The 72,089-nt window shown below is 40.8% G+C and overlaps 1 protein-coding gene and 1 long non-coding RNA gene across 2 annotated transcripts; both read right to left on the bottom strand.

The window, feature by feature from the left end:
- Nucleotides 1–27,070: 27,070 nt before the first annotated feature.
- On the bottom strand, nucleotides 27,071–29,952 carry LOC147336270 (uncharacterized). The gene is made up of 3 exons (XR_015128260.1): nucleotides 29,500–29,952; nucleotides 29,101–29,149; nucleotides 27,071–27,636 (listed from the first exon to the last, which is right to left on the bottom strand). It is a non-coding gene; the product is annotated as an uncharacterized LOC147336270 (long non-coding RNA).
- Nucleotides 29,953–68,105: 38,153 nt separating this feature from the next.
- LOC147336269 (uncharacterized) lies at nucleotides 68,106–69,524 on the bottom strand. Its single transcript, XM_086286160.1, has 3 exons — nucleotides 69,404–69,524; nucleotides 68,795–69,359; nucleotides 68,106–68,654 (listed from the first exon to the last, which is right to left on the bottom strand). The coding sequence occupies exons 1-3, from the start codon at nucleotides 69,522–69,524 to the stop codon at nucleotides 68,606–68,608; spliced, it is 735 nt and encodes a 244-aa protein (XP_086142286.1). The 3' UTR covers nucleotides 68,106–68,605.
- Between the last annotated feature and the right edge of the window lie 2,565 nt (nucleotides 69,525–72,089).

Here is a 72,089-nt window from a genome sequence, read left to right as displayed (position 1 = left end):
TCGCAGGGATCAACTAACACAGATCCCTGACACACGCTGGTTAGTTATTTAATGGTTTCAACTTAGTTTATTTTCTCTAAAACTTCAGTGCACGGTCGCAGGGATCAGCTGACACAGATCGCTGGTTAGTTATTTAATGGTTTCAGCTTAGTTTATTTGATTTACAACTTCAGTCCACGTTCGCAGGGATCAGCTGAAACAGATCGCTGGCACAGGCTGGTTAGTTATTTAATACTTTCAACTTAGTTTATTTGATCTAAAACTTCAGTGCACGGTCGCAGGGATCCGCTGACACAGATCGCTGGCACAGGCTGGTTAGTTATTTAATGGTTTCAGCTTAGTTTATTTGATCTAAAACTTCAGTGCACGGTTGCAGGGATCAGCTGACACAGATCGCTGTCACAGGCTGGTTAGTTATTTAAATGGTTTCAACTTAGTTTATCATAAAAAACTTCAGTGCACAGTTGCAGGAATCAGCTGAAACAGATCGCTGGCACAGGCTGGTTAGTTATTTAATGGTTTCAGCTTAGTTTATCTAAAACTTCAGTGCACGGTTGCAGGGATCAGCTGACACAGATCGCTGGCACAGGCTGGTTAGTTATTTAATGGTTTCGGTTTGGTTTATTTTATCTAAAACTTCAGTGCACGGTTGCAGGGATCAGCTGACACAGATCGCTGGCACAGGCTGGTTAGTTATTTAATGGTTTCAGCTTAGTTTATCTAAAACTTCAGTGCACGGTTGCAGGGATCAGATGAAACAGATCGCTGGCACAGGCTGGCTAGTTATTTAATGGTTTCAGCTTAGTTTATCTAAAACTTCAGTGCACGGTTGCAGGGATCAGCTGACACAGATCCCTGGCACAGGCTGGCTAGTTATTTAATGGTTTCAGCTTAGTTTATCTAAAACTTCAGTGCACGGTTGCAGGGATCAGCTGAAACAGATCGCTGGTACAGGCTGGTTAGTTATTTAATGGTTTCAGCCAAGTTTATCTAAAACTTCAGTGCACGGTTGCAGGGATCAGCTGAAACAGATCGCTGGTACAGGCTGGTTAGTTATTTAATGGTTTCAGCCAAGTTTATCTAAAACTTCAGTGCACGTTTGCAGGGATCAGCTGACACAGATCGCTCGCACAGGCTGGTTGGTTATTTAATGGTTTCAGGTTAGTTTATTTGATCTAAAACTTCAGTGCACGTTTGCAAAGATCAGCTGAAACAGATCGCTGGCACAGGCTGGCTAGTTATTTAATGGTTTCAGCTTAGTTTATCTAAAACTTCAGTGCACGGTTGCAGGGATCAGCTGACACAGATCCCTGGCACAGGCTGGTTAGTTATTTAATGGTTTCAACTTAGTTTATTTTATCTTAAACTTCAGTGCACGGTCGCAGGGATCCGCTGACACAGATCGCTGGCACAGGCTGGTTAGTTATTTAATGGTTTTAACTTAGTTTATTTGATCTAAAACTTCAGTGCACGATTGCAGGGATCCGCTGACACAGATCGCTGGCACAGGCTGGTTAGTTATTTAATGGTTTCAGCTTAGTTTATTTGATCTAAAACTTCAGTGCACGGTTGCAGGGATCAGCTGACACAGATCGCTGTCACAGGCTGGTTAGTTATTTAAATGGTTTCAACTTAGTTTATCATAAAAAACTTCAGTGCACGGTTGCAGGGATCAGCTGACACAGATCGCTGGCACAGGCTGGTTAGTTATTTAATGGTTTCAGCTTAGTTTATCTAAAACTTCAGTGCACGGTTGCAGGGATCAGCTGACACAGATCGCTGGCACAGGCTGGTTAGTTATTTAATGGTTTCAACTTAGTTTATCTAAAACTTCAGTGCACGGTTGCAGGAATCAGCTGACACAGATCGCTGGCACAGGCTGGTTAGTTATTTAATGGTTTCGGTTTGGTTTATTTTATCTAAAACTTCAGTGCACGGTTGCAGGGATCAGCTGACACAGATCGCTGGCACAGGCTGGTTAGTTATTTAATGGTTTCAGCTTAGTTTATCTAAAACTTCAGTGCACGGTTGCAGGGATCAGATGAAACAGATCGCTGGCACAGGCTGGCTAGTTATTTAATGGTTTCAGCTTAGTTTATCTAAAACTTCAGTGCACGGTTGCAGGGATCAGCTGACACAGATCCCTGGCACAGGCTGGCTAGTTATTTAATGGTTTCAGCTTAGTTTATCTAAAACTTCAGTGCACGGTTGCAGGAATCAGCTGACACAGATCGCTGGCACAGGCTGGTTAGTTATTTAATGGTTTCGGTTTGGTTTATTTTATCTAAAACTTCAGTGCACGGTTGCAGGGATCAGCTGACACAGATCGCTGGCACAGGCTGGTTAGTTATTTAATGGTTTCAGCTTAGTTTATCTAAAACTTCAGTGCACGGTTGCAGGGATCAGCTGAAACAGATCGCTGGTACAGGCTGGTTAGTTATTTAATGGTTTCAGCCAAGTTTATCTAAAACTTCAGTGCACGGTTGCAGGGATCAGCTGACACAGATGCCTGGCACAGGCTGGCTAGTTATTTAATGGTTTCAGCTTAGTTTATCTAAAACTTCAGTGCACGGTTGCAGGAATCAGCTGACACAGATCGCTGGCACAGGCTGGTTAGTTATTTAATGGTTTCGGTTTGGTTTATTTTATCTAAAACTTCAGTGCACGGTTGCAGGGATCACCTGACACAGATCGCTGGCACAGGCTGGCTAGTTATTTAATGGTTTCAGCTTAGTTTATCTAAAACTTCAGTGCACGGTTGCAGGAATCAGCTGACACAGATCCCTGGCACAGGCTGGTTAGTTATTTAATGGTTTTAACTTAGTTTATTTGATCTAAAACTTCAGTGCACGATTGCAGGGATCAGCTGAAACAGATCGCTGGTACAGGCTGGTTAGTTATTTAATGGTTTCAGCCAAGTTTATCTAAAACTTCAGTGCACGGTTGCAGGGATCAGCTGAAACAGATCGCTGGTACAGGCTGGTTAGTTATTTAATGGTTTCAGCCAAGTTTATCTAAAACTTCAGTGCACGTTTGCAGGGATCAGCTGACACAGATCGCTGGCACAGGCTGGCTAGTTATTTAATGGTTTCAGCTTAGTTTATCTAAAACTTCAGTGCACGGTTGCAGGGATCAGCTGACACAGATCCCTGGCACAGGCTGGTTAGTTATTTAATGGTTTCAACTTAGTTTATTTTATCTTAAACTTCAGTGCACGGTCGCAGGGATCCGCTGACACAGATCGCTGGCACAGGCTGGTTAGTTATTTAATGGTTTTAACTTAGTTTATTTGATCTAAAACTTCAGTGCACGATTGCAGGGATCCGCTGACACAGATCGCTGGCACAGGCTGGTTAGTTATTTAATGGTTTCAGCTTAGTTTATTTGATCTAAAACTTCAGTGCACGGTTGCAGGGATCAGCTGACACAGATCGCTGTCACAGGCTGGTTAGTTATTTAAATGGTTTCAACTTAGTTTATCATAAAAAACTTCAGTGCACGGTTGCAGGGATCAGCTGACACAGATCGCTGGCACAGGCTGGTTAGTTATTTAATGGTTTCAACTTAGTTTATCTAAAACTTCAGTGCACGGTTGCAGGAATCAGCTGACACAGATCGCTGGCACAGGCTGGTTAGTTATTTAATGGTTTCGGTTTGGTTTATTTTATCTAAAACTTCAGTGCACGGTTGCAGGGATCAGCTGACACAGATCGCTGGCACAGGCTGGTTAGTTATTTAATGGTTTCAGCTTAGTTTATCTAAAACTTGAGTGCACGGTTGCAGGGATCAGATGAAACAGATCGCTGGCACAGGCTGGCTAGTTATTTAATGGTTTCAGCTTAGTTTATCTAAAACTTCAGTGCACGGTTGCAGGGATCAGCTGACACAGATCCCTGGCACAGGCTGGCTAGTTATTTAATGGTTTCAGCTTAGTTTATCTAAAACTTCAGTGCACGGTTGCAGGAATCAGCTGACACAGATCGCTGGCACAGGCTGGTTAGTTATTTAATGGTTTCGGTTTGGTTTATTTTATCTAAAACTTCAGTGCACGGTTGCAGGGATCAGCTGACACAGATCGCTGGCACAGGCTGGTTAGTTATTTAATGGTTTCAGCTTAGTTTATCTAAAACTTCAGTGCACGGTTGCAGGGATCAGCTGAAACAGATCGCTGGTACAGGCTGGTTAGTTATTTAATGGTTTCAGCCAAGTTTATCTAAAACTTCAGTGCACGGTTGCAGGGATCAGCTGACACAGATGCCTGGCACAGGCTGGCTAGTTATTTAATGGTTTCAGCTTAGTTTATCTAAAACTTCAGTGCACGGTTGCAGGAATCAGCTGACACAGATCCCTGGCACAGGCTGGCTAGTTATTTAATGGTTTCAGCTTAGTTTATCTAAAACTTCAGTGCACGGTTGCAGGAATCAGCTGACACAGATCGCTGGCACAGGCTGGTTAGTTATTTAATGGTTTCGGTTTGGTTTATTTTATCTAAAACTTCAGTGCACGGTTGCAGGGATCACCTGACACAGATCGCTGGCACAGGCTGGCTAGTTATTTAATGGTTTCAGCTTAGTTTATCTAAAACTTCAGTGCACGGTTGCAGGAATCAGCTGACACAGATCCCTGGCACAGGCTGGTTAGTTATTTAATGGTTTTAACTTAGTTTATTTGATCTAAAACTTCAGTGCACGATTGCAGGGATCAGCTGAAACAGATCGCTGGTACAGGCTGGTTAGTTATTTAATGGTTTCAGCCAAGTTTATCTAAAACTTCAGTGCGCGGTTGCAGGGATCAGCTGACACAGATCCCTTGCACAGGCTGGTTAGTTATTTAAATGGTTTCAGGTTAGTTTATTTGATCTAAGACTTCAGTGCATGGTCGCAAAGATCAGCTGACACAGATCCCTGGCACAGGCTGGTTAGTTATTTAATGGTTTCAACTTAGTTTATTTTCTCTAAAACTTCAGTGCACGGTTGCAGGGATCAGCTAACACAGATCCCTGACACACGCTGGTTAGTTATTTAATGGTTTCAACTTAGTTTATTTTCTCTAAAACTTCAGTGCACGGTTGCAGGGATCAGCTGACACAGATCGCTGGCACAGGCTGGTTAGTTATTTAGTGGTTTCAGCTTAGTTTATTTGATCTAAAACTTCAGTGCACGGTCGCAGTGATCAGCTGACACAGATCGCTGGTTAGTTATTTAATGGTTTCAGCTTTGTTTATTTGATCTACAACTTGAGTGCACGGTTCCAGGGATCAGCTGACACAGATCGCTCGCACAGGCTGATTGGTTATTTAATGGTTTCAGCTTAGTTTATTTGATCTAAGACTTCAGTGCATGGTCGCAGGGATCAGCTGACACAGATCCCTGGCACAGGCTGGTTAGTTATTTAATTGTTTCAGCTTACTTTATTTTCTGTAGAACTTCAGTGCACAGTTGCAGGGATCAGTTGACAAAGATTCCTGGCACAGGCTGGTTAGTTATTTAATGGTTTCAACTTAGTTTATTTTCTCTAAAACTTCAGTGCACGATTGCAGGGATCAGCTGAAACAGATCGCTGGTACAGGCTGGTTAGTTATTTAATGGTTTCAGCCAAGTTTATCTAAAACTTCAGTGCACGATTGCAGGGATCAGCTGACACAGATCGCTCGCACAGGCTGGTTGGTTATTTAATGGTTTCAGGTTAGTTTATTTGATCTAAAACTTCAGTGCACGTTTGCAGGGATCAGCTGACACAGATCGCTCGCACAGGCTGGTTGGTTATTTAATGGTTTCAGGTTAGTTTATTTGATCTAAAACTTCAGTGCACGTTTGCAAAGATCAGCTGAAACAGATCGCTGGCACAGGCTGGCTAGTTATTTAATGGTTTCAGCTTAGTTTATCTAAAACTTCAGTGCACGGTTGCAGGGATCAGCTGACACAGATCCCTGGCACAGGCTGGTTAGTTATTTAATGGTTTCAACTTAGTTTATTTTATCTTAAACTTCAGTGCACGGTCGCAGGGATCCGCTGACACAGATCGCTGGCACAGGCTGGTTACTTATTTAATGGTTTTAACTTAGTTTATTTGATCTAAAACTTCAGTGCACGGTCGCAGGGATCCGCTGACACAGATCGCTGGCACAGGCTGGTTAGTTATTGAATGGTTTCAACTTAGTTTATTTTATCTAAAACTTCAGTGCACGGTCGCAGGGATCCGCTGACACAGATCGCTGGCACAGGCTGGTTAGTTATTTAATGGTTTCAGCTTTGTTTATTTGATCTAAAACTTCAGTCCACGTTCGCAGGGATCAGCTGACACAGATCGCTGGCACAGGCTGGTTAGTTATTTAAATGGTTTCAACTTAGTTTATCATAAAAAACTTCAGTGCACGGTTGCAGGGATCAGCTGACACAGATCGCTGGCACAGGCTGGTTAGTTATTTAATGGTTTCAGCTTAGTTTATCTAAAACTTCAGTGCACGGTTGCAGGGATCAGATGAAACAGATCGCTGGCACAGGCTGGCTAGTTATTTAATGGTTTCAGCTTAGTTTATCTAAAACTTCAGTGCACGGTTGCAGGGATCAGCTGACACAGATCCCTGGCACAGGCTGGCTAGTTATTTAATGGTTTCAGCTTAGTTTAACTAAAACTTCAGTGCACGGTTGCAGGAATCAGCTGACACAGATCGCTGGCACAGGCTGGTTAGTTATTTAATGGTTTCGGTTTGGTTTATTTTATCTAAAACTTCAGTGCACGGTTCGCAGGGATCAGCTGACACAGATCGCTGGCACAGGCTGGTTAGTTATTTAATGGTTTCAGCTTAGTTTATCTAAAACTTCAGTGCACGGTTGCAGGGATCAGCTGAAACAGATCGCTGGTACAGGCTGGTTAGTTATTTAATGGTTTCAGCCAAGTTTATCTAAAACTTCAGTGCACGGTTGCAGGGATCAGCTGACACAGATCGCTGGCACAGGCTGGTTAGTTATTTAATGGTTTCAGCTTAGTTTATCTAAAACTTCAGTGCACGGTTGCAGGGATCAGCTGACACAGATCGCTGGCACAGGCTGGTTAGTTATTTAATGGTTTCAGCTTAGTTTATCTAAAACTTCAGTGCACGGTTGCAGGGATCAGCTGACACAGATCGTTGGCACAGGCTGGTTAGTTATTTAATGGTTTCAACTTAGTTTATCTAAAACTTCAGTGCACGGTTGCAGGGATCAGCTGACACAGATCGCTGGCACAGGCTGGTTAGTTATTTAATGGTTTCAGCTTAGTTTATCTAAAACTTCAGTGCACGGTTGCAGGGATCAGATGAAACAGATCGCTGGTACAGGCTGGTTAGTTATTTAATGGTTTCAGCCAAGTTTATCTAAAACTTCAGTGCGCAGTTGCAGGGATCAGCTGACACAGATCCCTTGCACAGGCTGGTTAGTTATTTAATGGTTTCAACTTAGTTTATTTTATCTAAAACTTCAGTGCACGGTCGCAGGGATCCGCTGACACAGATCGCTGGCACAGGCTGGTTAGTTATTGAATGGTTTCAGCTTAGTTTATTTGATCTAAAACTTCAGTGCACGGTTGCAGGGATCAGCTGACACAGATCGCTGTCACAGGCTGGTTAGTTATTTAATGGTTTTAACTTAGTTTATTTGATCTAAAACTTCAGTGCACGATTGCAGGGATCAGCTGAAACAGATCGCTGGTACAGGCTGGTTAGTTATTTAATGGTTTCAGCCAAGTTTATCTAAAACTTCAGTGCGCGGTTGCAGGGATCAGCTGACACAGATCCTTGCACAGGCTGGTTAGTTATTTAATGGTTTCAACTTAGTTTATTTTCTCTAAAACTTCAGTGCACGGTTGCAGGGATCAGCTGACACAGATCGCTGGCACAGGCTGGTTAGTTATTTAGTGGTTTCAGCTTAGTTTATTTGATCTAAAACTTCAGTGCACGGTCGCAGTGATCAGCTGACACAGATCGCTGGTTAGTTATTTAATGGTTTCAGCTTTGTTTATTTGATCTACAACTTCAGTCCACGTTCGCAGGGATCAGCTGACACAGATCTCTGGCACAGCCTGGTTGGTTATTTAATGGTTTCAGCTTACTTTATTTTCTGTAAAACTTCAGTGCACAGTTGCAGGGATCAGCTAACACAGATCCCTGACACACGCTGGTTAGTTATTTAATGGTTTCAACTTAGTTTATTTTCTCTAAAACTTCAGTGCACGGTTGCAGGGATCAGCTGACACAGATCGCTGGCACAGGCTGGTTAGTTGTTTAGTGGTTTCAGCTTAGTTTATTTGATCTAAAACTTCAGTGCACGGTTGCAGGGATCAGCTGACACAGATCGCTCGCACAGGCTGGTTGGTTATTTAATGGTTTCAGGTTAGTTTATTTGATCTAAGACTTCAGTGCACGTTCGCAAAGATCAGCTGAAACAGATCGCTGGCACAGATCCCTTGCACAGGCTGGTTAGTTATTTAATGGTTTCAACTTAGTTTATTTTATCTTAAACTTCAGTGCACGGTCGCAGGGATCAGCTGACACAGATCGCTGGTTAGTTATTTAATGGTTTCAGCTTTGTTTATTTTTTCTAAAACTTCAGTCCACGTTCGCAGGGATCAGCTGACCCAGATCGCTGGCACAGGCTGGTTAGTTATTTAATGGTTTCAGCTTAGTTTATTTGATCTAAGACTTCAGTGCACGGTTGCAGGGATCAGCTGACACAGATCGCTGGCACAGGCTGGTTAGTTATTTAATGGTTTCAACTTAGTTTATTTTATCTACAACTTCAGTGCACGGTCGCAGTGATCAGCTGACACAGATCGCTGGTTAGTTATTTAATGGTTTCAGCTTAGTTTATTTTGTCTACAACTTCAGTCCACGTTCGCAGGGATCAGCTGACACAGATCGCTGGCACAGGCTGGTTAGTTATTTAATGGTTTCAACTTAGTTTATTTTATCTACAACTTCAGTCCACGTTCGCAGGGATCAGCTGACACAGATCTCTGGCACAGGCTGGTTGGTTATTTAATGGTTTCAGCTTAGTTTATTTGATCTAAAACTTCAGTGCACGGTTGCAGGGATCAGCTGACACAGATCGCTGGCACAGGCTGGTTAGTTATTTAATGGTTTCAGCTTAGTTTATTTGATCTAAGACGTAAGTGAACGGTTGCAGGGATCAGCTGACACAGATCGCTGGCACAGGCTGGTTAGTTATTTAATGGTTTCAGCTTAGTTTATTTGATCTAAAACTTCAGTGCACGGTTGCAGGGATCAGCTGACACAGATCGCTGTCACAGGCTGGTTAGTTATTTAAATGGTTTCAACTTAGTTTATCATAAAAAACTTCAGTGCACGGTTGCAGGAATCAGCTGAAACAGATCGCTGGCACAGGCTGGTTAGTTATTTAATGGTTTCAGCTTAGTTTATCTAAAACTTCAGTGCACGGTTGCAGGGATCAGCTGACACAGATCGTTGGCACAGGCTGGTTAGTTATTTAATGGTTTCAACTTAGTTTATCTAAAACTTCAGTGCACGGTTGCAGGGATCAGCTGACACAGATCGCTGGCACAGGCTGGTTAGTTATTTAATGGTTTCAGCTTAGTTTATCTAAAACTTCAGTGCACGGTTGCAGGGATCAGCTGACACAGATCGCTGGCACAGGCTGGCTAGTTATTTAATGGTTTCAGCTTAGTTTATCTAAAACTTCAGTGCACGGTTGCAGGGATCAGCTGACACAGATCCCTGGCACAGGCTGGCTAGCTATTTAATGGTTTCAGCTTAGTTTATCTAAAACTTCAGTGCACGGTTGCAGGAATCAGATGAAACAGATCGCTGGCACAGGCTGGCTAGTTATTTAATGGTTTCAGCTTAGTTTATCTAAAACTTCAGTGCACGGTTGCAGGGATCAGCTGACACAGATCCCTGGCACAGGCTGGCTAGTTATTTAATGGTTTCAGCTTAGTTTATCTAAAACTTCAGTGCACGGTTGCAGGAATCAGCTGACACAGATCGCTGGCACAGGCTGGTTAGTTATTTAATGGTTTCGGTTTGGTTTATTTTATCTAAAACTTCAGTGCACGGTTGCAGGGATCACCTGACACAGATCGCTGGCACAGGCTGGTTAGTTATTTAATGGTTTCAGCTTAGTTTATCTAAAACTTCAGTGCACGGTTGCAGGGATCAGCTGACACAGATCCCTGGCACAGGCTGGCTAGTTATTTAATGGTTTCAGCTTAGTTTATCTAAAACTTCAGTGCACGGTTGCAGGGATCAGCTGACCCAGATCGCTGGCACAGGCTTGTTAGTTATTTAATGGTTTCAGCTTAGTTTATCTAAAACTTCAGTGCACGGTTGCAGGGATCAGCTGACACAGATCGTTGGCACAGGCTGGTTAGTTATTTAATGGTTTCAACTTAGTTTATCTAAAACTTCAGTGCAAGGTTGCAGGAATCAGATGAAACAGATCGCTGGCACAGGCTGGCTAGTTATTTAATGGTTTCAGCTTAGTTTATCTAAAACTTCAGTGCACTGTTGCAGGGATCAGCTGACACAGATCCCTGGCACAGGCTGGCTAGTTATTTAATGGTTTCAGCTTAGTTTATCTAAAACTTCAGTGCACGGTTGCAGGAATCAGCTGACACAGATCGCTGGCACAGGCTGGTTAGTTATTTAATGTTTTCGGTTTGGTTTATTTTATCTAAAACTTCAGTGCACGGTTGCAGGAATCAGCTGGCACAGATCGCTCGCACAGGCTGGTTAGTTATTTAATGGTTTCAGGTTAGTTTATTTGATCTAAGACTTCAGTGCATGGTCCAAAGATCAGCTGACACAGATCCCTGACACACGCTGGTTAGTTATTTAATGGTTTCAACTTAGTTTATTTTCTCTAAAAATTCAGTGCACGGTTGCAGGGATCAGTTAACAAAGATTCCTGGCACAGGCTGGTTAGTTATTTAATGGTTTCAACTTAGTTTATTTTCTCTAAAACTTCAGTGCACGGTTGCAGGGATCAGCTGGCACAGATCGCTCGCACAGGCTGGTTAGTTATTTAATGGTTTCAGGTTAGTTTATTTGATCTAAGACTTCAGTGCATGGTCCAAAGATCAGCTGACACAGATCCCTGACACACGCTGGTTAGTTATTTAATGGTTTCAACTTAGTTTATTTTCTCTAAAAATTCAGTGCACGGTTGCAGGGATCAGTTAACAAAGATTCCTGGCACAGGCTGGTTAGTTATTTAATGGTTTCAACTTAGTTTATTTTCTCTAAAACTTCAGTGCACGGTTGCAGGGATCAGCTGACACAGATCGCTGGCACAGGCTGGTTAGTTATTTAGTGGTTTCAGCTTAGTTTATTTGATCTAAAACTTCAGTCCACGTTCGCAGGGATCAGCTGACACAGATCTCTGGCACAGCCTGGTTGGTTATTTAATGGTTTCAGCTTAGTTTATTTGATCTAAAACTTCAGTGCACGGTTGCAGGGATCAGCTGACACAGATCGCTGGCACAGGCTGGTTGGTTATTTAATGGTTTCAGGTTAGTTTATTTGATCTAAGACTTCAGTGCACGTTCGCAAAGATCAGCTGAAACAGATCGCTGGCACAGGCTGGTTAGTTATTTAATGGTTTCAACTTAGTTTATTTTATCTTAAACTTCAGTGCACGGTCGCAGGGATCAGCTGACACAGATCGCTGGCACAGGCTGGTTAGTTATTTAGTTGTTTCAGCTTACTTTATTTTCTGTAAAAATTCAGTGCACGGTTGCAGGGATCAGCTGACACAGATCGCTGGCACAGGCTGGTTAGTTATTTAATGGTTTCAGCTTAGTTTATCTAAAACTTCAGTGCACGGTTGCAGGGATCAGATGAAACAGATCGCTGGCACAGGCTGGCTAGTTATTTAATGGTTTCAGCTTAGTTTATCTAAAACTTCAGTGCACGGTTGCAGGGATCAGGTGACACAGATCCCTGGCACAGGCTGGTTAGTTATTTAATGGTTTTAACTTAGATTATTTGATCTAAAACTTCAGTGCACGATTGCAGGGATCAGCTGAAACAGATCGCTGGTACAGGCTGGTTAGTTATTTAATGGTTTCAACTTAGTTTATTTTATCTAAAACTTCAGTGCACGGTCGCAGGGATCCGCTGACACAGATCGCTGGCACAGGCTGGTTAGTTATTTAATGGTTTCAGCTTAGTTTATTTGATCTAAAACTTCAGTGCACGGTTGCAGGGATCAGCTGACACAGATCGCTCGCACAGGCTGGTTAGTTATTTAGTGGTTTCAGCTTAGTTTATTTGATCTAAAACTTCAGTGCACAGTCGCAGTGATCAACTGACACAGATCGCTGGTTAGTTATTTAATGGTTTCAGCCTTGTTTATTTGATCTACAACTTCAGTCCACGTTCGCAGGGATCAGCTGACACAGATCTCTGGCACAGGCTGGTTAGTTATTTAATGGTTTCAGCTTAGTTTATTTGATCTAAAACTTCAGTGCACTGTTGCAGGGATCAGCTGACACAGATCGCTCGCACAGGCTGGTTAGTTATTTAATGGTTTCAGCTTTGTTTATTTGATCTACAACTTCAGTCCACGTTTGCAGGGATCAGCTGACACAGATCTCTGGCACAGCCTGGTTGGTTATTTAATGGTTTCAGCTTAGTTTATTTGATCTAAAACTTCAGTGCACGGTTGCAGGGATCAGCTGACACAGATCGCTCGCACAGGCTGGTTAGTTATTTAATGGTTTCAGGTTAGTTTATTTGATCTAAGACTTCAGTACATGGTCGCAAAGATCAGCTGACACAGATCCCTGGCACAGGCTGGTTAGTTATTTAATGGTTTCAGCTTACTTTATTTTCTGTAAAACTTCAGTGCACAGTTGCAGGGATCAGCTAACACAGATCCCTGACACACGCTGGTTAGTTATTTAATGGTTTCAACTTAGTTTATTTTCTCTAAAAATTCAGTGCACGGTTGCAGGGATCAGTTGACAAAGATTCCTGGCACAGGCTGGTTAGTTATTTAATGGTTTCAACTTAGTTTATTTTCTCTAAAACTTCAGTGCACGGTTGCAGGGATCAGCTGACACAGATCGCTGGCACAGGCTGGTTAGTTGTTTAGTGGTTTCAGCTTAGTTTATTTGATCTAAAACTTCAGTCCACGTTCGCAGGGATCAGCTGACACAGATCTCTGGCACAGCCTGGTTGGTTATTTAATGGTTTCAGCTTAGTTTATTTGATCTAAAACTTCAGTGCACGGTTGCAGGGATCAGCTGACACAGATCGCTCGCACAGGCTGGTTGGTTATTTAATGGTTTCAGGTTAGTTTATTTGATCTAAGACTTCAGTGCACGTTCGCAAAGATCAGCTGAAACAGATCGCTGGCACAGATCCCTTGCACAGGCTGGTTAGTTATTTAATGGTTTCAACTTAGTTTATTTTATCTTAAACTTCAGTGCACAGTCGCAGGGATCCGCTGACACAGATCGCTGGTTAGTTATTTAATGGTTTCAGCTTTGTTTATTTGATCTAAAACTTCAGTCCACATTCGCAGGGATCAGCTGACCCAGATCGCTGGCACAGGCTGGTTAGTTATTTAATGGTTTCAGCTTAGTTTATTTGATCTAAGACTTCAGTGCACGGTTGCAGGGATCAGCTGACACAGATCGCTGGCACAGGCTGGTTAGTTATTTAATGGTTTCAACTTAGTTTATTTTATCTAAAACTTCAGTGCACGGTCGCAGTGATCAGCTGACACAGATCGCTGGTTAGTTATTTAATGGTTTCAGCTTTGTTTATTTGATCTAAAACTTCAGTCCACGTTCGCAGGGATCAGCTGACACAGATCGCTGGCACAGGCTGGTTGGTTATTTAATGGTTTCAGCTTAGTTTATTTGATCTAAAACTTCAGTGCACGGTTGCAGGGATCAGCTGATAAATATTCCTGGCACAGGCTGGTTAGTTATTTAATGGTTTCAACTTAGTTTATTTTCTCTAAAACTTCAGTGCACGGTTGCAGGGATCAGCTGACACAGATCGCTGGCACAGGCTGGTTAGTTGTTTAGTGGTTTCAGCTTAGTTTATTTGATCTAAGACTTCAGTGCACGTTCGCAAAGATCAGCTGAAACAGATCGCTGGCAAAGATCCCTTGCACAGGCTGGTTAGTTATTTAATGGTTTCAGCTTAGTTTATTTTATCTTAAACTTCAGTGCACGGTCGCAGGGATCCGCTGACACAGATCGCTGGTTAGTTATTTAATGGTTTCAACTTAGTTTATTTTATCTTAAACTTCAGTGCACGGTCGCAGGGATCCGCTGACACAGATCGCTGGTTAGTTATTTAATGGTTTCAGCTTAGTTTATTTTATCTTAAACTTCAGTGCACGGTCGCAGGGATCAGCTGACACAGATCGCTGGTTAGTTATTTAATGGTTTCAGCTTTGTTTATTTGATCTAAAACTTCAGTCCACGTTCGCAGGGATCAGCTGACCCAGATCGCTGGCACAGGCTGGTTAGTTATTTAATGGTTTCAGCTTAGTTTATTTGATCTAAGACTTCAGTGCACGGTTGCAGGGATCAGCTGACACAGATCGCTGGCACAGGCTGGTTAGTTATTTAATGGTTTCAGCTTAGTTTATTTGATCTAAAACTTCAGTGCACGGTTGCAGGGATCAGCTGACACAGATCGCTGTCACAGGCTGGTTAGTTATTTAAATGGTTTCAACTTAGTTTATCATAAAAAACTTCAGTGCACGGTTGCAGGAATCAGCTGAAACAGATCGCTGGCACAGGCTGGTTAGTTATTTAATGGTTTCAGCTTAGTTTATCTAAAACTTCAGTGCACGGTTGCAGGGATCAGCTGACACAGATCGTTGGCACAGGCTGGTTAGTTATTTAATGGTTTCAACTTAGTTTATCTAAAACTTCAGTGCACGGTTGCAGGAATCAGATGAAACAGATCGCTGGCACAGGCTGGCTAGTTATTTAATGGTTTCAGCTTAGTTTATCTAAAACTTCAGTGCACGGTTGCAGGGATCAGCTGACACAGATCCCTGGCACAGGCTGGCTAGTTATTTAATGGTTTCAGCTTAGTTTATCTAAAACTTCAGTGCACGGTTGCAGGAATCAGCTGACACAGATCGCTGGCACAGGCTGGTTAGTTATTTAATGGTTTCAGCCAAGTTTATCTAAAACTTCAGTGCACGGTTGCAGGGATCAGCTGACACAGATCCCTGGCACAGGCTGGTTAGTTATTTAATGGTTTCGGTTTGGTTTATTTTATCTAAGACTTCAGTGCATGGTCGCAAAGATCAGCTAACACAGATCCCTGGCACAGGCTGGTTAGTTATTTAATTGTTTCAGCTTACTTTATTTTCTGTAAAACTTCAGTGCACATTTGCAGGGATCAGCTAACACAGATCCCTGACACACGCTGTTTAGTTATTTAATGGTTTCAACTTAGTTTATTTTCTCTAAAACTTCAGTGCACGGTTGCAGGGATCAGCTGACACAGATCGCTGGCACAGGCTGGTTAGTTATTTAGTGGTTTCAGCTTAGTTTATTTGATCTAAAACTTCAGTCCACGTTCGCAGGGATCAGCTGACACAGATCTCTGGCACAGCCTGGTTGGTTATTTAATGGTTTCAGCTTAGTTTATTTGATCTAAAACTTCAGTGCACGGTTGCAGGGATCAGCTGACACAGATCGCTCGCACAGGCTGGTTGGTTATTTAATGGTTTCAGGTTAGTGTTAGGTTTGTAGCTTGAACCTATTCGCTGGAACGTTAAGACAATATAATTACACTGCAAGCAAGACGCAAGTAGGCAAACTTCTTCATGGTACTCGTGCACGGGAGAGAACCGGACAGGCACCGTTCCTTCGCTTGACCCCAGTAGCTCTCGTCCGTTCTCCCATACACTGTCCTTTTATTGAGGTTACATGAATATGCATAGGTTCATTAACATACGACGTCTACATACAAACAAAGAGTACCTTGCCTGTGTGTGTGTGTGTGTGTGTGTGTGTGTGTGGGGACTGCTGATCAAAGGGTCAAACATTCTTGGTCAGGAAGAGGGTAGCCTCCCCCTCACCCTAGATGGTTCATCCTAGATAACACGGTGAGGAAGTCCTGCAGTTCATCTAAACAAAGAGCACTTAGACTAGAACAGACGCAACTACGTTAATCCTACCATAAAATAATAAGACACGGTATGACCTCTCATGCTCCCAAAGTGCTGTCTAATACACACAAAGTTTGCAGACTATCAAGGATCAAAACCTCTACCAATCTACAACTAATTACAAAACTCTAAGCATATATAAGTAAATATTTCTAAGCATAAATGACAATCAACAATACAAATCTAACATTTCCCCCCTTTTTGACCTTTATGCTTGAAAAGTTCCCAGGTATGAATACCTCATGTCTGACAGTTTCAATGCAAACATTTTGATACTCAGCATACGTCAAATCACCCTAAATTACTGAAAAGGTACACAGTTCAACAAATGTATTAGCAGTTATCCCATTCCTCATTGATCTCATCTCATGGCAAACTGCATCCTATGAGCAAACAAAGAAATTGTTAATTTAATAGTGAAAATAAGAAGATAACATTTTCAAAAACATCTCAGCTTGGTAATGCTTCCTCCAGGTGTGCACATCACATGTCTCTCTGCAGAGTGGTTTGAGTTCTGCAGGGCGTCATGAATGTCTCTTCCAGTTGTTTCCATCACTGTCCATAGGACCAGAGTCCAAATGTATGTAGAATAGACATTCAAACATACCAGTTGGTTTTGTTGTTCGTCAACATGGGTCTCAGCTATTTCCAAGCTGCAGACCTCTCAGCACTCTAGTTTTATGGCCTCTTACCAGCCCCCATCACCTGACTTCAGACCTTCGTCTTGTGAGGGGGATATTTATGACTCCTTAATTGTCCACGCTCTGCAGAAAAAGCTCTCTGTGGAAAGGGTGCTGGGTTCCGTCATCTTACTGCTGTTATGATCCCAGCAGCCTTCAGAGTGTCATCGTATGCACAGTATAGTGGCACAGCATTAGGTGATGTTCATAGGAAACTGCTGTCATCACCACCATAGCTTCTGGTTCCTGTGCTTTCACAGAATCATGATGTCATCCTCGAACTCCTTCTGCGCTGTCGATGGAGCTTGGCACGCTCCCCTCATCCCACGAGTTTTCATGTTCCAACGCTGCTGAAGGTTTAAGGCAGAGCACGTCGTACACCTTAGTCGTCTTCCTCAGCGTCAATATTGAATCTTTCATTTTATTTAAAATCTTGCTGTGGGAAGTCTCCTCTTGATTTCCTGGAAGCTTAGTAGCACAGCTCTCTGTGTGATGTCTGCTGTGCTGAAGATGATCTCTGATCCTCCTGAAGCCTCTCTCCCATCTTGTGGACGATCCTCTCCTCTATTTTGCAGGCAGTTTCATGGTCCTTGCTGTGGCTCCAAGGTCTGATTTCATGATGGGCCCCAATCAGCTTGATCTTTGACCTCAACCACTGCCTGGTCCTGTCAGCTATGCGCTTCTCACTGGGCCTCTGAAGATTTCTCAGGAGATTACTGCTGCACCTGTATTTCCTTGCTAGGAAGACAAACTATTTGGAGAGTATGTCAACAATCATCAAACCACATTCTTTAGTTCAGTGAACTTCACTTATAGGCCATCAAAGCCTCATCTGAACATGGGTGCACCACTTGCATAGGTTTAATATTTGTAAATAAAACGGCTAATCACACAAATCACTGCAACAATAATAAAAAACATTGTTTAATGTTAATCCTTGGACCCCTCCTCTTGACGCATGGACACACCCATGCGTCAACTCACCAAACCTGGATTCCAGTCTTAAAGAAAAAGATTAGCTAGATCATATCCCAGGCAACATCAGGGCATCTCCTCCCCTGGAGCAGCACCACCCTGGACCCATAATCCTGCAATGAAAATGTTAGTGTGCTTTGCATATTAAGTTTGCTTAACACCTGGCTCTCCCAGGAGCCTGCATACACACCATCATGGCCTGGAAAACAAAATCTGGAAGTAAAATCAAACTTCATACCTGTAAACAATTGTATCATAAGGACAAGAAGCATTCAACATCAGCAAGACAAGTGTCATGTGCAGGTTTTCTCAAATCAGTAAACTACAATTATTTTCATAAGTCGCCTCAGACATGGATCATCCCATGTACTCAGGCAACATTAATGTAATCGGTGACTGCTCTTAAGCAAAGTCACTCCACTTATATATTACTATGGGCTCAAAAGTGGCCAGCTAATGAGCCCATATCAAACTATCCCAGAAACACTGTATCTCTTATTTGTTTTACTCATGTCACTTGTCCGTTTCAGCTGAATCTTCCACAGCATTCTCAAAGAAACTAACATTAGCAATACACATTGACTGTAGTCAGACAGAGGTCAGACACAGGTCAACAGGTTCCAGAGGTGCCATAAAAACACCATAAAGTCAACCCTAGCTGTGGAAAGAAGTAACACCAGTTCTCAACACAGGAAATTTCACACAGGTTATTCACATTATCAAAGTAACCTTCACATTTTCCCATCAACACAATGCAACAGCATCACCACTCATAACCTGTAAACACAGTTTTCCTCACACATAAACCCAGAAATCCTGTAGTAGGAAAAAACATCAACCAGTTGTCCTGGTATAAATCGCATCATCAATTCACATGAAGAACTGGCATGCTGTAAGAAAAGAAAATGCAAATATTAGCGCTTGCGCAGGCGTATGCATACTTTGTCACAGATATCTCTGTGAGCAACTCAAGCCTATGAATAACACACCTGATAAATGCACAGACACAGAAAATGGCATTTAAAAGGTTAAATCATCATGCAACCTCGAGTGTTGCTGTCATCTTTCTGCTCCTGTAAAAGGAAACACATGGGTTCATCTGCACCTTTGTCAGGTGGGGGTTAGCTTCACACAATCATGTTCAGTCAGTCAGTCAGATATTTTAAAATTCTTACTCATTCACTCAGTGGTTCCTTCTTTTGCTAATTGTGGAAATTATCATCGCATTCGTTTCCACGCTCAGCAAAACGACGTTATTTCAAAAAGAAAAATAATTTAGACTGGATTTCCTCGTTGAATCCTTTTTGGGGGGGACTCTCATTTCCTAATTGTCCCAAATAAGTGGCTTTCTCCTGAACCCATTTTAAATGTGGAGAAACTCACTTGCAACAATTTTCTTGACGACGTGTAACGCTTTTAATTCCCGACTTGCAGATCTGCTCAAAGAAAAGAAATTCACAAGCAAAAATCAGTGCTTGTTCAAAAATGAAAAATAAAAAATAACAGAGATTATCAAACCAAACTCTCAGTGCACTGTGAAAGTATCAAAATAAAAAGGCCTTGTTAAGTCATGACACAAGCTCCTCATCTCAGGAGGGTAAATCATACCATTAGCATGGTTTATCATACCATCATACTAATCGGCAGGCTCAACTTCACAACAAAAGAAAAATCATCAGCTAGATTCACTCCAAATCAACCATCAGCTGCACAACACACAACATAACCCTAATGTCATATTAGCTATGAGTTTAATCACCCGGTCTGTGCTCTTCACTCATTTAAGCCACAGATCTATTTTATTCAATTTTTCCTTTTTCCCTTCATCATAAAACATGTGACATGCTGTCATGCACTTCACAAAACAGTCTGTTCTGACGTATTCAGAGTTGTGTATCTAAATACAGGATTCACTCGCACATCAAAGCAGGAAACTCAGTGTTTTAGAGTCTCTACTCAACACACAACAAACTCCAACACATCTCATTCACTCGTGCTAGAATTCAATCACCTTTCATTAATCTAAAACCGATCAACTAATTTGCATATCAGCTATTAACCCACTAAGTTGACAGGACGACAGAAAAGCATGTTCAAAATAGTATCACAAAAGACAATTTCCCTCATACAGTAAATTACTTATGCTGCCTCAATCAAGCAGGAAGCTTCTCCCAATTTACCATTTTAACACTAAATTTATTGTCTGATCACTGATTTATCAAACCAGGATTTTTATTTTTTTTTTTTCCCACAAAAGTTAAATTGTTGTCCTGCAACTTGTAGAGTCAATTTTTTTTTCTTTAGGATAAATTCAGTATTTGATAACAAGTGTCTGCTAAATTGACACTATTGTAACACTGATGAAAGATAACAAGCTAATTTTCATTGCATGGGTTTGTGTTATTAGGCAGGTCTAATGCATGTCTGTGGAGCTGCATCTCCAGCAGAGCATGTTCTTAAAGCTGCCTTTCCTACACATTTCTCTGCTATTATTTAATCATTTCTTAACTAATGTGCTATGAGTCTTCATGAGTCATTTTGTGTTTGGAATTGTTAGTAGGGTTAATGCATGTTCTGCTTGTGTGTGTGTGATTTTGTATATGTTTCTATTTTCGCAATGTTTCAGACTCCGTCTCAATTTTCCAACTTAAGCAGTCAGTTTTCTTTTCCCCAGGTTTGCTAACCCAAATTTTGATTTCCCACATTAAATAATTCCTATGTGTTCTCACCTAGTCTTCTCACTCTGTTGTCCTCTCCCACTTCAACAGTCCCGGCAGTTCTCCTTCAGCTTTGTCCTGTCTAGTAGCTGAAGTGCTGCTGCTGCCTTCTTGGGCGACTTCTTAGCAGCTGCTGCCGGTTTCTTGGCTTTGGCTGCGGCGGGCTTCTTGGCTTTGCTCTCAGTAGCCTTGTTCATCTTGAAGGATCCGGAGGTCCTGGTGCCCTTGGTCTGCACCAGAGTGCCCTTCGCCACCAGGCTCTTGATGGCGGTCTTGACACGGGCCTTGTTCTTGTCCACATCGTAGCCTCCGGCAGCCAGAGCCTTCTTGAGGGCGGCCACGGACAGGCCGTTGCGCTCCTTGGAAGCGGCCACGGCTTTCACAATCAGCTCGCCCACGCTGAGGCTGACCTTCTTGGGCTTGGAAGTCATCGTCTTCTTCTTCTTGGCCTGAACCTCGGTGCAGGGCGTGTTTATGATGGAGCCTTTCCCACCACAGCGCTGGCACGTTGAACGCATCATGAAGGGTCCATTTCTTTCATGTCGCTAGCCGCATGTGGCTTGCCCGAGTCACTCAGTCCTTTTTGAGCATTTCAACATGCTGCCGCCGCAGACCCTGGCCTCAGATCCAGCAAGTTTAGCGCGCTGATCTCCAAAAAAGTCCCGAAGGCCAGAAAGACGTCAAATAAGTGTCTCGTGCTGAGAACTCAAACAAAAACTCCTCTTCACGCTGCCATCTTGCTCGCCCCTCCGTGAAATTCAACCAATCAGACAGGAAGATGGGTTTGCTTTCTTCTTCTGCTGCTGTTTATCCACATTGCTGCTGCTTTGCTGGGACTTTTTGTGCTCAGGACTTGCTGCTGTCTCTTTATCATGTTATTGCTTTGGAGCTGCATTCCTTATCTTCAGGGAGGAGTGAGCTCGCTTGTGAGGTTGAGAAACACATGGCACTGTAAATAAGTCAGCCAGAAACGTGTTTCCAATGATGTTAAACTATAACTTTCTTCCGACTGTTGCATGTGGAAAATTGATACAGGTCTGCTTTTCACCTGAAAGTGACAAACTAAAACATGTTCATTATTATCATCACTGCTTAATCAACACACATCTCTCTCTCTCTCTCTCTCTGTCTGTGTTTGTGTGAACAATCCTTTCTTAAAAGCAGAAAATGACATTGTAGTTGTTTTTCGGCTGATCAACACAAAACCTTTTTCCTATGATTATTTCTCTTCGTCTACAATGTAATTTGTCTCTTTTTCACTCTTTTTTTTTTCTTCACAATAGCTGGTGGTCTGCAAAATCACTGCTCTCACTCACAATCAGAGGCAATTACTTTTGCACAGTGCACAAAAACACTGTGATGTCAGACACATTCACACTCACTTTTTCATCTGCATAAATAAATCATATGGCTGGAGATATGTGCCATGGTGATCCATAAGCATGATCACCAGTTTATTTAATTATTTTTAATCCAACAAAACAAATAAACAAAAACATGATGCTGATGCTACACACACACACGAGTCAAGGTGCAGAAAAACTGCTCATGGAAACGCTGCACACTCTCTGTTTCCCTCTCTTTGAGTAGTTCTCAGACAGCTCTTGATCTGATAATGTGTAGCTTGCTCATCAGCTCAAAAAACAAAAACAAAACTGCAACGCGACATCACACAGTAGTTGCATGCTCTGCCCACAGTGGCAAAGTCTTACACTTACATATTCAACACAGCTTCTCCATCATGTATTTTTAGATGTTTCATACAGGGTTGAGCATATTAGTTGTTTTCACAGATGTGCTCTATATCTCAACAATGGCTCATAATAAGACGACAGTCTTTCACACAGGTCAAGTGCCTCTATGCACTTCATGAGTTTAAATATTTACCTATATCACTTCACCTCACATGTCATTGTACTGAATTTAAGCAACCACAAGCTTAATGTAGATTACTTTTAACAACTATCCACCTCAATTAAATCTATGGTCTGGCACACAGGCTGCTGTCGATCAGGGCAAGCTAAAGAATAAACATTGTGTCAGCAAGGGGTGGGGGGAAAGCCATTCACCAGAGCATATCTTAAGTGCTGCTGATGTGGGCTGGCCTTCTCCACAGCTCTCCAAGGCTGGTGTGTTTTCTGAAAACTTCTAACATTTGAATCTCTTCCATTTATAAGCCTGCGATTAACCGCACGGCTCAGGTCCGCGTGACCGCGCTCGCGTGAACCCGCGCAGCTGTGGAGCCGTCGCTCTCTCTCTTTTTTACATAAACACTTTGTGCTGCCAGGAGCAAAGTCCAGCACAAACGTCTGTCTCCCTCCGACTCACTCTTGGTTGCTTAGAAACCCATGATAACAACAACAGTCGGTGTCACAGACCACATGTTCTGCTCCGCACACACAACAACAACAACAACGACGACGACAATGACAACAACACAAAATAGGCCTACTGTCCAGCACAATCTGGACCCCGCGGAACTTCTCAACACCCCACTGAGCGGTGGCGAACTCACTACAGTACCCCACACAGCGGTCTGTATTTCGCCCCACTAAGACGGCGAACCAAAAAAAAGTTCGAACTGCGCAACTCTGCGACTTAATGCTTCTGTACAAAAAACCCCACTGAGCGGCTTTGTACATCGCCCCACTTAGACGGCGAATTTTAGCCCCACTAAGCGGCCACGGACAACGCCCCACTGAGCGGCGAAGACGTACAGTTATAGAGTTGGACTCTAAACTTACTCGGTGTTGCTTAGCGTGTAATATCAGCCTCGAATCCTGCCAATCGCCATTCATCGAGGAGAAAAGACATACAGCGAATCCACAGGAACTTCCTGGCTGACGTCATTCTTTCAGCGTGCCTCTCCTCCCCTCGGTGAATGCGATTCCAGGGCTCCGGCATCGAAGGACCAATTAATGTTAGGTTTGTAGCTTGAACCTATTCGCTGGAACGTTAAGACAATATAATTACACTGCAAGCAAGACGCAAGTAGGCAAACTTCTTCATGGTACTCGTGCACGGGAGAGAACCGGACAGGCACCGTTCCTTCGCTTGACCCCAGTAGCTCTCGTCCGTTCTCCCATACACTGTCCTTTTATTGAGGTTACATGAATATGCATAGGTTCATTAACATACGACGTCTACATACAAACAAAGAGTACCTTGCCTGTGTGTGTGTGTGTGTGTGTGTGTGTGTGTGTGTGTGTGTGTGTGGGGACTGCTGATCAAAGGGTCAAACATTCTTGGTCAGGAAGAGGGTAGCCTCCCCCTCACCCTAGATGGTTCATCCTAGATAACACGGTGAGGAAGTCCTGCAGTTCATCTAAACAAAGAGCACTTAGACTAGAACAGACGCAACTACGTTAATCCTACCATAAAATAATAAGACACGGTATGACCTCTCATGCTCCCAAAGTGCTGTCTAATACACACAAAGTTTGCAGACTATCAAGGATCAAAACCTCTACCAATCTACAACTAATTACAAAACTCTAAGCATATATAAGTAAATATTTCTAAGCATAAATGACAATCAACAATACAAATCTAACAGTTAGTTTATTTGATCTAAGACTTCAGTGCACGTTCGCAAAGATCAGCTGAAACAGATCGCTGGCACAGATCGCTCGCACAGGCTGGTTGGTTATTTAATGGTTTCAACTTAGTTTATTTTATCTTAAACTTCAGTGCACGGTCGCAGGGATCTGCTGACACAGATCGCTGGTTAGTTATTTAAGGTAAGGTAAGGTAAGGTAACTTTATTTATACCTAAAGGCAAGGTAAATTTGCTTTACAGAAAAATGACAGCATTTGACATCCCTTTAAAAACACACATACCTAGTAAATATATAAAACTCACTGTAACACATACTTTGATTTAATGGTTTCAGCTTAGTTTATTTTATCTAAAACTTCAGTGCACGGTCGCAGGGATCAGCTGACACAGATCGCTGGTTAGTTATTTAATGGTTTCAGCTTTGTTTATTTGATCTAAGTCTTCAGTCCACGTTCGCAGGGATCAGCTGACCCAGATCGCTGGCACAGGCTGGTTAGTTATTTAATGGTTTCAGCTTAGTTTATTTGATCTAAGACTTCAGTGCACGGTTGCAGGGATCAGCTGACACAGATCGCTGGCACAGGCTGGTTAGTTATTTAATGGTTTCAACTTAGTTTATTTTATCTAAAACTTCAGTGCACGGTCGCAGTGATCAGCTGACACAGATCGCTGGTTAGTTATTTAATGGTTTCAGCTTTGTTTATTTGATCTAAAACTTCAGTCCACATTCGCAGGGATCAGCTGACCCAGATCGCTGGCACAGGCTGGTTAGTTGTTTAATGGTTTCAGCTTAGTTTATTTGATCTAAGACGTAAGTGCACGGTTGCAGGGATCAGCTGACACAGATCACTGGCACAGGCTGGTTAGTTATTTAATGGTTTCAGCTTAGTTTATTTGATCTAAAACTTCAGTGCACGGTTGCAGGGATCAGCTGACACAGATCGCTGTCACAGGCTGGTTAGTTATTTAAATGGTTTCAACTTAGTTTATCATAAAAAACTTCAGTGCACGGTTGCAGGAATCAGCTGAAACAGATCGCTGGCACAGGCTGGTTAGTTATTTAATGGTTTCAACTTAGTTTATCTAAAACTTCAGTGCACGGTTGCAGGAATCAGCTGACACAGATCGCTGGCACAGGCTGGTTAGTTATTTAATGGTTTCGGTTTGGTTTATTTTATCTAAAACTTCAGTGCACGGTTGCAGGGATCAGCTGACACAGATCGCTGGCACAGGCTGGTTAGTTATTTAATGGTTTCAGCTTAGTTTATCTAAAACTTCAGTGCACGGTTGCAGGGATCAGATGAAACAGATCGCTGGCACAGGCTGGCTAGTTATTTAATGGTTTCAGCTTAGTTTATCTAAAACTTCAGTGCACGGTTGCAGGGATCAGCTGACACAGATCCCTGGCACAGGCTGGCTAGTTATTTAATGGTTTCAGCTTAGTTTATCTAAAACTTCAGTGCACGGTTGCAGGAATCAGCTGACACAGATCGCTGGCACAGGCTGGTTAGTTATTTAATGGTTTCGGTTTGGTTTATTTTATCTAAAACTTCAGTGCACGGTTGCAGGGATCAGCTGACACAGATCGCTGGCACAGGCTGGTTAGTTATTTAATGGTTTCAGCTTAGTTTATTTGATCTAAGACTTCAGTGCATGGTCGCAAAGATCAGCTGACACAGATCGCTGACACACGCTGGTTAGTTATTTAATGGTTTCAACTTAGTTTATTTTCTCTAAAACTTCAGTGCACGGTTGCAGGGATCAGCTGACACAGATCGCTGGTTAGTTATTTAATGGTTTCAGCTTTGTTTATTTGATCTACAACTTCAGTCCACGTTCGCAGGGATCAGCTGACACAGATCTCTGGCACAGGCTGGTTGGTTATTTAATGGTTTCAGCTTAGTTTATTTGATCTAAAACTTCAGTGCACGGTTGCAGGGATCAGCTGACACAGATCTCTGGCACAGCCTGGTTGGTTATTTAATGGTTTCAGCTTAGTTTATTTGATCTAAAACTTCAGTGCACGGTTGCAGGGATCAGCTGACACAGATCGCTCGCACAGGCTGGTTAGTTATTTAATGGTTTCAGGTTAGTTATTTGATCTAAGACTTCAGTGCATGGTCGCAAAGATCAGCTGACACAGATCCCTGGCACAGGCTGGTTAGTTATTTAATTGTTTCAGCTTACTTTATTTTCTGTAAAACTTCAGTGCACATTTGCAGGGATCAGCTAACACAGATCCCTGACACACGCTGGTTAGTTATTTAATGGTTTCAACTTAGTTTATTTTCTCTAAAAATTCAGTGCACGGTTGCAGGGATCAGTTGACAAAGATTCCTGGCACAGGCTGGTTAGTTATTTAATGGTTTCAACTTAGTTTATTTTCTCTAAAACTTCAGTGCACGGTTGCAGGGATCAGCTGACACAGATCTCTGTCACAGCCTGGTTAGTTATTTAGTGGTTTCAGCTTAGTTTATTTGATCTAAAACTTCAGTCCACGTTCGCAGGGATCAGCTGACACAGATCTCTGGCACAGATCCCTTGCACAGGCTGGTTAGTTATTTAATGGTTTCAACTTAGTTTATTTTATCTTAAACTTCAGTGCACGGTCGCAGGGATCCGCTGACACAGATCGCTGGTTAGTTATTTAATGGTTTCAGCTTAGTTTATTTTATCTAAAACTTCAGTGCACGGTCGCAGGGATCAGCTGACACAGATCGCTGGTTAGTTATTTAATGGTTTCAGCTTAGTTTATTTTATCTTAAACTTCAGTGCACGGTCGCAGGGATCCGCTGACACAGATCGCTGGTTAGTTATTTAATGGTTTCAGCTTAGTTTATTTTATCTAAAACTTCAGTGCACGGTCGCAGGGATCAGCTGACACAGATCGCTGGCACAGAAAGAAAACATCTCCCTGTCATTGGCTTTCATTTGAAAATGAAATTAGAATGACAACATGTTAATATGCTTGCAAATTATTTTAATGGGTTGATAAACATTTGTGGAAGTGCCGATGTAGGGCAGGATGCTTCCTACACCTGTGGCATGCACTTGTGTTTCTGTAAATGAATTGCTTGGACGAAGCGTTTTCCACAGTTATTACAGGGGAATGGTTTTTCTCCTGTGTGAATACGCTGGTGCATTTTCAAGTTCCCTAAGTGAGAGAACCTTTTTCCACACTCATCACAGGGGAATGGTTTTTCTCCTGTGTGGGTGTATTGGTGTCTTTTCAAAGGACTTCGGTGAGTGAAGGTCTTTCCACACTCTTCACAGAGGAATGGTTTTTTTCCACTGTGCCCAAACTGATGCACCTGAAGATGAACTAACTGGGCAAAGCTCTGGCCACACTGATCACAAGAATAGGGTTTTTGTCCAGTGTGCAGACGCTGATGGACCTTCAAACTTAATAGTGTTTTGAACATTTTCCCACACTGCTCACAGAGGTATCGTTTGGTGTGAACTTTTGTGCGCAGATCCAGCTGTTCTTCAGTTGAATCTACCCCCTTCTTATGGTGAGGTCTTCTTTGCATTTTCCCGGTCTGTATATAAAGAGAAAGAAGAGATGGACAGAGTAACAACAATCTACAACCATTTGATCTGATAGACTTCCTCCTTACAAAGACTGAGGTGTTGTGAAAAAGTGGAAATGGGAAATTACTGAAGAGTTGTTGTGTCCTTCTTTCATAAACTCCTCCCGCCAGGTGAGGGATGAAAAACGTGTTTGTAGTCAGAAGATGTTTTGATGCAGTCAGCATGCTCATTACCCCAACAATATTTTGCATATTAATTATACATGTTTTTTACCCATTTATATGTAACTTAAACAGGCTATTTACAAGTAAGCAAAGTAATCCTGTTCACACGTCACCAAATGCAAACACAAACCCACTATTCAACAACGGAAACTCTGTGCTTCCCCATCTGATTCCATAATTGGAGTCAGCAGGGAAACTGCAATTTTAGTGAAAGGTAAGTAAAAATATATCCTGGCTGTACCTGTAATGCCAAAAATGCTAAATTAACTGTTCCCCTGGCCCCTTTGGGAACATTTTTATGTCACTGTGAAGTTTACCTTTCACCTTCACATAAGATAAGATAAGATAAACCTTTATTAGTCCCACACATAGGAAATTTGTTTGTTCACAGCAGAAAGTGGACAGTAAAAAGTTAAGAGCAGCAAAGTCTACTCTTCATTCTATCAGAAACAGTTATCACAGCTCGTACATTTTCTTTTTACACATATATGTAAGCACTGAGCCAAATTTAGTAATGCCAACACATTAAAAGAACAACATTTGTCTCTTATGTATGATACATCTATATATACACTGTAACAGATACTTGTCTTTGAGTGAAGATTTAAGGTGATATAAATAAATAACTGCAACTTGAATCTTTACTGAAGCTCAGTATTTGACACAGAGTTCAAACTCACTGCTGTAATAACTAATAATGATTAATATAATAACTATAATATTGGCCATATTATAGTTACATTACCAAAGTGAGATGATTTTAGTCTCATGAACAACACTATCTAATTGTTATTTACTAGCTAATCTTAAAATGACTGTTCAGTACAGAAATGAAGCCCAACAATCATGTTTGTACAGTCCTGTGGTCTCAGCCTCAGATTCTTATCAAATCACACAGAGCTCATGTAGAAACAAATGTACAAAATATGTTCTCCTTCATTTCTGTCAAACAAAGCTGTATGAAACGTTTCCAAGCCTCGCACTTCCGGCCTTAACGGTCTTTGAGTACGCGGACCTTGAGGACCGTTAAGGCTGCGTACTTTAAAGCTGCAGACCCCGAATTGGGATACAGCCTTAACGTCGTTTTCCTTCGCTATTTAAATTCACAAGCACTACATAATCTCATAGTGCCACCTACCTGGCATTCCTCGGGATCAGCAGTTAATTTTCATGAGGCAATTTTAGGTGGGTTACACTTGGAATGCCATGTCTCTTCCTTATCTAATGTGTCACGTTAAAGTGACTTACCTCTGCCACTGTGAGCATTTGGCTGCTGGTGTTACTCAGTGAATCAGCTCTGACAAACATAAAGATAATAAGTTTAGAGAAAAATTATCCAAATATTGCCTTAAAAACAACAATGATGTTAAGACTTCTCATCCAAGCACATAAATGAAAAACAACATATGTACCTTTAAAATTTAGCTTGAAAATATGATTAAATACTTTAAAGTAGCAATAAGAAAGATAATCAAGTTAGATACTACAAATTTACAGACATTTCGTCTCGTGTTTGTGCCTAGTTTTAAAGATAAACTGGACCTGAAACATGAATTCAATTGAAAATAACACAATTAAAAGGAAAAAAAAACACTGAATGTCCTTTGATTTACTAAAACTACCACTGACCACCAGTTTTTTTCTTACCCTTGGCATGTGAGGGACATTTGTTTTGGTCCTGCTTAATGCTTGCCTTCACTGAACTCTGAGAGATGCACCAATGGTTCCCATGGTATCCAAAGCTGACTCCACTTCATAAGGTTCCAGAAGTGAATTTAAAAATCAACACCAAGTATTTAATGAACCACAAATCCCAGCAGGATAACAACCACTGGTGTTTTTTCCTCCAAACTTTATTTATTCAAAGTCATAAACAAAACAAAATAATAACTAACAACGAAATCAAAAATGACATAAAAGAAATAAAACCCACTCAAACTCATTATTGAACAAAATCAGTTACATTTACATTTCATCTTGTCAGAATATAATACACACAGCATATTAAATTCAACAAGATGAAGGTGTTCATAGTGTATTTGTATTGAGTATTACATAAGATGTATGTAGTTTAAACTCAACTTAAACTCTAACAGATCAACAGATCATGCATTTATAACAGCTCTCCACACAGCCCTTTCTCTAGCATTTTATTTTCATTCATTTTCACTTTCATTAGCAGATGTAAAGAGGGTTTTTTTATATATATATCTTATTAAAAGCCCCTCTGATATGTTATATATATCTATAAAAAAAAATCTGTCTCGCTCATGTCTGCAGTAGGCTCACTTAGCATAGGGGGTCTAGCCTCAGGACCCTTACTGGATACAGACATCCCAGGCGGGAATGAAACTTGCGATCCTCGGCTCCAAAGGCCTGTAGATATATATATATATATATATATATATATATATATATATATATATATATATATATATATATATATATATGTCCAGCTGGGATAGCCTCCATTATCATTAATGGAGCTCCAGTGGAGAGCGTGCAGTCCTTCAAGTATCTCGGTGTCAACATCTCCTCAGACCTGACATGGTCTGCCCACATTCAGGTCCAGACCAAAAAGGCTAGGCAGTGCCTGTACAACCTACGACAACTGAGGAAGTTCAGGGTCTCTCCAGTGATCCTCAGGACTTTCTATACAGGTGCTGTGGAGAGATGTGAGAGATTTTGAAGGACCCATCCCATCTGTTGCTGGGATGGGACGGGTGCCCCCCACCCCCCTATTATCCTTAAGTGACTGAGACAGGACTCATTATCATATTCAAATCAAATCAAATCAAATCACTTTTATTGTCACATCACATGTGCAGGCACACTGGCACAGCACATGCGAGTGAAATTCTTGTGTGCGAGCCCCACAAGCAACAGAGATGTGCAAACACAACAACACAAACGAGCAAAATACAAGAATGGCCAACCTGAAACTAATAAATATATGTACAATATATAATAGTGTATGCATTTCTGGATGTGTATACTAAATATTTTCCTACGAGTGTGTGTGTGTGTGTGTGTGTGTGTGTATACACATTTTTACAAATTAAATAGTAAAAATAAATAAATAATAAAAATAATAAAATATATAAAATATACAGAGTTGAATATGTGCAAAACAAGTGGCATTTATATACAGTGTGTAGTGCAGTGCATATATTCTCATATCATCCTGATTCTTCTGGCCTCACTATAGCACATGACATTTTAACACCCTTCCCACACAATGTGCACAAGATGTAATTTTCCATATTGTTTTATTTTATTTTATTTCTATTTATATAATGTACATAACTCACCCACTTGCAACACATAATGTCCTCTTTGTATATACTCATTCACTGTATATAAAGTTCTGTCTTTCTCTTTTTTTCGTTGCACAGTCGAGGAGTGTATCAGGTCACATTTCACTGTGTGTTATACCTGTATAGCCATGCACGTGACAAATAAAGAATCTTGAATCACATTTACTCTGGGCCTTCTTGATGTGATGTTCTTCTGCTTCCCTGGCCACTGTGTCTGTAGGGATGGTGTTCACTCTATGTTGCAGCGTCCTGGTGACACCCAGTATATGCTTCAGTGGATGAAGAGAGTCAAACATTAAATTCTGATCTGTATGCGTAGGTTTACGGTACACATCAACTTTTAAATGTCCCAGATTACTGATGAAAATCTCAGCCAGATGAACAGAATCAACCTTTTAGGAGTGTGGATAAAAGTTTGTTAGGTTGCCAGCTGTGCCACGTTTTGATCTAGTTGCCAAACCTGGAAACCTACAATCCATCAGCCCAAGTGTTTCCTGTATAATCTGTTTATACTAGAGATGGCACGATACCACTTTTTTATGTCCGATACCGATACCGATATCATAAATTTGGATATCTGCCGATACCGATATGAATCCGATATAGTGTTTTTTAATCAACAAAACTGTTTTTTAAAATATCTTGCTGCATTTTGCAAGTCTGCAAGTTCATACTCAAGTTTAAAACAACAACTACACTAAAGCTATTCTGTTATACCTGTATACAAAAAAAATATTTCATAGTTCAGCAATACTGATCAATCTAATAAACTTAGACCTACACCATCCTCCCTATTCTGGTATTTTAAAGAGTACTTAGCGTAAATATTAAGCAACCTAACTAATAGGGTTCCAACTCCCAGCAACAACAAAAATAAATAAATAAAAAATAAGGAACCACCCCTCACGCTCCACCTCATGATGCTTAATCGACGTAATCAACCTTAATTTGATGCAGTGTGAAAAAAAATGCACAGAAATCAATTATTTTTCAAGAAATATTAAATAGATTCAACATCTTTCTTCAACAAAATTGCAGACTGCACAGATGGTACCTTCCCAAAGTAAAAAGTACTATAGCTTACTAGAGTATATTAGACTTAATAGTCACTATATACAGTAATTGACTTCTATTCATTTTACATCAAATTAAAACTTTGGGTGTCAGATAATTATTTATTAAAAGCTAGACATTTTAAATGAGAATAAGAAAGAAAAGTATGTCTTTGTGCCCCCTTTTCCCTGTTCATGCCCTATCGGCCCCCCTGGCTAAACTTTGCTAGATCCGCCCCTGCACAGTTACCAGCAGTCAGCTGCTTAGAAAAAGATCCTGGTGTAGAAAGAAATATTAAATAAATTCTAACAACAGCTTATCAAGCTTAAACGTTCTGCTGTTGTTCAGCCGCTGGTTTCCTCTTTCTGGTGCAAAGTGGGCCAAAAACAAACAAGAGAGACGGACTCGCGACAGAAAAGCCGATCAGCTGATCATTTAAGCAGTTTCACGATTGAAGTAGCAGCCGGAGAGCGAGAGGCAGTCGCTTGTTAAGCTTAACGTGGGAATGCTTTACAAACATTCAGAGATGGACTTACACACTTGCTTTACTTCTCTTGGGGATAACTTTGTCGGAGATGAAATGCCAGGTTGCTAGCGAAGCTCCACATGCTATCCAGACCACCGACAGGTCCGGCATGCCACAGCTGCTCTATCACGTGATGCATACTGCTCCGACTGCTAACGTTCTGAGGTGAGTTACAGCGTGTTGCAAGTTTTGCGAGGTGCTTTCGTGATATTTACCCAGCCAACATTTATATGTGGGGCCCATATGGTTTGGAAATGGGCTGAAAAATGGGCCCCATATAGGATTGTCCGCGGGTTCCGTAATGGCCCCATATTAAATGCCCATATAGGTGTTATGTTAGGAAAATCTGGGAACTAAATGGGCCCCAACTGGGAAAAGTACAAAGAAACCCACCCGGGCCCCATCTTTCAAGTTTTTGTGGGTACCATGTGGGCACCACATAGGCTAAAAAGTGGGTTTTAAGTGGGATTGTCCGCAGGTTCCATAATGGCCCCATTTTATAAGCCCATCTCGGTATTATATTGGTAAAATCTGGGAACTAAATGTGCCCCAACTGGGCAAAGTACACAGAAACCCACCTGGGCCCCATCTTTCAAGTTTTTTGTGGGTACCATGTGGGCACCACATAGGCTAAAAAGTGGGTTTTAAGTGGGATTGTCCGCGGGTTCCATAATGGCCCCATTTTATAAGCCCATCTCGGTATTATATTGGTAAAATCTGGGAACTAGATGGACCCCAACTGGGCAAAGTACACAGAAACCCACCCGGGCCCCATCTTTCAAGTTTTTGTGGGTACCATGTGGGCACCACATAGGCTAAAAAGTGGGTTTTAAGTGGGATTGTCCGCGGGTTCCGTAATGGCCCCATTTTATAAGCCCATCTCGGTGTTATATTGGTAAAATCTGGGAACTAAATGGGCCCCAACTAGGCAAAGTACACAGAAACCCACCCGGGCCCCACCTTTCAAGTTGTTTTGTGGGTACCATGTGAGTACCACATAGGCTAAAAAGTGGGTTTTAAGTGGGATTGTCCGCGGGTTCCATAATGGCCCCATTTTGTAAGCCCATCTCGGTGTTATATTGGTATAATCTGGGAACTAAATGGACCCCAACTGGGCAAAGTACAAAGAAACCCACCCAGGCCCCACCTTTCAAGTTGTTTTGTGGGTACCATGTGAGTACCACATAGGCTAAAAAGTGGGTTTTAAGTGGGATTGTCCGCGGGTTCCATAATGGCCCCATTTTATAAGCCCATCTCGGTGTTATATAGGTAAAATCTGGGAACTAAATGGACCCCAACTGGGCAAAGTACACTGAAACCCACCTAGGCCCCATTTTTCAAGTTCTTAGTGGGTACAACATGAGGAAAACATGAGCTAAAAAGTTGGAATGGCATTAGCAGTGGGTTCTGTATTTACATCTTATTTCTAGTTTGAATTGACTAAGTTCTGGCACTGAGTGGGCCCCATGTAGTAAAACAGTCACAAAATAAATTTTTCAGACGGCTAATACGGGTTCTGTGACACAAAGACACCAAATATATTAAAGCTGACCGCAAACAAAATCTAGTTTGTAAATAAAACCATTTCAAAAATCACGAGGGTACACAAAACAACATTTTTCACATTTATTTTGTCCAACAACTGTGATTTTACGTAACTGTATTCCAAAGTGCGTAAACGTTTAAAAACTAGAAATGTCAAACTACAGCAAAATTCCTTAGATATTTGGAACTGTAGCAACATGGGGAAAAAGTCAGATGGAAAACTCAAAAGCTTATCTTGAATCAGCAGGGTTTGTTTTTTTACAGAGCCGTAAGTCTAGTTTGTACCCTTGCAGCCCTCGGTCCTCCTCTGTCTTTAGCTCCACTGAACCACTTGGACAGAGCCTTCTCTGCTTCTTGCAAGTTGACTTTTGATGTTAAATAATTCTTCAGTGCCTCTGCAAATGAAGAAGAAGAAAAACGGGCAAGCCAAAGTAAAGTTAATCTTAGCTTACTTCATTTGGTGATGATTTTCAAAGAACAATGTTTATTTCACTTTATTGCCTCAAAAAATATATACAAATTGCATGATAACCAATCTCAGTTACACTTTCAAACACTTTATTAAAAAAGTTTAGTTTTCTAAAGTTCAAATGTCTCAAGTGAAACTAACTTACCATACACAACATTAAAAAGACGCAAATCTCTGAACTTTTTTTCCCCATGTCGGCCAAGCATGTTGTACTCCACAGCCAGCTCAGGTGATATGAGGAATTTCATCATCCTTCTTGTGGCATCGTCTACACTTGTTTCCCCTGTATCTGCTACCATGGCAACCTGAGGGGAATATACAAAAAGGACAGATTAGATACTGGCATCTGGTTAGGATGCCTCCCTGGTGAGGTGTTTTGGGCACGTCCCACCAGGAAGAGACCCAGAACACCCAGGACATGCTGGAGGGACTATGTTTTTCGGCTGGCCTGGGAATGCCTTGGGATTCCCCCGGAAGAGCTGGGCCAAGTGCCTGGAGAGAGCGAAGTCTGGGCCTCTCTACTTAGTACCAGATTGGGTCGAGGGGCAGCAGCCTAAGCTTAAGATAATGGACCGGAATGGAGGATAAATGGACACTTTACATATTACTTAATGTTTACTGTGTGGTGATAAAAAAAGAATGGTAGTAAACACAAGCTAAACTAAAAAAATTAATTGCGCTTCCTTAACCCTTTATCCCCAATAATGTTACGCAGGATAACTGGTAGGTCTGGTAGGTTTTTTCCTCTACTGTATACTATATGAATGTAATCAAGGATTAATAACAGAAAGAAAAAAGAAATTGAAATTTTGCCATTTTTACTAAAGGCAATCAAAATGTACATGAATAAAATATTTAAATTAGTCAATTCAAATTAATAACTCTAAAACACTGAACAAAATTAAGTATTTGACCCTGTGGTTTATTTTCGGACATCTCTTTTCTTCTAAAAGTCCAGGCGTGTTGGGCCCCTGGCAGAGCTCAGGTTTGACGAGACAGGTTTGGAAAAACCTGTCGCTGGCGACTTTTTGGGGGCTAAAGGGTTAAAATAAATAGGAATTGGCCAAAATTTGTATAAACTATGAAATAGCAGAACAAAAGTAAAAAAAAAAATCTTTATCTGTTATCAGAATCAAATATTTGAATAGAATAAAAAATTTAACTTTCTGGAAGATTTCTCGTTACATCTGTCATAAAAGTAACAACATCTCAGAAAAGAAACATGATAGCAACAGAAAAATATGATAGCAGTGTGATGTGATGGTCCCTGGCCAGATTTTTACACATATTATAAGCCCTGTGACACAAAAACCACAGAACTCTGACACGCACAGACTGTTTTCCTTCGTGCTAATGAAGAAAAATGCTGGTCTGGTATGTAAAAGGGAATTTATTCTTCCAGGACCTGAAGCTCCGTAATGCAGCCCTCCAACAGCCAAACCTATCTGTTCTCTGATTGTCTTGATGCATGCTCAATCATCCAGGTAAGTAAATCTCCAAAAGTTGATTCTGTTCATCTGGACGTAGCGCTTGCAGCATTTTCTCCCACTGAAAATGCTACGTCCAAATGAACAGAATCAACTTCTGGAGATGTTCTCTGATTGGATTGTTTAATTGGTGATTGACATGAAATTGACCAATCAGCTGAAAGGAAGAAAAATAGGGTCAAAATTTGGATGTGTAAGTATAAATCCACACACAGCCAGGAAAGCCGAGCGCAGAGTTGTTTGTAGCACCAATTCAGCCAGAGTGGAGCCAGATGGATTTTCCATCCATCCACAGACCAGCAAGTGATAAATTAACAGTGTTGTTGGTATTTTCTAAAACAGTTGTATGCAATAGGAATTGCTGTTTATAGTCCTCCTGTATATCTGCATGTTCCCTCCCAATTAAAACCTGTGATAATGGAGATTCAAATTCATGTCATACCTATACCAACAGTTATCAAGTATCCAGATCGACCTTTACTGATGTGCTCTGTCAGTGCGCCCCAGGGTAGCTGTGGCTACAATGTAGCTTGCCATCGCCAGTGTGTGATTGTGTGTGTGAATGGGTGAATGACTGAATGTAGTGTGAAGCGCTTTGGGGTCCTTAGGGACTAGAAAAGCGCTATAAAAATGCAGGCCATTTACCATTTAAAGGAAAATTGTTATTTCCATGTATTTTCCTGTTCTGCCTTCAACTTTGAGGACTTCCCCCCACATTTCTAGTTGTGACAGTGCACCTACAACAAAAAAAATCTGCTGTGATTTACATTTGTTGAAAGAGCAATTTTGTAAAATAGTCTATTTTTGTATGCACAGTTTACAAATCTGTCCTGTACAGCATGGACTGATTGCATGCTAAAAAGTTGTTGCTTAAAAATAAAACAATAAATTTCTAATTAATAACATCAGCAGAAAGCCTTGTTATTAATTAGATGTACAATTTCTATAGAATACGAAACAACTCAGTTCATTTTTGATCATATCAATACCAGCATATTACACAACTAGTGATGGGATTTTCGTCTCTTTTTAGAAAGCCGGCTCTTTCGGCTCCCAACCGGCTCTTCAGGTTGTTTTGTTGCTTTAATTAATTTATTATTAACAACAATATAAAATTATGAACAAAAGGAATTACTAATGTAAAAAAAGAAACGTGGTTTTATTTATATATGTTTATATATAAATATATATGGTGGCCCCTAGAGACAAAGCATGTACAAACTCCAAAACCCATTTCTAGCGTCAACTGAACTTCCAAAACAGAGCTATCTAGATCACTTAATTTACACAATTGAAATCATATGTGTATTTTTTGTGTATTTATACACAAGCACTCATATATATTCATAAAAAATTCCAAAAGCTGTTCATTTACCTGTTACTACCACACACCAAATCCGGTCGTTGGTACTTCCTGGCTTGTGTAGCCACTAGGTAACAAAATCTCAACACTGTGCCTAGCATCCTGGAGCACTTCTGTTGTGTTTTGTACGTGCTTTGGAGTTTGTACGTGCTATGGAGTTTTTACGTGTTTTGGGGTTTGTACGTGCTTTGTCTCTAGCAGCCACCGTAAATATACTTTTATTTATTCTCTCCACATAAAATGTAATAAATAAATCATATAATACAAAAAAAAACAACTATTTACATTTCAACTTTTAACTATTTAAATTTTCAGCTTTTTCCTTTTAAACAAATTTAAAGTGAAACAACACAAAACACTGCAAACCACAACACAATTAAATATAAATTATAATATGAAAACAAACAGAAGATGCATATTCTCTGTCATATGGGCCTGCATGAATAAACTTTCTGAATCCTTTATCATCCGCAATTGAAAATAGTTGTGGATGATTACTATACCTTTCTAATGTGACGTTGTTGTCCCTGGCTCTCTTTCTCTCTCTCTCCCTCCTGCTCTGTTCCTGTGCTACTGCGTGTGTAACAACCGCCCCTCCCCCCTCTTCCCAGCGCAAAGCACAAGGCTCGCGTGCAGAGTGAAGCGGGAAAAAAAGTGCGAGAGAGAGGGTGAGAGAGAGAGAAAAAACACGCTTGTGTCGTTCACTTCAAAGAGCCGTTTCGTTTTGACCAACACATCACTAACAACCATGATGAAAAACGCTCATCTGCTTCCATCACCATCAGCTGATTAACATTGAGCTGCTGCAGTCAACACCATCAAACTAATTTACTGTTTAATGTTATGTTATTGAATGCTTTTATTTTTAAATCTTTACCAGCGCTTAAAGACTGTAGATGTTCACACCTGGTGTTAGAAAACCGAGCTCACTGCAGTATTTTTTTTTATAACAGGAAATTTAAATTTTTATTGGTTACCGTGTTTATTACCACTTTTATCAGTAATGTACTTCCTATAAAATATGGATTTGATAAGTTACCGGTTTATTGAAATCAGCTAGTGAACACATCGATCACTTTATTGAACTACACGCCTTACACTCTTGTGAGCTCTGGTTACTAACAGCAGGTGTGAATGTTTGGAGTCCAAAACGCAGATAAAGATTAGAATAACAAGGCAATGTAAAATCAGTTTAATGCAGTTGACAGTAGCAGCTCAGATGGAAATCAGCCAATTGTGAGGAGAGCAGAGGACCAAAACTGTCAGAGTTGTGGGTCAAGTGAAGAGAACACTGTTGGCATTATTGTTAGCATAAAAGATGAAAATTAAATAAATGTTAAATTTTAAAATAGATCATTGCCTCCTGTGCCTAAATAAATATATATACTTAATACCAATAAAAAAAAAAGGATGCCCCAAAGACCATCACTTTTCAAAAATAATAATAATAATAATAAGTAATACAAATAATATGAAAGTTACTTACATGTCAAAGATGGTGCTTGTGATCTTGAAGAATCTAAACGTGATAAGGAAATGAAAGAAAGTGCATGAGAAAATACAAACATTTTTGTTTTTTCCCAGGATAATTCAATATAAAAGATTCTCTTACTAATGCACAAAATGAACAGTGTAATTAAAAGTTTGAAAGGCACTGCATGTGTTTATATGATAAACTGACTAATTCAAGCAGCAAACACTAGCAGTGCAAAAATGTATCTAACTAGCTGACAGACTTTAAAGTCACAGGAAGATATATCAAAATGGTGACTTATGCCAGAACAAATGACTTGACAGACATAAATCCTAAATTCCTTTAAGTAAAAAAGGAATTACTTTTTTATAAGTGGTCCCTAGTGGTTTTCAAATTATTACATGGCTTGTTAATTTTTTATTAAATTATTAAGAAGCCAGATGACTTCAAAACATTTACAAATTACTATAAAGCACTATCCAAACTTCAAATCAAGTGGCAAAATCTCCAAATTAAAAGTACTCGCAAACTATAAAAATTTGATTATACTTAAAAATATGCAAAAACTAATTTAGTGGAATTTTTACCTGCTCAAGAATACATTGAACATGCAATATTTAATTGAAAAGAACAAAATTTGTGTACTTTTAGAAAGGATTATTAAATATTTGGGGATACTAGACATAAAGAGGGTCTCGTACATTTACGGGCATCTAATTTCCTGGATTTAATGGTTTAAAAGTTTAATAGGTCTTTGAAGTTGATAATAAAATTGAGTCCATTATTAGCAAAAAGAATAAAAAAAAAAAAAGAGCAAAAAAATGCTTAATATATAATAATTGTTTTAAACTTAAGCTTTGTAATTGTAGCAGATTTCATTATGTCTGTAATTTTTTATTTAGCCCCACAGTAGTAAAAGCCATAAATGGGAGTTAGATTTATTACTAGTATTTTACACAGCATTCAGCTATAATAACATGTTCTGCATTTTCCTACTTCACCATCTGATCTGAACAGCTGCACTCTCTTAATTAATTAATGACCTAACATTTCTCAGTAACCAATAACTAGATGGAACAGCACAGTATCTAAGAGAGTGATCAGACAGTGTTTGAGCTAAAGACGCTGTGTGTTTCTTTTGGGGGCTTTTTACACACTGATCCACCACCGTTTTCCCATAGTACAATGCATATCTGGTAACATTACCGTATTCAGATCAGAAAACCGTTTCAGCTGCAGGCATCTACTCCTGTAATTTAAACAATCACCTTGCTACACTGCACATGAATATTACGTAACATGGTATGACTAGCTCATGTTCAGACATTTAAGATACTGTTCAGCCATTTTGTTTACTGGGTAGTGCATAATGGCCGAGTTAGCTGAGCAGGAATCCACTAAAGCCAAAAAAATAATATAAATTTTTTAAATTAATTACAAAAACCTTATAGGAAAACCCAAGAAACAGTTGCAGAAGCACAGAAAAAAACTGCCGTGTACGTTATAGTGTGTAAATTCAAAAACTGTATAGAGAGAATGGTGCAATGAAAACAGAATAAGATAAGATGAACTTTATTGAGTAGAATATAGGCAGTAAGAGTTTTTTAATTAACTTTAAATTATGTTTGCCAAAGACAATGCAGCAAATTAACCCAGTTCTACCTGCTAGCTAAAGATGTTATGCTTCTCCCCCTTATACCGTTTAGGACGACTATAGAAAGTTACTAAAATAACCATTGATGAAAACGTATCAAACTTTAAGTATTTACCTTTGTCATAGTTTTCGATTCTTTGGTATCCTTTTGTCCTCCACGTTCTTAAACACCAGGGAGAGAAAAGGCGCAACAGACGAAAGACCGCGAAGACTAGACGCTAGGCGGTGCAATCTGCTCCTCCCTCTTTTTAAACGAGCCAATAGGAGCTGCTCACATTAAAAACAACTTTATTTAAAAAGTCGTTTTACACCTGATACAAAAATTTTAAAAGTCAAACAATGCACAAGTTTAAAAGAACAATTTTATTTTTAAAAGTTTTTTAAGCATAGGGATGGTTAATATGTTTTAAAAAGTAATATATAATATTTATCAAAAAGTGTCACCCAAATCAACATCATAATAAAAATATAATTAATAAAAATATAATAATGATAAGAAGAAGAATAACAGTTTACCTAAAAGCTCTTCTAACATTAGACTGGTTTTGAAAAGTTTCAATAGTGTCAATACACCATAAGGACAAGGGAGTTTCACAGTTGAAGTGTGACTGCTTGAAAGACCCCATTCCCTCTCCTTTCCACTAGTTCAAAGAAAATATAAATTATTTCTGGTTATATAATTTGAGGGCACAAGTTTGAAGAGTAACATTTTAACAGATCGGTAATATACTTCAGGAGCTTTACTGGATCTGATTAACCAAAACTTCCATCTTCCATGTAACTAACTGTCTTTTCTCTAATACAGTAGAGTGTGTCTGATCTACTAAAAATCCTCAACTGCATGTTTGCTCAAGTAAATAGTCTTAATTGTTTGAACAACCAGTAATCCTTAATTTGCAAATGCCAAATCTGGATTTTGTCTGTGTAATTCACTTTTATCTTAGGTTTTTTATTCGTATTTTTTGCTTTTCTTTTTTTCTACTCTTGTGTCCGTTTTAATCACTTATTATTGCTGCTGTGACAAGTGAATTTACCTAAGAAGAATCATGAAGTCCTTATTTTATCTTATCTGAGCCTCACCATGCAGCCTACCATGCAGAGTTCACATTAAGTACATAAAATGAAATCTAAAATTAAAAAGTAACCAGTTTCAAACCAGTTATTTGGAATAGTGTGCAGAGTGTTTTGAGTAACATTGAATGTTCAAAAACACCAAAGTTCCTATAGTCTCACTTGACAGCTGGGTTGTAGTGTCTGATAACACATAACATCTTGAGGTCTCAATGTGGACTTTGAGTACATTTGCTAGCCAAGGCTAAATACTGAGAGGGTCAAAAATGAAGGGTCAAGAACATCTGACTGTACGTAAGGGTAGCAAAAGTGATAGACTGAGGTTGTGCCAAATATGTTAAAGTTAGGGTGATTTCTTAGAGAATGGTACCACATGGGTGCCGTCTGCAGGTTATAAAAGAGAGTTATGTTCATACTTTCTTTTGAGATTATTTTTACAATTTGACTTTCAGAACTCCCTGGGTTGTGCGCAATCTGTGATGGGCTTGTTTGGAATAAATCCTCCTTTATTCAAATAACACTTTCTCAGGCTCTTCACAGAAGAAGAATCCTCACATAAGCATGTGCTACCATTTTGAACCAATGTACACATTTACCATCACTAACCCAACTAGGACCTACATTGGATGCCCACCCATATGGATTTGATGTTAGAAACGCAAGTGGGTCCCATATATACTAAACAATCTTGAGCCCATGTAAAATATATGCCCATATTAATTTAACACAACCCATTTGGGGCCCACATAGACATGTTTTCAGGGTCTGACTTGCATTTGCCCATGTGTGACACATATAGTTTGACCAGGTGGGCCCCACCTATGTCATCAGTACCAAAAAATATATACCGATTACCTCACTTTGCCCCACCTGGGGCACACAGCAAATGCTTTTCTTTAAATGACTGTGTTTGCCCATGTCTAACCCAGGTGAAAAACCCAAGTGGGTCCTACGTGTGTTTCCCATTTTGAAACAAGTGAAGTGTTTCCCATGTTTGACCCAGCCAGGACCTACTATATGTTTCCACTCGGTTTTGCCCATATGGCTTTAATGTGAGAAACCTAAGTGGGTCCCATATATACTAAACAATCTTGAGCCCACATAAAATATATGCCCATATTAACTTAACATAACCCATATGGGGCCCACATAGACATGTTTTCAGGGTCTGACTTGCATTTGCCCATGTGTGACCCATATAGTTTGGCCAGGTAGGCCCCACCTGTGTCATCAGTACTAAAAAATATATACTGATTACCTAACTTTGCCCCACCTGGGGCACACAGCAAACGCTTTTCTTTAAATGACTGTGTTTGCCCATGTCTAACCCAGGTGAAAAACCCAAGTGGGTCCTACGTGTGTTTCCCATTTTGAAACAAGTGAAGTGTTTCCCATGTTTGACCCAGCCAGGACCTACTATATGTTCCCACTTGGTTTTGCCCATATGGCTTTCATGTGAGAAACCCAAGTGGGTCCCATATATACTAAACAATCTTGAGCCCACATAAAATATATGCCCATATTAACTTAACATAACCCATATGGGGCCTACATAGACATGTTTTCAGGGTCTAACTTGCATTTGCCCATGTGTGACCCATATAGTTTGACCAGGTGGGCCCCACCTATGTCATCAGTGCTAAAAAAATATATTGATTACCTAACTTTGCCCCACCTGGGGCCCACATAGACATGTTTCAGGGTCTGACTTGCATTTGCCCATGTGCGACCCATATAGTTTGACCAGGTGGGCCCCACCTATGTCATCAGTGCTAAAAAAATATATTGATTACCTAACTTTGCCCCACCTGGGGCCCACATAGACATGTTTTCAGGGTCTGACTTGCATTTGCCCATGTGCGACCCATTTAGTTTGACCAGGTGGGGCCCACCTGTGTCATCGATACTAAAACATATATTGATTACCTAACTTTGCCCCACCTGGGGCACACAACAACAGCCTATCCTTAAATGACTGTGTTTGCCCATGTCTATCCCAGGTGGAAAACCCAAGTGGGTCCTACATGTGTTTCCCATTTTGGACCAAGTTAAGTGTTTCCCATGTTTGACCCAGCTAGGACCTACTAAAAGTGCTCACTTGGGATGGCCCATATGGGTTTAATGTGAAGAACCCAAGTAGGCCCCATACAAAAAGCCCAGTTTGAGCCCATGCCCACATGGTACCCATCCAGCCCGAGCAAAAACCAGGTGGGGCCCATATATACATGTTGGCTGGGTAATGGATCGGATTACATTTTTTATTTTTCTCCGATATCCGATCCAGTAATTTAGGTCAGTATCGGACCGATACCGATACGTAATATCGGATCGGTCCATCTCTAGTTTATACAGAATAAATATTACAGAAAGAAGTATTTTCTGTTCATCAGAACATTTTGTCTCATCAAAATATTATTTGTCAGAAAAATGAAATAAATCCAATGAGTGAAATGGTCTAAAAATTATTTTAGACCATTTTAAATTCATCCATTTGCTTCAGCTTATCCTTTTCAGGGTTGCGGGGGGCACTGGAGCCTATCCCAGCTATCTTAGGGCAAGAGGCAGGGTACACCCTGGACAGGTTGCCAGTCTGTCGCAGGGCTACCACACAGAGACAAACAACCATCCGTACTCACATTCACTCATGGATTCACACTTATGGGCAATTTAGATTTTTCAATTGACCTATCCCCTCTAACTGCATGTCTTTGGACGGTGGGAGGAAGCCGGAGTACCCGGAGAGAACCCACACAAACATGGGGAGAACATGCAAACTCCACACAGAAAGATCCCGGCTTGATAGTGGAATTGAACTCAGGACCTTCTTGCAGGTAACTGTGCTACCCCATTTTAAATCACACTAAAATACTATTAGTGTATTTGAGTGCATTGCTGACCACTATTAATCATGTGCTTCATAACATGAGCCAAGGTGTGAAAAAAAGTGTGGGTCATTATCACCAGAGGTTTTGGGTGAAACCAGTGGCACCAGTGTCTGGCAGCCTCGCCTCTGTCAGTGCGCCCCAGAGTGGCTGTGGCTGCAATGTAGCTGCCATCACCAGTGTGTGAATGTGTGTGTAGATGACTGGATGTGTAAAGCGCTTTGGGGTCTTTAGGGACTAGTAAAGCACTATACAAATACAGGCCATTTACCATTTATATGAAAAAAGTGTGATGATCCTCTGCTCTCCATTACATTATTTAAATACAGTTCTTACAATATCATGTAAGAACACGTGATGATCATTCTCATTGAGTGGTAAATGGCCTGTATTCTTTACTAGTCCCTAAGGACCCCAAAGCGCTTTACATATCCAGTCATCCACCCATTCACACACACATTCACACACTGGTGATGGCAAGCTACATTGTAGCCACAGCCACCCTGGGGCGCACTGACAGAGGCGAGGCTGCCGGACACTGGCGCCACCGGGCCCTCTGACCATTGTGAATCTACACAATACTAGATTTAAATACATTAAATAGAAACAAAGAATAGTGCTGCGGAAACGACACACTCTTCACTAATCGGGATAATTTCAGAGTTTTCTTCAAAGTTTTCTTCTTTATCAATGAGTGATACACGTTTTTATTAAACATTTGAACATAATACAAGACAAACTCTCGTACAGGATATAAAGTCGGAGAGCTACATGTTTTGAAATACACGCAGACATACCAAGACATTTTTGACAGTTTCATGCTCCCAATTTTGTGGAAACAGTTTGGAGATGACCCCTTCCTGTTCCAACATGACTGTGCAGCAGCGCACAAAGAAGGGTCTAGAAAGACATGTATGAGCGAGTTTGGTATAGAAGAACTTGACCAGTCTACAGGGAGTGCAGAATTACTAGGCAAGTTGTATTTTTGAGGAATAATTTTATTATTGAACAACATCCATGTTCTCAATGAACCCAAAAAACTCATTAATATCAAAGCTGAATGTTTGTGGAAGTAGTTTTTAGTTTGTTTTTAGTTTTAGCTATTTTAGGGGGATATCTGTGTGTGCAGGTGACTATTACTGTGCATAATTATTAGGCAACTTAACAAAAAACAAATATATACCCATTTCAATTATTTATTTTTATCAGTGAAACCAATATAACATCTCCACATTCACAAATATACATTTCTGACATTCAAAAACAAAACAAAAACAAATCAGCGACCAATATAGCCACCTTTCTTTGCAAGGACACTCAAAAGCCTGCCATCCATGGATTCTGTCAGTGTTTTGATCTGTTCACCATCAACATTGCGTGCAGCAGCAACCACAGCCTCCCAGACACTGTTCAGAGAGTTGTACTGTTTTCCCTCCTTGTAAATCTCACATTTGATGATGGACCACAGGTTCTCAATGGGGTTCAGATCAGGTGAACAAGGAGGCCATGTCATTAGTTTTTCTTCTTTTATACCCTTTCTTGCCAGCCACGCTGTGGAGTACTTGGACGCGTGTGATGGAGCATTGTCCTGCATGAAAATCATGTTTTTCTTGAAGGATGCAGACTTCTTCCTGTACCACTGCTTGAAGAAGGTGTCTTCCAGAAACTGGCAGTAGGACTGGGAGTTGAGCTTGACTCCATCCTCAACCCGAAAAGGCCCCACAAGCTCATCTTTGATGATACCAGCCCAAACCAGTACTCCACCTCCACCTTGCTGGCGTCTGAGTCGGACTGGAGCTCTCTGCCCTTTACCAATCCAGCCACGGGCCCATCCATCTGGCCCATCAAGACTCACTCTCATTTCATCAGTCCATAAAACCTTAGAAAAATCAGTCTTGAGATATTTCTTGGCCCAGTCTTGACGTTTCAGCTTGTGTGTCTTGTTCAGTGGTGGTCGTCTTTCAGCCTTTCTTACCTTGGCCATGTCTCTGACATCACAAGGTGTGCAATAGCACACCTTGTGCTTTTGGGCACTCCAGTGATGTTGCAGCTCTGAAATATGGCCAAACTGGTGGCAAGTGGCATCTTGGCAGCTGCATGCTTGACTTTTCTCAGTTCATTGGCAGTTATTTTGCGCCTTGGTTTTTCCACACGCTTCTTGCGACCCTGTTGACTATTTTGAATGAAACGCTTGATTGTTCGATGATCACGCTTCAGAAGCTTTGCAATTTTGAGACTGCTGCATCCCTCTGCAAGATATCCCACTATTTTTGACTTTTCTGAGCCTGTCAAGTCCTTCTTTTGACCCATTTTGCCAAAGGAAAGGACGTTGCCTAATAATTATGCACACCTGATATAGGGTGTTGATGTCATTAGACCACACCCCTTCTCATTACAGAGATGCACATCACCTAATATGTTTAATTGGTAGTAGGCTTTCAAGCCTATACAGCTTGGAGTAAGACAACATGCATGAAGAGGATGATGTGGACAAAATACTCATTTGCCTAATAATTCTGCACTCCCTGTAAAATTGGGGTTCATAAAAATCCAAATGAACTCCCTTTGTGTAGTACATTCATATATAAATTTTTTAAGTACTAACCCCTGACAGTTTGCAAGCAGATCAAGCAGAATTTTTGGAGGTTGTTTATGATTATTTATTTAAAGTGATTAAGAAACATTCATAGAGTTCTTTATCTACACAAACACTGTATAGTACAAGAGGTTCTAGGTGGTATTTATCTTACTTAATGTTACATTAGGAGTTGCTGTAGCTCAAGAGGGAGAGCAGGTCACTTTGGTCAACAGCTACAGAAATACATTTTACTTTGGCTTTGATCCACTTTCAAGGAAATAAACATTCCATAAAATTTTTTCCTGTCATTACAGAACCTCAGTGACAATTTGCAGGATAAAATTTGTAGAGTAATTTTGAAATTTCAAGTTTGACCTGATGATGGCAGTGTTTTTTCACTTCTACACTGTCACCGTTACAAAAAAGTGCTTAACTCAAAAGAATCAACCATGTTGTGTGTACAAAAAACAGACAATGTTGCAAATAATTAATTTTAAATTATCTTTAGGTGCTTGTTATTAATAGCCTGTCACAAAACAGATCATTTGTTCTTAATTCTTTAAATTAATCTACAAAAATTCAAAATGTAACACAGTTTGGCAGGAAAAAATACTATTTTATGCCCAGTGATTCTCAAGCAGTCATTAGTCAAATCTTAGCATTTCCTGATATGGTGAGTAGAGTGTTCTAAAAGACAAATTGAAGAGACTGGAAAAGCGGAGAATTAAAGAAAAAAAAAAGTCGTCCTCTGGTTTAATATATTTCTTCAACATTAAATGATCCAGTGACAGTTGTCAGTATTCCCACTGCTGCACAGCAACAACAACTGTTGATCATTCATTCAGCAAATTTTATTTTTCAAATTGTTAACAAATACAGTTTAAAACATTAATTAGTCATTGTCAATTTGTGATTTGTCCTGTTCTCATTGTGTGACGAATTATGATGGCTGTTTGGTAGCCGTCTGCATACAATGCATACTCTCTCTCTCTCTTCATGTGTGTGTGTTTCTCTGGTGAATTTCGACAACAGTTTTATGTTAACATACAATCCTTAATATGTTTTATGTGTGTGTGTGTTTGTGTGTGGGGGAGGGGGGGAGGGGGGGGCATCACGTTAATCTAGCTAAGTGTAAACAGCAGTAAATACTAAATATTGAATGTTCTTGTGTAGCAAGCAGGACCGACAGCGCACAATGTACTTGGAAATAGCACCAATAAAGGTGTAGTTTATGTCTATGAACAGTGACAGTGACTTCCTGACAAATAGACCACAGTCTGTCAGACCCGCCCCCCACCGGTCCAGCACCATCACACTCAGCACCGGGTCTCCACAAGGATGTGTTTTGAGTCCCCTCCTGTTTACGCTCTACACATCCGACTGCTCCCCTACCCATCTCTCAAACACCATCATAAAGTTCGCGGATGACACCACAGTGGTTGGACTCATCTCAAGGGGGGATGAGTCGGACTACAGAGATGAGGTCAACAGACTGACTGAGTGGTGTTCAGTTAACAACCTCCAACTGAACACCACGAAAACTAAAGAACTTATCTTGGACTTCAGGAAGGGCAGAGCAGACCCGGCCCCACTTTACATTCACGGGAGCTGTGTGGAGAGGGTACACTCCATGAGGTTTCTGGGTGTGCAGATATCTGATGACCTCTCCTGGACTGCAAATACTACAGCGGTGGTTAAAAAGGCCCAGCAGCGTCTCCACTTTCTGAGAGTGCTCAGGAGGAACAACCTGGAGGAGAGGCTGCTGGTGACATTTTACAGAGCCACCATAGAGAGCATCCTAACGTACGGCGTAACAACATGGTATGCAGGGTGCTCAGCTGTGGACAGGAAAGTACTGCAGAGGGTCATCAACACAGCCCAGAAGATCACTGGCTGCTCTCTGCCCAGCCTGGAGGTCACTGCAAACTCTCGGTACCTCAGCAGAGCTGGTAATATCATCAAGGACCACTCTCACCCCAGCAACCAACTGTTTGAACTATTACCGTCAGGCCGACGGTACAGGTCACATAAAACCAGGACAAACAGATTCGGGGTTGACTTCTTTCCCAGAGCTATCACCGTAGTAAATAAGCACAAAAACAATTGAACCTATTCCATACCGTCACTGTCATTATATTATGCTGCTATTCATACTGTCATTATATTATGCTGCTATTCATACTGTCATTATATTATGCTGCTATTCATACTGTCATTATATTAATGCTGCTATCCTGTATATATTGTACATACTATTGTTTGAGTACTTATGATTGGTTTTTTTTGTACTTTTTATATCTTACATTTATATTTATTATTGAAACTTGCACCAAGGGAGTGGCACTCCAATTTCGTTGTACTCTGTACAATGACAATAAAGGCTATTCTATTCTATTCTATTCTATTCTACAGCTGCTGGATGGGATTAGCATGTCATAGCTATCTACCAAACTGCTAATTGGGGGATTTCAGGCCATCTATGGATCATTTTTGCTAACTGTTTATTCAGCTTAGGCTCAAAGAGCTGCAGCCTGTGCCCTAGCTGTCATAGGGCAAGAGGCGTGGTCCACCTGCACAGGTGAGCAGTCCATCACAGGGCCAACAGAGAGAGACAGAGAAGCACTCTCTCACATCCACACCTACAGCCAATTTAGAAGCACCAATGAACCTAAGCAGCATTTCATTGGACTGTGGGAGAACATCCAACCTCCACAGAAAGGCCAACAAGCTTCAACCTACAACCTTCTTGCTTTAAGGCACTAGTGCGAACCACTTTTCCCCATTTCAGCCCAAATCCTGCATCTTCCTGTTTCTGACTCCAGGCCAGCTCCACTAACACTTTCTCATCAGACACTGCCACCTAGTGGAGGAAGTCTTAGTTCCATTTGAAGCTTCAGATTACAGTTAGTTCCTTTACAAAGAGGTGGAGGTGGTGGGGCCACAGCACCATCATCACTGAGTGCCATAGGACACTTAACCTTTGTTTCCATATGCTGGGAACTTCCTGTTGTTCCAAGGAGGACTGGAAAATGTGTGAAAATCTCCCAGTCAGTTCCTCACAGCACACTTCAATCATTTCCCTCCCACAGCATCAGGACCAGGGCTTTTTCTCTCTTTGGTCCCACTAAGAGATTTCCACACAAACACCTCATCAGTGGGACTCTCAGAGCTACCAGCCCTTTGCTGCAATCACAAAGCTCTTCATTGAAATCAATGATATCAAAGCTGGAATCAAATGAGTCCAAGTCTTCTGCTGATTCAGCATCACATTCATCTTTGCTCCTTGTTCTGCATCCCCACCATGGACTTCATTCCTTTCCAAGCCAGCCTTGAGTGTCCTTTATTCAGCTCATCCTCTGCTTTACTTTTACACCTGATTTTAGCTGCTTTATCTCTCTTTCAACAAGTTTCTGTGCCTCAATCTTTTTCTTTTCTCCCTCATAACAAGACAGCTTCTTCTGCCTGAGAACATGTTGGAGTGATTTACTAATCCAGGGCTGCTTATTGGGGAAAATACTTCCTGTTTTCAAAGTACTCCCCATTTTTCCCAGAAAGAAATGTAAGTAGAAATCGATGATCTAAGTGAGAACATGAGCCTTTATAAAGTCCCAGTGGGTGCAGTCAAAGCAGTCCCTCAGTCCCAGTATAGAGTCTTTGGTCCAGACTGGAACAACTGTGTGCCCAGTTTGAGCTCTCTTCAGTGCTGTGACCTGACAGACCCAGAGGGGCCATCACATCACATTTAGAAGCTCCCCTAATGGAGCCACAACACATGTCCAACACTTAGTCTGTCTTGTTGGACCAACTGGAAGAAATGATTCAAGGACTTAGTCACAGAACAGAGATTCAAATCTCCAAAATCCAACTGGCTGCATCAGGACATATAGTCTGAAACTCTGCACAGTTTCCTGTTTGAAGCTGCTTCCTGTTGGCTTCAGCTGTTTGGAGTTTCCATTTTCTAAACTTCTACATTCTGAACCTTCTTCAGCTCTGAACAGATGATGAAACACTGAATGATTTCAAGCTCACACTTTGTCTAATAAACTTACATCTTTCATTCTTTATACAGATTTAGTCGCTGTGGTTTGTCAGAGATCAGCTGTGATTATCTGGCAGCAGCACTGAAGTCCAACCCCTCCCATCTGAGACAGCTGGACCTGTGGGACAACAACCTGAAGGATCCAGATGTGAAGCAGCTGTCTGATCTTCAGAGTCCAGACTACAGACTGGAGACTCTGAGGTCAGTAGAGTGATGGAGTGAGTGGGTGGTGCTGTCAGCAGTATTGTACTAAACACAGTCAGTATGAAACAAAGATCCAGTGTTTCCTGTAAAGCTGCCGCTTCTCAGTGAAGCTGTGAGAGGAGAATGGTGACAGGCTTCAGGATTGGACACAAACACTTCCTGTTTCTGACCTTTATGGTCACCATAGTAATGGCTGACACGCTCTGATCAAACACTGTCAACAGCCAATCAGCTCTCTGAACAAAGCAGCACGCAGACCAATGACTGCATTCATTTCCAAGTTTAAAGCAGTGAAGAACACAGTCTGTAGGTGAGGAAGAATTTAGTGAGAGCAGATGTTTGGATGGAATTCCTCCAGTTAACAGCTGGAACTGTCCATCTGGATTGTTGGGCTTGTTGTTGGGGTTCCTACAGAGCTCAGAGTGGACACACCAAGGTTCTTCTAATGAATGAAAGTCCAAACTCAAACTAGGAGGGAAAAACATTTTCATCAACTTCAATAAAAATCCAAAGATTAGAAAAAGTGAAGCAACAATGAGTCCTAGTACAGTCCCAGCGCTGAAGTCCCTGCTGCTCTTTATACTGGATGTGCTGCATCACTGACTGACAGCTGATGAAGAGTCTCTGGAAACACTCGTTTATCTCCTCTGCTCTTCCTTCTTCTCTCTGCAGGTGGAGGATATGATGGTAAACAGGACGGTGTGTGTGCTGAGAGAGGAGGAGCTGTGTCCTGATGATCCAGAGAGGTTGAAGCAGCAGCAGCTTGTGTGTAGAGACGCTCTGACTGGGCCATGTTACTGGGAGGTGGAGAGGAGAGCTTCATCCAGCAGTGACTGACAGAGGAATGAGAAGAAGTGCAGATGACTGTCAGTGCTGCAGAGTGAACTGCTCTGAGAACAGCTCCACTGTCAGACACAATGTAGAGTCCAGCATCATCCCTGTGTGTCCCTCTGGATCTGACAGAGGATCATCAGTGTATCTGGACTGCTCTGCTGCTGCGCTGTCCTTCTACAGTCTCTGCACAGTCTCTGTCTGACTCTGGCTTCAGACCCTCCTGGATCAAACTCACCTGGAAAGACTTTCAAACATCACTCAATAGATTTGAATACAGAATATATTTGATATATACTGTAGATGTACTGTAGAGTTGCAGTTTGTCACTTGTAAATACAGTCTGTGAGCAGCTATGAGCTGAAAGATCTTTCTAGAAACACGAAATGTTTTCACTCTTCTGTTGCTTTTTCAGTTCATTTTATTAGATAGTTAAGTTTGAAACAATAAGTAGTTGAAATATTAAGAAATAATACATAAGAAATAAATAGTAATCCATGTTTGTTGATTAGATTTATATGTTTAAATGTGTTATTTGTGCTAATTGTGCAATTATAGAGGAACCTTTTCTAAAGTTGTGTTGTGGCTAAGAGGGCATTTTTTGGCTGTCACACTCAGCAAGCTAATTAAGAGACGAGCCACGAGGTTTGCACGTCTGCAGAAAGATAAATAAAGAGTGCCTTTTCTGGACATCCCCACCGAGTAAAAATGAAAGTTTATTCCCTTTGAGTGAGGCCAATGAGGTAAATGTTTTGTTTATTATCGTTGTATGTAAATGCACGAGTTTTGCATGGTATTCAAGTGCAATAGCCGCAGTGTGAAGTGTAATGTGTACTTTATTGATCATTTTGTTGGAATGTTTCGTTGTATATAATGCTTAAGGACTTTAGTAAGAATATTCATTTAAGTTTGTATTTCCTTTTAGTTCTGACGGCATTGTATCGGCTGTGGTTGGACATCATTACATGTTAAGACATGTGGAAGAATCCTCCTGTCCGAAATAAATGTCAGTTTAAACACAAAGAACAAGTTGAGCTTTATTAAGACTCGAGGGGAGTAACAATGATCATTGTTCTGACAGCATTTTGAGTGGGAACAGTTCAAAGTTATTTACTGATTGAAACGAGCTGAATGTTTCTGTGCACGATGAAGAAGATCAGCAGCAGCAGCTCAGCTGATCAATGAGTTGACATCTATCAGTCGTTTCATGAGATGAAGTCATCAGCAGACATTTGTTCTAACTGTGTGATGAATGTCAGAACGTCAGGGCTCTGCTTTAGTCACTACTTGATGATCATTGGCTCATTGTTGAATCCAGTGGCCCAGTCTGACCTCTGAGGAGGAAACACATGTTTACTGAGTGAATCGCTGCCATTAGGAACTAGTTTTTCATATCACAGCCTAGAAATCACACAGGACCATTTCTGCAAGTGAAAAGTCGTGATTGGAGGAAAATAATTGTATCGTTTGTGCAGCTGTTGTTTGTAAATTAAGAATTGTCCCAACTACATGTGCTGCTGACCTTTGACCTTTTCTTTAGGTGCACAGAGGCCAGAGGAGTCTGTGGAAACATCCAGAACTGAGGCAGTGCTACAGATGTCTTCAAATAAAGTGGTGTATTATCCATGGATGCGTTCCATTCCTGTTCAGACCTGCTCGCTGTCAATGGGCTTCATTCCCAGTGTTGGGGAGTAACGGAGTACATGTACCGCCGTTACATATTTAAAATACAAATATTTTTGTTGTTGTTGTTGTTGTGCTAAGCTAACAGGCAGAATGCTACAGGCATAGCCCTAACGAATGTAGCCTCATGGGCAGTGTAGTCCGTGCTGCAGGGAGAATGGACTGCCATACCCGTCTGTGAGCGCGAGGAGGGAGAAAAAGGAGAGTGGAAAACTACGAGTTGTCATCGAGCAGAAACGGGAGCTGGAAGCATGTAAATATAATAATAACCACTGCAGCCAAGAAGAGTGCCTGACGAGCCCAGTTGTAATGAGCTATTAAGACTCGACTGTACGCTGTGTTCGTGTTTTCCTCCGAAACAATAAGCTCCGTTGGAGCAGCCTTTCAACGCCTCTCTCTGTCTCTCGCTAGCAAACTTGACCCAGTCAACAAAGTAATTTTTCGGCTCCGAGCCCGACACGGACCCCGACGTATTAGCCAGAGGTCCCTAAATCACATTCATGTAGTTGTAAACAGCATGATAATATATTAAGTAATCCAAAGTATTCAGAATACGTTACTCTCATTGAGTAACGTAACGGAATACGTTACAAAATACATTTTGGGGCATGTATTCTGTAATCTCTAGTGGAATACATTTTAAAAGTAACCTTCCCAACACTGTTCATTCCATTTCAGACTGCCGGTGGTCGGCTGGAATCCAAACTCAACATGGCTCCTGTGTTAGAAGAGCCTCTGATTTTAAAATATGCACATTTAATAGTTTCTTTCCAACACTATGGAGCTACCAGCCCAGTATATGTAGCCCACAGTAGATGGAGTTATCAAGCTGCACTGACAAACATCATGACTCATGTAATCTCTACATGTGGACCTTTCACAGATGGATCCAAGTGCAGATTCAACTCTGCATTACATTTGACTTCAGCTGTTACACACTTTCATTTTCTAGCTGTGTCACTTCCTGCTTTTTGGATCAGATAGTTTATCCATGTCCGCAAATGTTTGGCTGCATATTTTTATCATCTATATTTTCCAGTCTTCATACAGCCGATATTTCATGTGAACTCCAATATGCCACCTGCCATCACGTTTTCAGGGTTCATTCAGTGTTGGAAATGTAGGACAAACAGCAGCACATGTTCTCTAAATGTTTGCAGTAATTTTTAAATGAAGCTGATAGTACATGAGACATTTTCCACATTTATTGTCTTTGAACAGAGAATAATAAAGCCATCAAACATATACAGGTTTGTGCAAATACAAATGCCTGTGGTGCATTTGATGACCTGCAGAGGAGAACAAGTCGGGCTTTTCAGCCCTAACACAACCTCTTTGTTCTCAATACTACAAAACCTTAAAAGGCTGATATGCAAGTTTGCATGAATCACCAACACAGTTGTATTTTTTCTACTATAGTTATATTTAAGGTGATCAAATATCTGCTGACTGATTAGATCCAGTATCTATTACAGATGAACTGGATATCACAGCGCATGCTGTTAATCCGTCATATCAAACTAAACAGTGTTGCTGGTGTAAATATCCTCCAATAAAGTCAGATTGTTGTGATTATGCTTCATTTTTATGTACTGGGGTATCAATGACCCCCACGCTGCCGCAGCAGCGCCTGTGCGTGGCCCCCAAGTGCTACGTTTTCTTTCCCGATCCCCTGACGAACCCATTAGAATCGCTCTGGGGCACTCTTCGACCCCAAATGATCGTTCTGTTTTTTTCATTCTCATTCACCTGTCTCTACTGAGGGTGGGGTACTTTGGGACCCCCGGGGTCTGGGGCTGCCCCGAAGGGGAGCAGGGGGCATATAAGTCTGTGGACGGACCTGCGCTAGGTTCTTCGGATCACAATGTTATTCATCTCCTCCCTGCTTACAGATCTGTGATTAGGAGGGAGAAGGCCTGTGTGAAGCGGACTAATGTCTGGACAAAAGACAGTTGTGTTGCCCTTCAGGGGTGTTTTGATTGCACTGATTGGTCCTTGTTTCAAGAGAGCACTTCTGATTTGGATGAACTCACTGATGTGGTGTGTAGCAAAGACTCTGTGATTCCAGTCAGAGAATTTAAGACTTTCCCTAATAACAAACCGTGGCTCTCTAAAGATATTAAGGATCTGATACTTAAAAGGAAACTTGCTTTTAACGAGGGAGACGTTCCCACTATGAGAATATTGAGGAAGGAGGTGAGGGCTGCACCCTCTGTCAGAGTCAAAGTCTTTAGGTCTGTAAGGGATATAATACTCTTCATCTTTGCCTGACTGCCTCTTTTTCTTGGTCTTTGGTCGCTCTTCGCCATCTTCCTGCTGACCTCTTCTTTTACCACCTACCATCTCTGAAAACACCCCCTGGTGGAAATAGAAAGAATTACATGGTACAAAGTGACAAAACATGATACAGAGATCCTACTATCTTCCTCTTCTAGTTTGTATACAACATCATCTACATCAAAACTGCACTTTATTTTGCTTCTTCTTTATCAGACAGCACAAACAACTTTCTCATTTTGACTCAAATATTGGTTTTGAATGAAAATTATGCAACAATCCTGGGTGTTTATTCAACTTGTGAGCAGGTTTTCTAATCCACCGTACTATTATTATTGACACTAATACATGTTCGTGCTGCTGGCGAACTAATAAACTCAAGAGCATATAGCAAAGCAAAAAAGTGAAAAGTAGGTCTTGCCTACATAAATAAACATAAGACAGTTGTGAGACTTTGACATAGTAACATGTGCAGTAATATTTACACCTGTGATGACATCTCACAAGCATTAGCCTTATTTTGAAACCAAGATTGTTTACACAGAGTTTGTAATTGCAGAGAAATGCTCCATTTATTTTGGTCATTTCATTTTTGAGCAGGAAGCTCACCTTTTTTGTTATAGCCTTTATCTGAATAGAGAGTTTTCCAATTAAATACATATTCTTTAAATAATGTTCCCTCTTATAAGAAGTAGGATAATTAAATAAAAAAATAAAAAAAACGTATTATACCTCTATCACTTAGAAAAAAACCCTGTTTTTTTTCTGTTGTCTGTTATATAACGTTAGTGATGCTCGTTTCAATTCATTTCTTAATCAGCTAAACAAGTCAGTTAAGAAACAGTCAAATATTAAGTTAAATTTGAAAACGGTTTAAAAAAAAACATCCCCATTCCAAAATGTCACATGACAATCTCATTGGCTCACGGAGTTATGATGTCACTACACTTTGATCTTTTGAAGTTTTTCCTTAAACAGGGGTGAGAAACAGCAGTTTTTTAGTTCGTGTCTTCGCAGCATTTGTGTTTGCAGCCTTCACACGTTCACCACAGAAACTTTTGGAAACCTTTGCAGAGTTGTCGTGTACAACCTTCAACATGTATCCAACAAGACACCAACTGTTGGGGGAAAGCTCTGCAAAAACCCAGGAGAAATAAAGACACAATGAGACAAAGTTACTTTTTATGCTTTAACGTGCACACGGGTAAGCTGTTAAGAACAACTCACACCCATGAACAGAGGCTTGGCATTTTTATAGGCACAAATCACAGAGACGGTGAGAACAGGATAAGAAAATAATAAACAGATAAAATAAACAACTCCATATGTGGCGCTAGTCTCGTCAGCAGAGAGCTGGGAGAAAGATAAAATAATCTAAAACAATATGTCCCAAAACAATATGTCTTCGCTGGGAAAGTCTAAAAGGATAATTCTAAACTAATCTAACCATAGACAAAGGGCATCTTTGTACATTTAAAAGAAGGTAAAGAAACATAGAATCATTTTCCACTAACATATTCCCTCCTGTTTTAACTTATTTTAAATGTATACAACAATTGTCTGTAAAGGTTATTTATTAAGTATCTTTAGCAATTTTTTAATTGTCAAAATGTCAGCATAGCATAAATGTAAATCATGTGGTCTAAAGAATGAAACAAATAAAATAATAAAAAGAACAAAGAAAAGTATAGTAAATAAAATAGCAACAGGAATAATCAAGAGAAAACAATAAAACTAAAACTACAAAAAATAAAAGGATAAAACCTTATATTGTACCTGCATAAACTACTAATGTGTTAATCAGTGCATGATCACTTGACAAGTCATTTTTAATCACCACGTCATTTATTAGCAGCTATTACAAGTTGTCCTCTAACAGAATTGCAACGGGATGCTGTTCTTTTTGAAACACGGCAACATAAGCAGTCATTGTAGGTGTGTGGTCAGTGACATATTTTTGCAGAACAGTCAAATTCTGCAAAACTTAATAAATGTCTCCTCCAGCTTCGTATCCATCAGGGATAAAAGTGCAACATGTCTCCCCGATCAGCTTACAAACTCCTCCTTGTGATGCTGTTAGCAGGTCTAGTGTCAGTCTGTTCTGCAGCACCATCATTCTGATGGCCTTCTGTTCTCCTGCTAAGGCCGTTCCCAGGGTCTTAGTTAAGTTGATGTGTCGTAGCAGAGCATATCGGTTGATTTCCACGTGATCCCGCACCTCGGCAACTCCAATGCCGGGGATCAAGCTCTGTAAGAATTTCACTCCTCCTCAGATGTGAAACTCTGGTTCCTTTACTGCTTGGTGCCGTCCGTGCACATCCTGTCTGGTACTGAGTCTTTGTTTGTAGTGGCATCCGGTAGATAGGTGAGTAGGCAGCTCCCCCACTGCCCGCGATCCATTGTTCATCACACATACTGGCAGTTGTGCTGCGTGCAGTTTGTTCAGTAGAATTACATCAGGCAGTGGGTCTGAGACTTGGGGCCAGGTCAGTAGCTAGGTCTGTCCGGAACAGTTCACATTTGTGGGTCATGATGACCTCCAGGTTGCTTTTGCTGGGATGCTGTAGTTGGCCTTGGACCAAAGAGTACCGTAGCCTGGATGTGTTGCCAGGCCCAACAGGCACCAACTGCGATCTTCAGGTATGCTGTACGGCCACAGGCCAAACGTCTGTGAGGATAGGGGCATATGGGTACATGCAAAGCAGTCAGTTTTATTATTCAGGTGAGCTGTAGTGTTCATAAACTGCCACCAGAAATTAGTGGCGTAGCCATGGGGAAACTTGGTGTACTTTCCTTTGTCATACAGTGTCTGCCTTTTCTTCATATAGCGTGACTTGTTGTCCCTCACGGAAGCAAAGATGAGGAGCCCGGTCAGGGTCAGGGCCGCTGCAGCTATTAGGAGCCACCACCTCATGACAACAGGACACACCCTCCTGTCGTGAGTAGACCCCCCGGCCAGGAAGGCTGACCCCTCCACCGGGCGAGATCACAACGATTGGGCGAGCCTGTGTCGGCTGAGTTTAGATGGCTTCACTTACTCGCCTGCAGTGACTCTGATGGATCCAGGATGGTCGTTCCGCAATTTTGCAAGCGGTGGGCGTGGTGAGGAGAACCTGATGTGGTCCCTCCCACCTGGGTGTGCTCCAGTTTTTCCTTTGGAGCACCTTGATCAGAACCCAGACACTGGGCTGTAATCTGCAAGACACTTGATAGACATCATTACATTCTTCGTTATTTACAATCATCTCTTTATTTTCCTACAACTTAGACATACATTTTGCTACTGAAATTGTATCTGCCTTTTTCACTGGGTAGATTTCCGGCCACTTTGAGAACACGTCTATGACCACTAGGGCGTATTTCGACCCTTGGCATTCATTTAGCTCAATAAAGTCCATATGAATTGTGTGAAAAGGATAAGGTGGTGTGGGAAAACGGCCTCTTTTTGGTCTCAGGTTCCCCTGAGCATTCTATTTTTGACACGCCATGCATGTTCTGACAAATTGTTTTGCTGAAGTTCCAAAATTTACAGTGTAGAAATGAGAGTTGACAATACAGGTCATTGCCCCCGTTGACAAATGCGTACAGCCATGAGTCACTAACGCCGCCATTTTGTGGAGGGATTTTGGCAACACTGGCTTGCCATAACACATCATTAAGTCGTTTGTCAGAACTGCACCGTGTTTTAGCCATTTTGCCTGCTCGGCTGTGCTTGCTGCTTTTTGTTCATTTTTCAACACATCCAGTGGAATCTGATGTGTGTCTACTGCCATCAATGTGATGTTTGTCGTTTGTGCCGCCTGTTTTGCTGCTCTGTCAGCAAAGTTATTGCCTGTAGTAATGAAAGAGCCATCAGTTTTGTGTGCTGCACATTTACACAATGCGAGTTGTTGTGGTAAATGTATTACAGTCAGTAGGCGTTGTAGCAGGCTGGCATGCTGAACCGGTGGATGTGGTTGATGTAATCATTCCTCTGTTTTGCCAAATATTCTGCAAAATGATGCACAGCAGAGAAAACATACTGGCTGTTGTTAAGATTCAATATTGAGGAAGGGTACAAGAGGTGATCGAAGAATAACCACACCGATCCGGCCGGGTGAAGTCAAACGATGATTTTAATGAACACACGTGTGGGAAGACAACTCTGTACGCAGACAGGAAGTAGTCTTCGACTTAATCAAAGCATGAACAGATATTTTATAGCATCAGGGTTTGTTTACTGACGCCCCTTCATACGTCACAGACACATTTTATACATAGATCAGATCAACATCCTCATGACTTTTCACCTAGAAAATCATCTCCTATTTTCATGGCGTGGTACTTTCCGTTCTTATCTTAAAATGAATTGTTCCTCTTTCTTGCCGAGACAACAAGGACGGTTCCTCTAAATAAATTTAACTCTATGTGTGTGTGTCACGACCTCACATGCTCTTTCTCAATTCACCTGTTGCACTTCTGACCTTTTACCAGACCAGAAGCTCACTGAGACTATGTGTATGTCTTCTACTAAATAAATGTTTTAATCAAGAACCTCTACTAAAACCTTAATATAAAATGATCTGATCTTAAGGCCTTCTTAAAGCTATCTGTTACATTGTTAAAGCCTCGTCTTAGCCTGCGGCTCAAAATAACTTCCTGGTTTCACTTCTGCATACAACTTCCTGTCAGCCTGCAACTCAGTCTTTCTGAAAGAGACACTGTTTAAACCTTGGAATGCAATATCCATGCTGCAGATTATATTATTAATGCAATGACAATTATTTAACAATAGCAGTAAAATAATTTCCCTCCTCGACACTCCCCCTTTTGACCTCTGGAACACCAGAGGTCACAATACATTGTGTCCACACGCAGACCCTTCTCTGGTGGTCTCGAACCTCGAGATCTCCAGGATCCTCGCCCCTCCTGTGGTCGCCGAGATCGATCTTCTGCAAAGGAAACAAAACACCTTTTCTTGCATCTCCCTAACTTATCCTATCTGGGACTCTTTAATCAAAAGCCTGATCCTAATTACCTTCTTAACTTATTGACTTGTATTTATGTATATATATTCTTCAACGTTACTCATCCCTTTAAACTCTTTAAGCCCTGCTTTCACGTCCGGTTGCTCGCTCTATTTTTCCCTTATCTGATCATCAACATCCTGTGCACAAATTGTCGCTGCTGCAAGTTCCTCTACTCCAAAAGAAAACAACCACTTTAATCAATTAAGTTTAAGCATATAAGCAATTACTCCTGTATACATTTCATCATAGCTAAATGCTGCCTAAAAACAACTCCTATGTGTTAACTTCATTTTAACCTCACATTTCCTATGTTATCACCTGTTTTTGGTATAGCCTTTTTATTTCATTTTGCTCCTTTAATGTAACAATACCTCCTAATTCTAGTTTATCAGACTTAACCAAAATATATGCTTTCCTTCCTCTTTGGTCCTTCTTTAAGTTCAGTTAAAAGCTAAATGAATTTGAGGCCTGTTGCCTGGAATCAATACTGTCATGTGTGTTTCTTAACTCTGTGTCTGTAAGCGTGTGCAATCCTTCATGAACTCATATTATCCTCACAGTAGATTGGCTAATCATAGCGCTAGCCAAAGGCTCGTGACCCTCCAGAGACAAATTTGAGCCACAACTCCTTTAAAAGCACAAAATGCAATATGTATAAAAATCATTTCTATTTATAAGCTCCCCCTTTATCCTAAAGATAAACCTATGTAATATCTGTATGTGTACGCCTACATTATAACCACTTCTTCTAAAGATCAAAAAAATCAAACCTGTTCTACTCCTTCAACCCTCACTAATTTTCCCTCTAAGATTTATTCACAGCTTTGAAAAACCGGCATTGTATCTTCTAAACAGGATTCAGTTCTGTCATGGTCCTGGGCCATGTTGGCCCAGTATTCTTGGTTCCTTGTATTTTCGCTCCTTATTTAGGCCAGGTTTTCTCAGGTGTCCTCTTCTGGTGTTCCCTAAGTGTTTTTTCCCTTTGTGACTCTTACCCCCTTGTGCCCCTCTGTCTATTTATGAGCTCTCGTCTCTCTTTGTGTTTATTCCATGTTTCCCCCAGCCTGTTATGTCTGTGTTCTCCCCGTGCTTTCTCTCCTCCTGTCTGAACCTCTGTGTACTTCCTGTTTTACTTTGACAGTCTCTCGTCAGTATGCGTAATGTTGTGTTCACTCCTGCCCTGTCTCGTTATGTTTATCAGTGTCACCTGTGTTCTCCACCTGTGTGTAATCTCCCTGTGTTCTCTGAGTCTATTTAAGTTGTGTCTTCTGTTATGTTAGTTACTGGTTCGTCTGTGTTGTTTCCCCTCGGTCTCCCTGCGTCTCTTGTGTATTTCCCCGGACCTCCCTGCATCCTCGTTTCTGGTTTGTGTTATTAGCTTACCCAGTTTAGGTTTCCGGTTTCTTGTTTTTCCACCAGTGCTGTTTTGTGCCCACCGTTGTAAATAAATATTCACCTGCACCAGAGCTGCCGCCTTTTGGGTCCTTTTCTACAACTCCACACGGCTTGCCTCGCAAACCGTGACAAGTTCACTTTTAATCCTTTAACCTTAACTTAAAAATAACAGTTTCAGTTTTACCATATCCAAATGATCAAAAACCCAAAAGGTCCTAAAATGATCCTAAATTATTAAACAATTAAATTATTAAACCCTAAACCCCCCTTTATCTTGATACATTTCATGTGTCAAGATACTATACAAAACTTAAAAATGCTCAGTTTTCCCCACTCATGTTCCAATCTATATCATAAAAATAAACTTAAAACAGAACAGTTATCAGTCATGTGTTTCTTCAATTAATGATAACTGAGTTACATCAAAATGTTTCCCCTTTAGCATTTGGCATTCTCCCAACAATATACTATAATCCCATAATCTAACCCCAGTCAACAAAACAAAACAGAAATTTTCTCTGGTAAAAGCAAATTGTTTGTCCACATTTATTCATCCTCACATTCACTCACACATTTACTCCATATCTTTGCTGATAGTGGAGCTTCTCGTGTCAGATTCTCCACCCTCAGCAAAATGAGCTCAGTCATTTTATATTTTCCATAGGAAAATATTTCTTTATGCTTTTGGACTGGATTGACTCGCATAAAATCCTTTTTACAGGGACTTACGACCTTGATCAGTCCCCACAGGTAGCTCTCCTCAGCCAATTGTAATCTGGAAAGCCCACCTTATATTTGCTCTTCCCGAGAATTTTCAGCGCCGTTATTCACTGTTGCAGGCCTGCTTAAAACAGAAATGAAAAATAGAGCTGATTGTTAGCTCATAAAAACAAAACAAAATCACCTGACAGGTTTTCTTTAAGTGCACTGTTACAAAGTTTTGCCACCACATAATTTCACCTCCTCAATACACCGAAAGTCTCATTAAAACCACACAATTTGCACACAAAAATCACCCCCTTATGCTCTGTAACATACTTCAATTCAGCATAAAACATAACCCCCTTACAACAACATATCACTAAACTATAAATTTCCTACCCAAATCTGCACTTCTCTTGTCTGCCATGCTTCCTCTCCTGAAAGTCACTCATTAAATCATTTTATTTCTTTCTACAGTGATCACTGGTTTTGATCACTCAGTACGAGAGAGCACTCCTAAGTCACTCTTTTAAAACTACTTTAATCACTTTTTGTTTTCATAACTCCCTTTGTCATATGGCTTCTTCTATTCCTCAATTACAAACTCAAATGTATTTTATTAAACATTCACACCATTGTATCATTCATACAAAATAGCAAGCTGTTCTTCATTGCATATGTTTGTGTTCTTAGCCAGGTTTAATCAGTGTCTATGCATTAATCTCCATGAGCTTGTCTTGTCTTCATAAAGTTAATGCATTTTCTGCTTGTGTATGTGAATTTGCATATGTTGCTTTTGCAGTGTGTCAGACTCCTGCACAATTCTCCACTTAAGCCGTCAGTTTCTTTCCCAAATTTGCTAACCCAAATTTTAAGCTCCCACCTTATTAACCGCGTCCCTGCTCCTCAGCCAGAAGTTAGGGCCCACTTGTCAGGTTTATGGAGACATGGCGCTGTAAACAATTCAACCAGAAACTTGCCTTGGCATGTCCAGTCAAGTTAACCTACACCTCCAATCCTCCCTCCTCAACCACCGGACGAAGCCCCCAAATGTTAAGATTCAATATTGAGGAAGGGTACAAGAGGTGATCGAAGAATAACCACACCGATCCGGCCGGGTGAAGTCAAACGATGATTTTAATGAACACACGTGTGGGAAGACAACTCTGTACGCAGACAGGAAGTAGTCTTCGACTTAATCAAAGCATGAACAGATATTTTATAGCATCAGGGTTTGTTTACTGACGCCCCTTCATACGTCACAGACACATTTTATACATAGATCAGATCAACATCCTCATGACTTTTCACCTAGAAAATCATCTCCTATTTTCATGGCGTGGTACTTTCCGTTCTTATCTTAAAATGAATTGTTCCTCTTTCTTGCCGAGACAACAAGGACGGTTCCTCTAAATAAATTTAACTCTATGTGTGTGTGTCACGACCTCACATGCTCTTTCTCAATTCACCTGTTGCACTTCTGACCTTTTACCAGACCAGAAGCTCACTGAGACTATGTGTATGTCTTCTACTAAATAAATGTTTTAATCAAGAACCTCTACTAAAACCTTAATATAAAATGATCTGATCTTAAGGCCTTCTTAAAGCTATCTGTTACATTGTTAAAGCCTCGTCTTAGCCTGCGGCTCAAAATAACTTCCTGGTTTCACTTCTGCATACAACTTCCTGTCAGCCTGCAACTCAGTCTTTCTGAAAGAGACACTGTTTAAACCTTGGAATGCAATATCCATGCTGCAGATTATATTATTAATGCAATGACAATTATTTAACAATAGCAGTAAAATAATTTCCCTCCTCGACACTGTCTGTATAAATGTTTATTTGTTTATCTTTGTGTATTTCACATGCGCGAATCACAGCTATCAGCTCAGCGCTCTGTGCAGAATATGAAGAAGAAAGTGGTTTTGCTTCTATTATCCTACTATCTGTGGTTACTGCGTAACCTACACAATTTCGGCCTGTGCTGTAAGGTCAAATAAGTTCTTAAGTGGCTGCCTCAAAACTGTTTTGCATTATTTCTCTGTGGCCTACTCCTACAATCTCGTGTGAAGTGACCTTCCTCTCCACGGTTCTAGCAGGCGTTGTCTCTATGTTATCTGCTGTTTCTGCGTGACTGTCTGCAGCCTTGGTGTTTGTGACTTTGCTCGCCTCTCTGTTCCTGATAGCCACCTGCGGATTAGTGTTTTAGTCTATTGTCAACACGTCAGCCTTATTTTTAAGTTACAGAATGCTTCTTCTTTTTTTTGTCTTGGTTTGGGAGAATAGATGCAACACTACATTTTCACTTAAGGCAGTTTGAAATAATTTCTAGTTTTCAAACAAATCATGGATCTCACACATTTCAAACTTTCAAGTTGTTTCCCATTTATACATATATATATATATATATTTAACTTTGCATTGCTCATAGCTCATAGCTCTAAACCTAGGCATTTTTCAATCATATGCCTAATCACCATGTGTCACTGTGATTCTCAAGTATTGTCACAAGTTCGTTTAAATTCGTTTCCAAAACCAACAAAATAATCAAACAAAAACATAAACGTGTCAGGACACAAAAGAAAAAAGAAAAATGCTGCCACCCGAACAAGGCAGAAGTCTGCATATGTTGGCTTTTAATAGCATGCAGCTTCTGCTCTAAAAGAAACAAATAAATAAAAATAAAAGAAAATGTGTAACATGCTCATCAGCTTAGCAGTGTCTACATATTTAATTCAGCTTCTCAATCCTGTAGTTTTAGCTGTTGTCTACAGGGTTTTGCTTATTGGTTGTTATTATAGGTGTGCTCTATATCTCAGCAATGTGTCATGCTAGAATGATAGCTGTGAAGCTGGTCAAGTGCCTCTATGCACTTCATTAGTTAGTTATTCTCTGTATTGTCTTCATCTCACATGTCATTACACTGAGTTTTAGCAAACCTTAAGCTTGATGCAGACTACTGCTTAACAATTATCCACCTCACATCATAACCGACTAAGGTGCCTCTTCATATTAACATTATGTCATTGTTAATATTATCCTCTTTGTCTTATATAACAGCAATAGCATATTATAATATTTTATTAGTGTGTACCACTATACTACTACTGAGCCAATTTGATAGTTAGGATCATCTTATTTAGCAAACAGATAATTTAGAATTCATCCAATCTGCGGTCACATTTGTTCTCTCTGTTGCATGGCAGACCAGGCAGTTCTATTATAATATATTATTTATATTTTATTTTGTATCCATCAAGGGCTTCAGATGACCTGCAGTATCATCCTTTTCCCAAGGTGGAGACAGTTACCTTTTCACACACTGTCCTTGGCTGAACAGTGACACAGCCTTAATATACTTTATTTATGTTATTAAAATATTTTCGTGTGAATTATTTGCTTTATATCCATTTTATACATTGTGGGCATGGTCATCATGCCAACTGTGTTTCATTGATAATATCACTTTACAGGTTGTTATCCTTGCTATTATTAATTTCAAATACTCTAAAGATAATTTCTACTGTAATTTTCCCTTTGTTTATCTTTATTTCGTACTTTTTATATTTATATCTACTCAGTGGGGTCTGTTTTCAACCCTTTGGCAAAAAGATTACGCCGCTTCTCCTTCCTGTCGTGGCCGGCCAAATGACCTCTTAGCCATCCAAAGGGCATTACATGACAGTAAGAAGGAAAACTACCATCTCCAGAATAAAATTCAACAGATTGAAGATGAGAAACTTCAACTGGAGGAGAAGTGTAGACAGATGGAAGTGAAATATAAAAACCTGGAAGAAAGACAACAACGCCAGCCCGACATAAATATTATTAATGACGGTTGGGGAATCAAGTTTGGACAAGCCCGAGACCAGATTGTCTTCCTAATTAAGGAAGACAAGCAAAAGAGCGCGGAACTAAAGGAGATGTCCAACCAGCTTAAAGACAGCAAAGCTACGGTTGAGAAGACAGAATGGGATCTCCAATATATGGACCAAAAGAATCGGCTGCTCCAAACAAACTTCGATGAAGCTGTGAAAAAAAATAAAGAAATCCTCCAACAGAAGGAAGAACAGGAGAAAAAGCAAAGAGACATGGAGCACAAACTCAAAGTCACGGAGGAAAAATACACAATGCTGAAAGAAAAGGTGGATGATACTCTGTGCCAAAATAAAGACCTTCTTCAAGAGAAAAAGCAACTAGAAGGGGAAAAAGAAAAACTGGACAAACAATGCTCACACATGCAGAAAAGGATGGATCAAATGGCGAGAAACAACTCCGAGCTCACTAAGGGGATATTGTTGGAATACAACAACTTGAAGCGCAAACACACTGAAATGCAGGCGCAAAAGCAAGAACAAGACAACATACATGGCGACCTGCAGCGTACGCTCCAAGATATCCACAGAAGAAATGAGGAGCTACAAGACATGTACAAAGAAGTACAACAGAGAAACACAGACATGCACAAGGACAAGATAATGCAGGAGGAAACATCCAAAGAGCTCAAGGAAAAGCTTGAAGAAAAACAAGCAACATTGGAAGAGGTGGAGAAAACATGCAAGAAGCTTGAGAAACAAAACGTAGAAACCATCGATGAGTTGAGAACCCTCATCCTGGAAAAAAAAGCTCTTGTAGAAAACTGCATGAAAAAGAAGAACAAACGCTTCCGCTGGCCCTGGAGGAGGAACTCTACTGCTTCCTCACCTGGTGTAGCCTCGTCTTGCTCCACCTCTGTTCACCCCCCCAACCAGTCCCGGCAGTTGACTGTCCCCTCCTGAGCCTGGTTCTGCCGGAGGTTTCTGCCCGTTTAAAGGCAGTTTTTCCTCCCAACTGTCGCCTAGTGCGTGCTCAGAGGGGATTGTTGGGGATTTCTCTCCTCTACCTTGTTTCATTATTTACTTAACTTTTTGTTCTTACTTCATTTTACCTTGTTTCATTATTTACTTGTTAACTCTTTCTTTTTCAACTTATTTATAAAACAATAAACAATTGAATTTATCCTTTGAGTATTTTTCATCTATACCTTTTTCAAACATTCATATCTGTCGTTTATCTTCTTCTTGAAACCTCATAAATGGTGAAGGAAAAATCCAACAGTTCATCTATATATAAAGAAGCACTTAAACTAAAACTGACATAGCTACGTTAATCCTACCGTAAAACAATAAGACGAGGTACGACCTCTCTCATGCTCCTAGGATGTGGGGGTGAACGCCAGAACACCCTGGAATGTTACAGACCTCCTAGGATGAGACATTCTTTCAATATGCCACCAACTATATACTTCTACACACAAATGATTACATGCAGTATTCTACCATATGCAAACTTATATCATTAAAAGACTATACTGACTACTAAGTAAAATTTTCCATTGACATACTTCATCATGAGAAGTATGGCTGCTGTGCCAACCTTGTTGTTGGTCAAAACTCCCTCACTTTCTATCTGCTGGATGAGTGTCCTTATACCAAGGTTCCATTTGAGCTTCTGGCTGGAGAAATAGTTAATAATCCTTCTGCCTTTGGTTATGAGGGCCTGACCTAAGCGCTCACTGATATCGATGCCTGTGAGTTTGTAAAAGTGGTTCGAAAGACCTTTCCGAGTAAACAAGAATGGCCACTGCTCCTGAATTTCAGCTACTGAAGGTGAGGGACAACTGTTGATAAGCTGCCGCTGAGAAATATATGTGAGGCACATGAAGTCATCCACATCAGGTCTCTCCACAGCTCCAGGTCCTTGTGAATTGAAAATTGTTAACAAGATGTGTTTCTTTTCCTCTAAAGAAGTTGGCGTTTCCCCCTCAGGAAGTTCAACTGGCTGCCAATTTATACAACCATAGCTATCAACAAGGCATCTAACTTTTTTAGGTGGGGTTGCACTACTGTTGGGACTGCAGTCTTCCTCATTCCTGGTTCTCTTTGTTTGACGAAGACGATTTGATGCTTCTTAGTAGTGAATAATGTCCACAACCCAGTCTTTCTGACCATACTTCTCCTGTCCTCTGGATGAGCTCTGTCTCCTCTTGTGATTGCATGCGACAGTCGGAGTGGAAATCTTTCCCAAGGAATCTGGAAGTGTGAGACCCAAGAGCTGGAGTAATGGTTGTACATAGTGGTGGACGTGGAGGAGGAGGGGTGAGGTGGATGGCTTGATGTTTCAGCTGATGCAGCAGGGCAAGGCTCCAGAGTAATGGTGTCATTCAGGTTCTCTGGTCTGTTGCCATCTAAAAAAAAATAAATAAATAAAGATCATTGGAAAAGCTACCTTAAAAAGCTACTATGTCAACAAATATGTCCTCACTAAAAGATGAACCCTTCAATTAGGATTGAGTAGTAACGGCAAGGCAGTTTTGGGGACCTTGTCTGAAGATGAAAAGAAGCAATCCCAGGACTGCAAAAGAACTACAAACTCAAGGTCTTGCATTGAAAAGACCTTGAGTCAATATGTTTTACAGCATGTCACAATTTCAAACCCTTAGTTGTACCACTACCAATGAAAGGTTAATGGTGTTAGATTTAGTGTCTACTTTTGTTTATGTTTTCCGTGTTAATTATCTACCGGACAATGTGAGCCCCAAAACGCTCTTCAATATTATACTGTCAAAGTACATGTGTAGTATGGTGAAGAGAACAAAAAAGCTAATCAAGCTAATCAGTGACATATGAGTCTATGAGTGACCTTCAAATCATAGACTCAAGTCTATGATTTATACAGAACCTACACAAACCTCCTTTAAATGCAAGAAGTAGTTTACGTATTTGAATTGGTGTGAGAAAGGGTTTGAGATCTTCTGCCTCCACAAACAAAAGATCACTTTTTTGTTGTACACCAATAACGTCCGTCAGATGTTCTACAATGCAGATTATTTTCTCTCTGTCTAGTGCCGGCAGGAGCCTTGTGAGTTCCTCTTCAATTTCCATCCCTGAAAAAGAATTAAGAGGAAACTGAATGGTGTAGGGAGACAACAAAAAGACCTGCCATGTTATAAAGTGGTAGTGGGTAATAATCCATCAGACTGTCAGCATTTACACACACACTTCTTTCTGGAGGGCAACGCAAGCAGTGAAGTCCAAGGTCAATGAGAAGTACGGATTGATGCAACTCGAGCACAAAGTACAATCCAGAATCATTAACAAGTATAACAGCTATCTTCCCAAAAACCAAGCCATCATCACTGTCATCTACAATGGAAACATAGCCTTTCACATACTTGGTACCTTTGTGGACAACTGCTGACACATCCAAAGTGGTCTGATTAGTGCAGCCGGCTTTTGCCACAGCTTCTTGAATGACAGCGTTGTAAAGATGATGATTGTAATCACTTGCTTCTCCAATGATTTGAACTGTAGGTGGAAACAATTGGCCCACTGAGAGGTAGGACTGCAGTAACTGATGCCGTTCTGTCAGAGTCTTGCATAAGTTGACGAAGTTGTGCACTGTTCTTGTACATGCTTTGAAATACGAGTGCTTGCTCTCAAACCTAAGGGTCCACAAACGAATGTGTGGTCCAAAGTGAAGGATAAGCTCTGCATAATGTAAGAAATAGTGAGTTCATAGTGACTAATAGTGACTTCAGTGCACGGTTGCAGGCATCAGCTGACACAGAATCGCTGGCACAGCCTGGTTGGTTATTTAATGGTTTCAGCTTAGTTTATCTAAAACTTCAGTGCACGGTTGCAGGGATCAGCTGACACAGATCCCTGGCACAGGCTGGTTAGTTATTTAATGGTTTCAGCTTAGTTTATTTGATCTAAAACTTCAGTGCACGGTTGCAGGGATCAGCTGACACAGATCCCTGGCACAGGCTGGTTAGTTATTTAATGGTTTCAGCTTAGTTTATTTGATCTAAAACTTCAGTGCACGATTGCAAGGATCAGCTGAAACAGATCGCTGGTACAGGCTGGTTAGTTATTTAATGGTTTCAGCCAAGTTTATCTAAAACTTCAGTGCACGGTTGCAGGGATCAGCTGAAACAGATCGCTGGTACAGGCTGGTTAGTTATTTAATGGTTTCAGCCAAGTTTATCTAAAACTTCAGTGCACGGTTGCAGGGATCAGCTGACACAGATCCCTTGCACAGGCTGGTTAATTATTTAATGGTTTCAACTTAGTTTATTTTATCTAAAACTTCAGTGCACGGTCGCAGGGATCCGCTGACACAGATCGCTGGCACAGGCTGGTTAGTTATTTAATGGTTTCAGCTTAGTTTATTTGATCTAAAACTTCAGTGCACGGTTGCAGGGATCAGCTGACACAGATCGCTGTCACAGGCTGGTTAGTTATTTAAATGGTTTCAGGTTAGTTTATTTGATCTAAGACTTCAGTGCATGGTCGCAAAGATCAGCTGACACAGATCCCTGGCACAGGCTGGTTAGTTATTTAATGGTTTCAGCTTAGTTTATTTGATCTAAAACTTCAGTGCACGGTTGCAGGGATCAGCTGACACAGATCGCTCGCACAGGCTGGTCAGTTATTTAATGGTTTCAGGTTAGTTTATTTGATCTAAGACTTCAGTGCATGGTCGCAAAGATCAGCTGACACAGATCCCTGGCACACGCTGGTTAGTTATTCAATTGTTTCAGCTTACTTTATTTTCTGTAAAACTTCAGTGCACAGTTGCAGGGATCAGCTGACACAGATCGCTCGCACAGGCTGGTTGGTTATTTAATGGTTTCA

This window comes from Aulonocara sp. 'chitande type north' Nkhata Bay, linkage group LG3, assembly GCF_057382095.1.
Source record: "Aulonocara sp. 'chitande type north' Nkhata Bay isolate Kocher_YH1m ecotype deep benthic linkage group LG3, A_spYH_male_GT1.1, whole genome shotgun sequence".
NCBI classification, from domain to species: Eukaryota; Metazoa; Chordata; class Actinopteri; order Cichliformes; family Cichlidae; genus Aulonocara; species Aulonocara sp. 'chitande type north' Nkhata Bay.
This window is presented reverse-complemented; position numbering and strand designations above follow the sequence as displayed.

Coding starts and splice junctions, on each gene's coding strand:
- LOC147336269 (XM_086286160.1), bottom strand. CDS start 69,524: ATGTACAACCATTACTCCAGCTCTTGGGTCTCACACTTCCAGATTCCT. Junction 69,360..69,403: donor TCATCCAGAGGACAGGAGAA/GTATGGTCAGAA, acceptor TTCACTACTAAG/AAGCATCAAATCGTCTTCGT. Junction 68,655..68,794: donor GCCATACTTCTCATGATGAA/GTATGTCAATGG, acceptor GTCTCATCCTAG/GAGGTCTGTAACATTCCAGG.